Raw genomic sequence first — 70470 nt, forward strand, 5'->3', positions numbered from 1 at the left:
TTTATAGTCTGCCTTTCTGAAGTCCATTGTTCTTATTCTGCTGCTCTCACTCCTTCCTTTCCTTACAATCATGAAAAGTGTCATTTCAGGACCGCTTTCACCCAAACTGCCTTCCACCTTCAGATTTGCTACCAATTCCTCCCTGTTGATTAGAATCAAGTCTAAAATGGCTATCCCCCTGGTTACTTCCTCCACTTTCGGGAATAAGAAGTTGCCCCCAATACGCTCCAAGAATTTATTGGAATGGGCAGGTCATGAAACAGTGTCGCTCTAAAACTTTACAGACTTGGCCACTGATCCTGCAATGTGTTATGTGTGGGCAGAGCCCTGCAGAGACGTGCTGAATTCAGTGGGATTCTGCATGGACATGGAATTCTACCCTTGTGCAGTTCCCCACTCATTATTGATCTTTCTTCCCACTTGATCAGTCACAGGGACCTTTAATTATTTGTTTTGCCAGATAAGAGCCAATGGTCACAAAATGTTCCTCTTTTTAGAACAATTCTGATTGGAGAATATTGGTGCTCAAGTGAGTTTAATACCCCCCAAAATCCTTCCATCTCTCAGAACAGAAGAGTTGTTTATTTTTCAGACAAATACAGGACAAATACAGTGAAAAGGTCACTATCCAACCATGTTACACATCCTCTCCCTGCTGCTTATCCTAGCCCTGAAGGGACTGTCTACAGATGAAGGTAAATGTTATTTAGAGATTATTCTTTTATTTCCCCCCTCCCTGTTATCTAATTATTTTAGTGGGAAGCAGGGCCGGCTCCAGGGTTTTGGCAGCCCCAAGCAGCCAAAACCAAAAAAAAAAAAAAAAAAGCCGCGGCAGCGATCGTGATCGCGATCTGCGGCAGCAATTCGGCGAGAGGTCCTTCACTCCGAGCCGGAGTGAGGGACCGTCCGCCGAATTGCCGCCGAATACCTGGACCTGCCGCCCCTCTCCCGACCGGCCGCCCCAAGCACCTGCTTGAGAAGCTGATGCCTGGAGCCGGCCCTGGTGGGAAGGATTCCTATAAGCAGGCCAAGTCCACCACTACCAGACACAGCTACAGAACCATGTTGCTGTACCCTCTTACATGCCATCTGTTTTCTCTGATATCATTGACAGACTTGATCATGATCCTGCAAGACGCTCTGAGCTCCCAAATGCAGACAATGGGATGCACTCCCCTATCCCAAGATCTTCTAGCTAAAATGTTTCCCTGAAAAGAATTTTACAATATTGTCAGCTATTCTTTCAGCTTGTATCTGGGAAAGTGCTCCCATAAGAATTTCTCTGCCAGTGCAAACAGGGTTTGTCATTCAAAACTTTAAGCTCACCTGCAGTAAGACAGGATATTCCTGATTATTTTCTGCAGTCCCTGAAGTGGTACTTGAAGGTGTAGCATCCCAGTCCAGCATCTATGACAAATATGGAAACCCTGGCAATGCCATTGATGGGTCCCCGTCCAGTGATTACCTGAGAGGAAAATGTAGTCACACGGACTTAGATATTAATCCATGGTGGACACTGGATTTGAGAGCGAGGGTTCAAGTGTTCAGAGTAAAGATCACCAATCGAGGAGACTGTTGTGAAGAGCGGCTAAACGGGGCTGAAATCCGAATTGGGAGCTCGCCGGAGAGAGGCGGCAGAACGAATCCCAGGTAATATGCTCTGATGGTCTGAATGAAAGTGCTTGAGCGCATAGAAGGAAATGGAGTGGAAGTGATTAGAACAGATCTCAAATGGTTTTGTTGTTCATAATGGTTTTAACTAAGCTATGCTCAGTTCCCATTGACCAGTACAACTGCCTGTGTTCATACCGTGTGTGTGTGTGTGTGTGTGTGTGTGTGTGTGTGTGTGTGTGTTTAACATGCTTTAAAATGGTTTCTATCAAGTATGATGTGTAATTGGGGTTTTAGAGGCTACAAACAATTTCCTCACCTCTCCTGCTAGTAACTGCATGATCAACTTTTTGCTCTCTTAAGACCCTTGATGCAGCACAAACCCCAGCATTCATGCCAAGTCCTGCATGGTACTATTGTGTGTGAGCACACAGGTCCAAGCTAGTAGCTCCTGAATCAAGATTGGGCCTTTAATTAGACTTTCACAGTTTCTTTCTCAGAATTGCTTTCCCATGGGACATTGATGTAATGAATTTACAGGATTGATTTAAAGAAAGCTGTTGTTTAAAATGATTCAGCATCAGATTCTGCCACTCTTATGAGTGTTTCCTGGAAACTCCTTGAGGAGTGAGGTACTACCCAATGTGAGTAAAGGTGGCAGAATTTGGCCCTAAAGATCCTCATGCCAAACTTGTAGAATCAACCTTATCTCTAGCACTACTACAGCCGACACTAGAGTAAATAGTCTGCTTGTGTTGTTCTGCCTTAATAGTAATTCATTGTTTAACAAATAACTGAGGAAAAATAGGATGATGATTACATTTATTTGCTGAATTATGGGGCCAGTTTGTATTTTTCATTCCCCCCACCTCCCCCCCGTGATCTGAGCTCTTGTTGTTGTCAAAGTATAATAATAATGGCTATTAATCTGCTTCATTTCCAGATGTGCCCATATTGACTCCATGGGCCGTGGGGAAACACACTCATTTGACTGTGAAGGAATGCAAGGGCAGTATGTGACTGTGACCATCCCAGGCACAGAAAAATACCTCACGTTGTGTGAAGTCCAAGTGTTTGGTCTACCAGTAAATTCTTCTGGTAAGTAGAGCATTGCCCCAGTGGAATGTATTGACTTGTATTCAGCTGCATGGCTCCCCTTGGCTGGAGAGAATCAGATCTACATAGAAGTGTGTACATGCACCACTGCTTTCTGATCAATGGAATTAAACATACTCAGGTGTGTGGTGTGCTGAAAAGGACACACCAGAAATGTGAGAAAGCCTCTTCTGCTGCAAAGAGAGTTCTGATGAGGTTTGTGAGTGAAGTCTTCAATTTGACAGTGACCACTGAGACGGTAAACAAAGTGTGAGATGCCTGGAACTGTGTAAAGATTGGTATGAATGTTGTCCTACATTTTTAAAGAACACTTTGTGTCTGTCTTTGGCTTTCTCTGGCTGTGCCCATACTAGCACTTTTGTTAGTAAAACTTATGTTGCTCGGGGCTGTGAAAAAAACACACCCAGATGGACATACGCTACACTGACAGAAGCATAGGCACTGACTTCTGCTCGCGCTGGTGGGTGCTCGACCCGCCTCTGCTCCTGGCCCTGGCCCGACTTGACCCCTGTCCCGCCCCCATTCCAACCCTGTCCCCAAAGTCCCTGCCCCAATTCCGCCCCCTTCCTGCCCCTAGTCCGACTCCTTCCCCCAATCTCCACTCTGGCCCTGCCTCTTCCCTGCCTCCTCCCCTGAGCGCTCCACGTTCCCACTCCTCTCCCATCCCTCCTGGTGGCAAGTGCAGGGAGGTAGGTGGAGGAGTGGGGACGCGACACGCTCAGGGGACGAGACAGAGGAGGAGGTGAGGTGGGATGGGGGGTGGGGAGGGGAGCTTGGCTGCCAGTGGGTGCAGAGCACCCATTAATTTCTCCCTTTGGGTGCTGCAGCCCCGGAGCACCCATGGAGTCGGTGCCTATGGACAGAAGCTCTCCCACTGACATAGCTACCACCGCTCATTGTGGGTGGTTTCATTATGACAATGGGAGAGCTCTCTCCCGTCGGCTTAGAGCGGCTACATGGGAGACTTTACAGCAGCGCAACTGCATCGTTACAGCTGTGCTGCTGTAAGGCCTCAAGTGTAGACATAGCCTCTGTTTCCTTCCATCTTTTTCCTTGGCTTCCCTTGTGTTCTGTGCCTTATGCTTGGGTTCTGGCTTTAGGGGCTGCTTCTGGGAATTTTTGTTTGTTTGTTTAATTTTCCTTCTCCGTTCTCACATACTCATTTTAAAAAAACTCCAGTTCCTGAAAGACAGCAATTTATTACTTGACTTTTTTTCTGCTTCCCAGCTGTTGATGTTTACAGATGTCTACAGATATCCTGAAACTGACGGTGCACAAAATCCTGTCAAATACACAAAGGGCCTGCACTTACTCTCATTGGAGTCAGTGACAAAACCCTCCTGGACTTAGATAGTGTAAGACTAAGCCCAGTGTAAACAAACGGGGGGAAATAATCTTAGCTGTTACTCATTACCAAAGTAACATACAAAATTGCAGACAAATATGTGATTTTTTTTTTCTAGTTAAACTAAGAAACTAGGTTTGTGGCTTACAATGCCATTGGGAAACATTAACCCTAAAATGGTGCTAACAATCCTGAAACTGTTTTTGTCTCCTAAGGTATTTTCAGAGGAGTCAGGAGCCCAAATCCCAGTGAATTCTAGTGGGCTTTGGATGACTGACTGCCTTGGGCTCCTTTGAAAATTCCGGACTAAAGAACATTACTATCATTTTGAATTGCCTGGCATTGTTGCTGAATGAAGATAGTAGGTGGGCCTAAAAAGTTTTTCGGCTTGTAGGTCCTCCTGTCACCTGTGAGAACGGTAGACAGTCAATAGGTGGAGGCACCATGTGGAGCCAGGTTGGCTCTGTGCTAACCTTGGACTAAAGGTCTGGCTATACTGGAGCCAGAAGGTGTAAATTCCAGCTCGAGGAGACATTCCCACTCTAGCTCTGCACTAAAAATAGAAGTGTAGCCATAGCGGCACAAGCGTGGGAGGGGCTAAGTGCCCCGAGCGCGAACCTCTGGTCTTAGATAGAATCATATTTTCAGCAGCTAGCGCTTCTCAGAGCTAACATGAATATGTCTCGTAAAGCTGGAAATTACACCTTCCAGCCTCAGTGTAGACATACCCTAAATTCCTTCTTTATCGCCGCTGTTGCACCAGCCTCCAAGATGAGCTCCTTTTCACTCTCAGGGACTCCGCTGCTCCATGCCATCAGGTGAGTCCTTTTTATGATCCCACTTAAAATGAGGGTGAGCCCCTAGACCAGACTGTTTGGTGCACAATCCTTAGCACAAAAGCAGGATGCTGCCACCAAAGGCTGGGTGTAATTGGTCTCTATTCTGGAGCTGGTGCAAGCTCTCTGCTCTCTACAGGCAAGTTGGCTGGCTGACCCTCTTGAGCCAGTCACACGTCTGAGAGAAGTGTAGGGTAAGAGTAAAGCAATGGAATGACTGTTTCAGCTTCATTAATGGATATTCTAAATGTAGGTGTGTATGACAGAAGGGATCCCAGAAGTAGGTGAATTCCTTCCCAGACTCACCTTCACTTTATATTAGAGATCCAGAAGAAATGCATATAAGTCTTAGTTTGTTTCACTGGCCATTTTTGTGCACTGCTATCAGGCAGGCAGACTGGGGAGTTAGTTTTAGAGCTGGTTGGAACATTCTTGACTAAATTAAATTTTGTTGAAGTACAGTATGTGATTTTGTCAAAGCCAAAACAGATCGGTTTTGACAGATATTTCACTGGGAAGGATGTTGTGGGGGGGGAAAGGCAGTTGTTTTTTTGTTTTGGTCCAGGGCTCTTTGGTTACTTCTGACCAGAGAGAGTCTGACTCAAATTGAAAAGTTCAGGTTGTCAATCTGAAAATGGATGTCACACAATTCTGTTTAGTGAAAAAATTCAAAAAGTTATGGGGTTTTGTTCATTCCAATGTGGAACAAAAACAAATTCAGAAACCTCAAAAGTTGCTGCAAAATGGAATTGCCGTCCTCTGGACAGCACTAGTTTGTGTCACTCAGGATGGAAACTGAATATTTTTTGTTTGCTTTTGCTTTTATTTTCATTCCTTTGTAGACCTCATGCTCAATGAAACTCTGGGTCCAAGGATCCCCAATGGAGGTAAGTTAGAATCTTATAAAAGAGATGAAATGTGATGCAATAGGCCTGGTCTACTTTGCTTGCTTCACTTCTATTTCTTCAGCTAGATGTCTCCAGAACCAGAAGTGATTCTGTTGGGCAAGAGGAGAATCATCAAACCCAACTCTGTCTTCTCCCTTTGTCCTGACTTTTCTTTCTCCTTTTCTCACATCTTCCTTGTCTGTAAATCAGCCTCTTATCACCTCCAGAACTTTGCCAATATATGCCACTGGCTTGATTTCACTTTTGATACAAACTTCATTCAGCTTTGCCTTCACCTCTTCAAGTTTTGCAATTCCTTTTGGATCTTAGCAGTTACAGAAGGAAAAGACCTGTTAGATTATAGCCTATCTTCCTGCCAATGCATAATATAATCATTAGCATTCATCTAGTGTTTTACATCTTCAAAGTTCAGTATGTAGATTAATTACATGTATTAATTATTATTAATAAACATAGCCCCTCATTATAGAACTTACTAGATATTAAAGGGATGCCATCAACTTGAGAGCCAGTCAATTTCAAAATAGGAGTTAAAAGTAACTAGATGTTTACAATCTAATTTTCTTGTTTTTAAAATGTTTTTCCTCTTCCTTGTTGCTATGTGAGCAATGCATCCAAACAGATGAAATAGACTAATTGTATGGGGGAGACCATGAAATTCATGGTATTGTTATCCCTTTTACCCGAGTGGTTAGCCAGTATTTGGAGTCTTGTGGGTTGTTGACATTACAAGAAGAAATTGATTATGGAGTCAGGTATTTCTTTGGAGCAATCCTGTTTATTTACGAGGCATTTACACAGAGTTCTGTTTCCCAGAACACAGTAGGAATTAAACAGCAGGAGGCAGTTTCCTTGCTCACAGTTCCAAACCACTGTCCAGCCGGCACTCTGCCCAAAAAGCTCTTCCTCTTGGCTTTGTCTTGTTGGAAGAGCTCCTCTTGCTGTCTCCTTGGCTTTCCTGCTGCCTTCTCTGCCTCCTTCTGCTTCTTCTCACAGATGCACATACCTCCACCAAACAGTACCCAGCCAATTGTATAGGTATTCAGTTGCCAGTGAAACCCCTCCAATCATATAGCTTAGCTTCTAACCAGCCTTGCGTATGGTCTGTGTTTTATTTGTGGCCCCTCTTGTTTCAGTTATCTTACTCCAAAAACTGCTTACCTTTGTCCTAAACAAAGGGCAGCTATCACAGCCACCAGCTTCAGCCATGTTCCACCCAACCTCCATCATAACAGTATACAAAGTGTGTCAAATGCACAAAATAAAGAGAAAAATAGAGAACAAAGACTATTTTTCCTGTAGTCTCTTTCAGTTCAAGTAAACGTAAGTGTTAGTAAGTAAACAATTTTCACAGAAAAATCAGATTTTTTTTTTAAAGCTAACATACCTGTGAGCAGATCCTAGAATAGATCTTAGCCAAATGGTGAAGAGATGGTCTTCCCAGATTTCCAGATCCTGGAATATGCAGATTGCTGCTGCCCATTTTCTCCCATGTGCACTGAAGCATTGACTTATTCTCATTTCAAAAAGGAGTAGATCAAAGCGTACTGGGGAACTTTTGGAGCATAGTAGCAGGGTCCACCCAGCCAGTTAGTGTGTGGTATATACTACTGTGTCGTAGATTTATCCCCTAGTTTGTCACACACTAACTGTTTTTCTAGACGAGCCCTTTAATCTCCCCACAACCTGCACAAATGCCTTCTCTGGCCCCCATTCACTTCAAGGTCCAGTTCAAAACTTCCATGGACTTATTCCAGCCACACATCCAGACTGTGAGCCAGATTCTCAACTGCACCCAGTCTCTGCTGGGCACAAGGGAGTGGGCTGGGGATCACTGATTCTTGGAAAGGTACTAAACCAAATCTAGCTCAAAGGAGTTCAAAGCAGCTCTCAGACTATGCCAGATAGCAATGGCCCCTGTTGAGAATCAATGGAGCACAGATGCAGCACGCCTGCCCCACCCTCTCTGACTCCAGAATGCCCGCTGCTCTCAGACCATGAGATGGGGGTGAAGTAGGAGCCAGCTGTGCCAGGGCCATGCCACTGAAGACTCCTTCATTCTGCGGGAATTCTCAGCTGGGGACATCTGACCTACTTTGATCTCTTTGCAGTTCAAGAGTCACGTAAATGGGCTGGATCCCCCCCTTATTTCATTTAATTCTCCTCGCCACATCAGAACCAGCCATTCCACTTCTCTGGCCCTTCCCATAACGTTGCCACTGTTAGTGGAAAAGTCTTCTCCTCTACAGCTCCTGCCTTTCTGAAACTTGCTCACCAGCTTCTGTGCATTTTTCATGAACTCTCCTTATTTTAGAGTGACCAGATGTCCCGATTTTATAGGGACAGTCCTGATTTTTGGGTCTTTTTCTTATATAGGCTCCTCTTACCCCCCACCCCCTGTCCCGATTTTTCACATTTGCTGTCTGGTCACCCTACCTTATTTCAAATTTCATATGAAAACACCTTGTCCTGGCCCTATATTTCCCCAGTTCCTTTCTCTCCATTATTATTTATTATTTAACTCTTTACCTTTATTATCTAACTCTGTCAGCATTTTGAGAGGGACTCTGCCCCAATTAAAGTGTCGCTGTGTTACAAGAGAGTCCAAGGCAGACACAGGCTACAGAGAGCAATAGATTCAGAGGTGAGGTCTATATCTCGAGCCTAGTGGTCATAACCAGGAAGTGGGAACCTTGCATGGGTAAACTACCAGGAAGTGAGGTTTCTCTGTTATGCCTGCCTGGGGAAAGCAGCAGAGAGAAAACGTGGGCTGTGCTCTAGGACTGGGAACAAGGACCAGGCAATCGGATAAATGATCCTTGTCCTCCAATGCGTCTTGTGGCTCTTGCTCTGCTTAATTTTTCAGATCGTTTTGAAACTGACATATGGATCACCCTGAATAACTCCAGAGCAGGTAAATCTTGGAGGTTTTTTTCAACAGGATACTGGGTTTCTGAGCAAATCATCGTTGTGGTGTCGGCTACGTCCCCTGCTACAGCCTTACTGGGAAAGTAGAAATTTCTCTCTCTTTGTGGGAAAAATCATAAGTCCCCACTGGAATAGTTCACTTTCCATTTGTACAGTTTTGATCAGGGCTGTCTGGCCTTCAGGTAATTTTTAGCCCCGTAGAAGAGTCCTTGGATTGGAGGAATTGGGGAACAGGAGCTACAGAAATGCGCTCTATATCTGAACCACAAAGGTGACATTTGTAATGTAAATTGCAATTCAAAATTAATGTTGTCCTTTAAGTGCTGCACTGGCAGCCCCCGAAGACTGAAGTACTCTTTTGATCCCTGAGCAGAGAGCAGCCAGAGTTTCCCCCACGTAGTTCCTCACTCTCGCCCCACGGTGCTTTAACCTGATGGTGTGGGAGTGGGAGGGGCGGGCTTCATAGGGGTAATAGGAAAGTTCAGTTTCCAGTCCCATTCAGTCCTTGGCTTCTCTCTGCTGAAACTTCAAGTAGTGACGGGAGCTGTGAATTGAACTCCTGTCCTTGAGGAACTCTGACTTGTTAATTCAGTGCATCTTATAAACTGCCACGTTTCCCCGCTGCAGTGATAATCCAGCTGTTCCTACTCTAGCACTTCTCTCCAAAGCAGGTGATGCATAAGAACTGTGTTTGTTGTTTTACAGCTCCTAATGTAGCCCTGGGGAAAACAGCCTCCCAGTCCAGCGCCGGAGAGATTGAGGACAATCCTATGAGGGCCATTGATGGATCTTTATTGAACCGTTCCCCGACCCAACAGTGCTCACAAACACGCAGAGATTTCCAGCCATGGTGGACAGTGGATTTGAACGCAACATTCATTGTGTCCTCAGTGGTGATCACAAATCGAGGCGACTGTTGCAAAGAGAGGATCAATGGTGCAGAGATTCGGATTGGGAACTCACCAGAGCTTGGTGGGACACTGAATCCCAGGTACTGATCTATTGTAGTTTGTGGAAGTATTTGAGCATGTAGAGGAAAACTGAATGAAAGTGACTGGGTACGTTTCCATGAGCCCAGGTTTTATGTGCAGTCTTTTCCACACTCCTGCAAAGTGGTGAAAAGTCGGTCTTCTCAGATGGTCATTTTCTGTGTGTGATGATTATTATCTAAGCCTTGTGCATCAATCAAGTCAAAAACCTGTTAACTTTGCAGTTATGTTTGCTAATCAAAACCCACCAAAGTCAAGAAATATGTAAAGTTGTATTGTACTAATAATGCTGGAGCACTTACAAACAAGGAGGCCAGATCTGGTGCCCTTACTCCAGGTGAGCTGCACCTTACAATGGAAAATTACCGTATGTTGTGTGAGAACACACCCCTGAGAAGTCACGGTAAGTAATTAAATGTTAAGCAAAACTGCACTCACTGGACACAGGAATGTTGTGTTTAACTTTTTGTCAGTGGGTCATGAATAACCCAGCTGACATGATGAGAGCGATAGTCCTTGCATATAGCTAAGGCCTGATTCTTGTCTATATTAAGGCCCCTTTATATTGTTCTGACAGCAATTTACACTCACTTTAAGAGATTTTACACTGTCAACAGCATAAAGTGGCCTCAGTGTACATGAGAATCAGTCCCCGTCATGCTAGTTACCACAGCTCCCCAAAGTCATGTTCTGACACAATGTAATTTTCCAATGTAGACTAGTCCCTAGACGATGCTCCAACCCTTCCTGCCATTGCTTTCTTCTTGTTCTCTCAGATTAGGAGCCACACAGGTTATCGAACAATTTCTTAATAGGTAGCTAAGGGACATGTTTTAATAGTGATGGAACAGACTGCCAAGGCAAGTGTGGATTCTCCCTCTCTTGAGGTCTTCAGATTAGGACTGGCTGCCTTTCTGGAAGTTAGGCTTGAGCCAGACACAAGTTAGTGGGCTCAATACAGGGGTAACTGGGTGCAATGTAATGGTCTGTGATATACGGGAGTTCAAACTAGATGACCTAATGGTCCCTTCTGGCCTTAAACTCTATGGATAAGAAGTATTGCTGCAGAATGCAGTGCAGTTCAGAGAAGACAGGGCTTCAGCCTCTTCTGCCCCTCATGCCCTTACTTTCCCAGCCAGACACTGTGTCCTGCAGAGCCCCTAAAACAACAGCTGGACAAGATGAAGAGCTAGAGAATGACAATAAAATAGTCTTTTGTTGTTGTAGTTCCTTTAAAAAATGATGCAATGCAGAGAATTATGCAGCATTGTGACTGAAAAATCAATTCTTTGGTTTTCTGGGTGGCTACGAAGCACATGGGGGCCCTGTTTTTGTGGTAACCATGCTTATCTTGACTTTTACATTCTTAACCATACTATTGCATGAATGGTGTTCGTGTTTCACTGACTTCATGTTAATAGCTACATCACTTAAGAAAATCATTAACAGAAACACTTTTAAGTGATCAACTGATTCTCATGGCTGGGATGTTTGAAAAGGCATAAGGATTTTAGGAACCAGATCCTTTAGGCCCTTTTGAAAATCCCAGCTAATGTGCTTATTTCAGTGCATGAGCATACAAGAGACAGGAGCTTTCATTCCACAGATACAGACTTCATGGCGCTAGTCCTCGCTCAGGTTCACAATGCATAACAGCTCTTTTACCACTCTCCTGTTCATTTCCAGATGTGCTACAGTTGAGTCCATGGAGCTTGGGCAAACACTCTCATTTGACTGTCATGGAATGCAAGGGCGTTATGTGACTGTGACCATCCCAAGGCGAGCTGAGTACCTGACTCTGTGTGAAGTGCAAGTGTTTGGTCTGCCATTGATTTTCCCTGGTGAGTACAGTTACTGAATTCTCACACAATAGATTTGTAGCTGTGTTTGGGGAAAGTGAACCCCAAAATTCTACTGGAGCCCTGTGCAGAGGGAGTTAAGAATGAGCATAAAACACTATCAGTGGGGTAAGTGAGTAAAAAATTTCTGATTTAAGTCTTGTCTATACAGAGAATTCATGCATAGTAAGATGGGGTGTAAATCTACAGCATACTAGCTGTCATGCACTAAAACTTCCATAGTGCACTTTGATCTACTCCCTGTATATGCTCCCTTTGCACAGATGTGAATGACTACACAGGGTGCCAGGCAGTGGAGAATCAGGACCATTGTCTTTTCATAGGAAAGTAGGGTCAAGGCCAAAGCACTGAAAGGGGATATCTACATCCAAAAGAGGTACATTGGGAGATCTCCCATGGATACTGGAACTGATTGACCTTAGGGGGCCTGCTCTCCAGCTTATCTTTGATATGCTTCACTAGGTCTTTTGGTGCTGTTATTGTCCACCTTGGCCTTCAGCCTTCCTTTCCAGCCTATTCATCGCATCACTGGCAGCCGCATTAATGGAGTCCTTATGCCCAACAGTGCCAGCCAGGGACAAATAATTTCAGCCAGATGGAACACACCAGACTGAGATGAGTGAGGGGAGGATATCAGTGGGATGAAATGCAGTGCCAGACTGACCAGAGAAAAAAGGCTCTGGGTCATTTGACTTTCACATACAGGGCTTTGGTTAAATGAGCGATGATACATTGCTGCAGAATTATTTAGTTCTATGCAAAAGGTAGACAAGCACCATATATTTCAGAGGCAAGGTGTTGGGTGCAGCATAATGAAAAGTATACCAGCAATGTTAAGGCATGATGTGGCACAAAAAAGCCCCGTGCCACGGGCACAATGTTCAATACCCAATGGAAAACATTTATCTTGGTGGTGGTGGGGATGATCACCCACATAATGCTATAAATCTTCAAAGTAATGTACAAGCAATTAAGTCTATAGACAGATCCCCTCAGTTTTGTGTTAGATCACAAAATCAGCATCTGGGTCCAGTACCCTGGAACCCTCACAGGAGAGACTTGTATGTAATGCACCCCTGAGCAGGGCCGGCTCCAGGCGCCAGCCTGGCAAGCAGGTGCGTGGGGCGGCCGCTCCGGAGAGGGGCGGCAGGTCCAGCTATTCGGCAGCAATTCGGCGGACGGTCCCTCACTCCTGCTCGGAGCGAAGGACCTCCCACCGAATTGCTGCCGCAGATTGCGATCGCGGCTTTTTTTTTTTTTTTTGGCTGCTTGGGGCGGCCAAAACCCTGGAGCTGGCCCTGGCCCTGAGCCAAAGGAAAGCTTGGATAAGGGAGCGATTCTGAGACACCAAATAGTAACTACATGTCCAGGGGCAAAATTTTTGATTCAGGCATCTTTTTTCTTTTGAAAAGTGCCCCAGTACATAAGAACACACACATTCACGCTTCCCTTCTGCTACGTGACCAGCTCTGGTAACATTTTGGGTTTTTTAACTATGTTGCAGGTGAAACACTCCGAGCACAAAAGACAACAACAGGAGGTAAATGCTGCCAATTTGATATGGTTGATGGAATATAGCTAGACAGACTGGAGTCTATGTTCACGTGGCACAGGCCTGCAGAGTGACTATTCAGAACGTGCTTTATAGAACCTAGAACAGTGGTTTTCAAACTGCGGGTCGCGACCCAGTACTGGGTCGCAGAATGTAAGGCACTGAGTCGCAGCAGCTCTGCTCAGCACTGCCAACCGGGCCGTTAAAAGTCCCATCGATGGTACTGCCCGGATCAGGCAGGCTAGTCCCTACCTCTTCTGACACCGCGCTGCGCTCCAGAAGTAGCCAGCAGCAGGTCCGGCTCCTAGGCGGGGAGGCCACAGAGCTCCACGTGCTGCCCCTGCCCCGATTCCGCACTCCCATTGGCCGGTTCCTGGGGCGAGCTGTGGGGGAGGCGGTGCCTGCAGGCAAGAGCTGCGCGGTGCCGGCTCTGTTGCTGGCCACTTCTGGGGCAGAACGCGGTCCGCGGTGCCAGGACAGCCAAGAAGCCTGCCTTAGCATTCCCACTGTGCCGCTGACCGGCAGATGCCCAAGTTAAGCCCATGCCCCAACCTCACGCCCCAATCCCCTGCCCCAGGCATGAGGCCCCCCAAAACCAGGAGCCCCTTCCTGCACTCCAAACCCCTCATCCCCGGCCCCAGCCCAGAGCCTACACCCCCAGCCCAGACCCCCTCCCTCACCCCAACTCTCTGCCCCAGCCCAGAGTCCCCTCCCACACCCTGAACCCCTCATTCCAGGCCCCACCCCTCACCCCCATACTCCAACCCTCTGCTCCAGCCCTGAGCCCCTCCCACACCCCAATCCCTCATCCCCAGCTCCACTGGGTCGTGGACATCAACAATTTTCTTCAACTAGGTTGCCAGAAAAAAAGTTTGAAAACCACTGACCTAGAACACATGCTTTATAGCTGGGGTCGACAACGTTTGGCACGCGGCTTGCCAGGGTAAGCACCCTAGTGGGCCGGGCCAGTTTATTTACCTGCTGATGCGGCAGGTTCAGCTGATCGCAGCCCCCACTCGCCACAGTTCGCCGTCCTGGGCCAATGGGGGCGGCGGGAAGCCGCACAGGTGTGGGATGTGCTGGCCGCGGCTTCCCGCCGCCCCCATTGGCCCGGGACGGCGAACCGCAGCCAGTGGGGGCCGCAATCGGCCGAACCTGCCGCATCAGCAGGTAAATAAACTGGCCCGGCCCGCCAGGGTGCTTACCCTGGCGAGCCGCGTGCTGAACGTTGTCGACCCCTGCTTTATAGTCTCAACCTGTAATAGAGAGCACAAATATACCATGTGTTATTCTACACATATATGGAAAAATGCCTAGCCCTATAAATAATGCTACTAACTTATAGCAGGTAACAATAATATTTTGCATTCATACAGTGCATTTCATCCAAGGATTTCAAAGTATTTTGCCGAGGTGGGTGTTATATGTATAGAAAGGAAACCTGAAGAACCCAGAAATTAAACAATTTGACCAGACTATCAGAGCAAGTCAGTGGCAAGTCTCCAAGTTTCCTGACTCTTAATCACTGGAACCACTAGACAGTTTCTGCCTACTTGTTCAGCTCCTGTCTATATGCAGAGCATGCTGAAACGGCAAATCTCCATCACATTGCTAATACACACTTATAGTGAGCACTGATAAACAGTGCCTGTGAAAGGGTGAAGAAGCCTTTTGGGAACTGAGCAAATAAATCTTCTCAGAATATACAACAGGAGAAGTCTCATCATTAGTTCACAAGGTGTTGGGGTGTATACAGGTTACCAGGACTGCACAGGTAGCATAGGCTGCTACTTGGGAGGAGTGCTTCCTCTTCACCCTGGCTGAAATCCTAGCCCTATTGAAGTCAATGTCAAACTTCACTTCAATAGGGTCAGAATTTCACCCTGTGTTCCTGGCCAGGTTGAACAGTTTGCCTTCTAGCCTGTATGGCCACAGAGAGACTGCCAAGACTCATTAGTAAGGCTTTGTTATAGTCACAGGTATTTTTAGTAAAAGTCATGGAGGTCACAGGCAGTAAACAAAAATTCACAGCCTGTGACCTGTCCAGGACTTGTACCATATACCCCTGACTAAATCTTGGGGGAGGGGGTAGCGTGGGGGTGCTGCGGGTGCTCGTAGGGGGGGAGCCCAAGGGGCACCACAGGCACTAGGGGGGCAGCCTGGGGATGCCATGGGTACGTGGAGGGGCAGTCCGGGGTCACAACAGCTGCTCGGGCGGGGGCAGCCCGGGACCGCCGCTGGTGCTGGCAGGGTCCCTGCTGATGCTGGAGGGAGATTGGCGGGGCTGGCAGGCTTCCTACCCGGCTCCTCACAGCTCCCCGGAAGCGGCAACATGTCCCTTCCTCAGCTCCTAGCTCCGCGTGCTGCCCCCGTCCCAAGCATCGGCTCCGCAGCTCCCATTTGCTGGAAACCGCGGCCAATGGGAGCTGCGGGGCAGGCAGCGCGTGGAGCTGGAGCTGAGAGAAGGACATGTCATTGCATCTGGGGAGCTGTCCAAGGTAAGCACCACCCAGAGCCCTCACCCCCTCCCGCACCCCAAACTCCAGCCCTGAGCCCTCTCCCACACCGAAACTCCTGCTGCTCCTGGGGAGAGGGTGGCCCAAGACTGCCCCAGCAATAGTCGGTGCAGCTGGCGCAGGCGGCCCCCTGGCCAGTCACATCACCCGGCTGCTGCAGAAGTCACAGAGGTCCCAGAAAGTCACGGAGCCATGAGTGACAGACTCGCAGCCTTACCCATTAGTAAACCAACCAGGCATGGCAGACAGCGTCGGATTATGCTGCCCAGCCCATCAGAGAGTGTTTACATGGTGAGCCTGGCGCATGGGGGGGGGGAAAGAGGAGAGCGGGCAGGGTCGGCCACCCCCACCCAGTTTTGCTGCTTGGCTTGTACTGAGCATGCTCACATGGACTGAGCATGCTCAGCAACACTGCTGAAGCTGGCTGCCCTCACTCCACCCCCCACTATTGGCAGGCCTGGGTCGCCTCAAGAGTCTGTGACAGGAGCCAGGATAATCTGGGACAATTTGCAATGTTTGATGAGGTTTTTCAGACCTCATTTAAGCTCAGCCATATGAAATACAATATAGCTGGTGCTTGCAGACTGGAATGCAGCACATCTTAGTCTCCAGCTTTCCCTTTACTAACACTTCATAGAGGTTTTGAGTTATCTTTTCAGCTCTACCTGCCAATAGCACACACCAATACCATCTATCCACAGTACACCCTAATATCACGTCACAGGGAGAGTGCACACGTGTATAGCGCTGCCTATAGCAAGCATGCCAATAACATATTGTGACAGGCCCTGATTCAGGAAAGTGCTGAAGCACATGCTTAAGGCCATCCCTATTCAGGAGAGCACCTAAACATGTGCTTAAAGTTAAGTCCTGTCCTGGAAAAGGGAGGCTTTCCTGAACTGGGGCCATAGCAAGCAAGTCAATGTCCCCTATAGTGAGCAACTATAAAGTGAGTTGGGTGAAATCCCGGTCCCATTGAAGTCAATGTTAAAACTCCCATTGACTTCAAGGGGGCAGGATATCACTGCTTGAGAAGAGGCGAGGAAAAGAGTTGTCAGTCCTCCACAGTGTTCTGCAGATCACTGATTCTATTAGGAAGGGCAGCCAGCCAGCCAGCTTTCAGTAAAAGCTGTAGCTAAATAGAGTGAGATGAACCCATGCTACGTAGAGCCTCGTGGAGGTATCTGACATCCCAGAGGCCAGGCTGTCCAGTCTGTGCTGAGAAGTGGCTTAGCTTGGCTTGACAGTAACCATGTGGCATGGCATTTGCCAGCTGTCCCTCAATACTAGAGACCGGATAAATAAGGATGAGGAGATAGCTGAAGTAGGCCTCTGCCTTATGACTATGATAAGCTAGATCTTGACTGGTTTAATCTACTTTATTTTGCAGCTGTGGGCATGGGAGTATTTCTTTCAATAAAATGTGTAGCTCTTTGGCTGTTTCCTTATTTTGCCATTAAAGAGTTGCATTTTGTATCTCTTGGCACTAACTCTTATGTGTTCTTGGGCTGATTACCTTGATGAAGCTACTAGTCTCCCTGGTACTGCACCTGTAGTAATTTCACAACCAAGTGTCTTTCTTTCCAGTCCCAAATGTAGCACCACATGGTATTGCCTCCCAGTCCAGCATATATATGTACTCCTATACGGCTCAGAATGCTAACGATGGCTCTTTATCTGCCGATGTTTTGATGGGACAGTGTACCCACACACGTAAAGAGTGGTCACCCTGGTGGAGGCTGGATTTGAAATCAGAGCATAAAATCTTCTCTGTTGCACTAACAAACCGAGGAGACTGTTGCAAGAGTCGGATAAACAGTGCTGAGATCCGGATTGGGAACTCTAATGAACGAGGTGGAATAAAGAATCCAAGGTATCCCTCCTAATCTTAAGCTGTCATTGCATGAACATACCAAAGTCAAACTCACAATGGGCCAAAGAAATATGGAATGAATTAGAAGCTGTTTCTTTTTCCCTTACTAAATACTAGTTATGGCTAGAGCAACAGCTCTGGAGAATGAAATTTTATCCATAGAATGCATGCAGTGGCCATACATATATTGCCTATATCATGTGCTACCACCTTAATGTGGAGGGACCATTAAAGAAGTAAGAAGGGGTTTTGGTCTCCATGCCTAGTTCAGTTCTTGGTCTTTTCTAGGACTCTCAACCATTCTATCAATTAGTGCCAGTTGTTGTGGTGGTTTTTATGATGAGGATGCCCATCCACTAGGAACTGGATTGAGCTCACTAACGCATTCTGGACTCATTCACAACTCCAGCGTGAAGGTTGCAAGATGTTTTCCATTCTATGGACTGTTTTCCTGCCCACTCTAACTTACAGAAAAAAATGTAGTTTTCAGATTGTTTTCTGCTTAGTCCCAGCCCAAAGGGAAAAGTTTGAAGCAAACAGAACTAGCAATTTTTTTTGTGCTGAGAATAAAAAAAGTAGCATATGTCTGTCTTTTGTGCAACCCTAACTCAAAATGCAACATCTTCTAAAAATTCAAATTGGTCATGGATTTAGTTATCCATATATAGTGCAACAGCTCATTATCTTTTAATCAGAGTGCTATTCTTTCCAGATGTGGGACAGTTTTCCGCATGGATTATGAGGAAACCCTCTCATTTGACTGTGAAGGAATGCAAGGGCGGTATGTGACAGTGACCATTCCCGGGCGAGCTGAATACCTCAGTCTGTGTGAAGTGCAGGTCTTTGGTCTGCCTGTGAGTCCTTTAAGTGAGTACATTGCTGAAAATCATAATGTTGATGCAAGGATAGAGATGCAAAAAACAATAAGATTTATCAATCAGATGTAAAGCTTCCCTCAGGCTAATGTCTTCCCTACACTGGAGGTTTGCCTCCATCCCAGCCATCACTAGCCACCAACCAGGTAGCAGCACCAGTGCAAACCCATAGTGTAGACAAGCTCAACCGCAATTTGCATGAGTGCCATTTATCTCTCCTTGAAAGCAATTTGCTCTCCCTATGCTTGGCATTTGGACGGATGCAGTTACACTGTTGTCCACCCACCAGTGGCTGGAGTTGAGGAAGATTCTCGTTGTTTGTAGGCAAGGCCTGCAGCCAATGTAATTCTCCCACTGCTGAGAGGTGAACTTCTTGAATGATTAGCCTGTATTTAACTTAAATCTTAATGAGGACTCAGTGTTTAATTACCAAAATCCAGTCTTCTGGATTCTTTTCATGTCCATTCACGCACACGCTGATGCAATGATTTCTGACAAAGTCCCAAGGGTGATTGAACTGAAAGAGTGCAGAATACAGGGATGGAGAAGCAAATAATCAAACTTGTGTTATTCTACTTATTTCTGTGCCAGAAGGAAGGTTACAATGCAATTTCCTTTAGAGACAAACTTAGCCTAACAGCACTATCTTATAATAATCAAGCATCATAATCAGAACTGCTGATTTAACTCTATTCAGACAGGATTTGTCTCTTTTTAACCCAGTGGTAACTTGAAATTACATTTTTAAGACTGTGCCCTTTTGGTTGCTAGCCAACCTTCTGTACGCCTTGTTCCAGCAAAGCATTTTGGCATGTATATAAATTTAAGTACTTGATTACTCCCTATCAAAATTGATAGAACTGCTCACATGCTTGATGTTTTGCATGTGTTTAAGTGCTTTGCTGGGTCAGAGTTTTAATTAAAGCCCCTGTGAAAGGATGATTTTGCAAGTGGTGATTATAATATTTTTATGGGATTGAAAACCTGCTTCTGAAACTAGAGGTGAAAAGGTAAACTGTTAGTTGCTTCCAAAATGGACTTTTGCAAGATGGAGACGCTTAACCTGCATTGGGGAGAAATGGTTCTTAGAGTCTGAAATGACGACAGAGTAATTCAATTTGCTGCTTACAAACAAAGGAAAGAAAACATCTTTTGGATCACAGGAGTTACAAAAGAGAAAGTGATGTCTAATCTCAATAGACTGGAGCTGGCCCATATACAAGTAGGAAGGGACCCACTATGCTAAATAGTTGAAGGTAATTTGTTTACCTCCAAATAATAGAAGGTAAGAACAATACTGTACCTCTCATATTTCTCAGGCTACCTGAGCTTTGAGGCTGACTGGCTGATGCCACTTCCCAAAACTAGCCCTGAACAGAATCCAGTAAAACAGAAACGTAGGTCAGGTTAATTAAAACGCACACACTCAAAACTTAGGCTACATGAAGATTAATTCCTAATTTAATGAAGAATATTAGGAAATGCTGCAGTTCTGTATATGTAGGAAAAGGCAAGTAATAGATGTGGATGGTGTTTATTGTATGCCCAGGATGAGACAAAGAATTTTAACTCTAGAAATTCTAGTTCAGGGGTAGGCAACCTATGGCATGCATGCCAAAGGCGGCACACGAGCTGATTTTCAGTGGCACTCACACTGCCCAGGTCCTGGCCACCGGTCCAGGGGGCTCTGCATTTTAATTTAATTTTAAATGAAGCTTCTTAAACATTTTTAAAACCTTATTTACTTTACATACAACAATAGTTTAGTTATATATTATAGACTTATAGAAAGAGACCTTCTAAAAACGTTAAAATGTATGACTGGCACGCAAAACCTTAAATCAGAGTGAATAAATGAAGACTCGGCACACCACTTCTGAAAGGTTGCCTACCCCTGTTCTAATTAAACACCTCATTGTGCAGAACTAACTGGCAACAATGTGAAATAAATCCCTGTTTTATTACTTGAAATATACTTTGCAAATTTAAGTCTCTTTACTTAGCTGGTGGATGGTCCCTTAGACTGAAGATGCTCTTCCCAGTTTAATTAATAGCAGCCATCTGAACTGGTTGTTCCTGGAAACTGGGACCTTTGAGAGGCTGGTGAGGCCAAAGATTTTGGAATATCTTCCCAGGAAATGGCTTTACACCAGGGGATGGTTCCACTGGCTCTTGCCTGGAGTGGAGTACAAAGCAGATTTGTATTCCTGGATAAATGAAAAACATAACCTTAGTGGGTAATTTTCATGTATCTATGCTGCCATCAAACCACTGCTTCATCTGTATCATTACCTGGGGCATAGAATTCTCTCTCCTCAACATTAGTTACAACCCAGTGACAGCAAGTTAGCACAGGTTGATCACTGTTCTCCACAGTTCTGATTCTTTATAATCTATAAAGTAATTGTCAGAAAACTATGGAGATTTACAGGTTTGTTCTTATTTCTAGTGTTTTAAATTATGCACTAAGGAAAAAACAGCAGATCAAAATCAGGAGTGGAAAATACAGTATGTAAACACTTACTACAGGAGCATATATGTGATATACACACACTCTCTCTCTCTCTCCCTCTGTAGTATGAATAGATTATCAGTCTCCCAGATCACCCGAAGTCCTCTTCGTCCACTGTTTATACAGATGACTGGAGCCACCCTATTGATCACCCTTCCTTTCCCAAGCTTTGTCAGGAAGGAGTTGTGCAGATCTGCATCTCCATTTCCCCTTTCCTATGGGTTTACAAGGCAGGGCAAATTATTTCCCCATATGTGTTCTTCACCCATCCCCAGGGAAACACAGCATCTTCTCTGTCTAGTGGGTAATGAATAAGATTCAGTTGAAAGTTAGGCAGGATGACTCCGTGATGTCACCCAAGATTCCACACTACATGGCTAACGTTTCAAATTCTCTGTAGTAATAGAAGATACCTGGGGCCAAATTCTGATTTCAGTCAAATTTGGCTTCAGGGAGTAGGCAGGCTGGCTTCAGGTCACTTTCAGTGAGAACCTCTCGTTCATTATTACCCCAGTGTTCATGTGGCAGTCAAGATCACTGCAGATCCCCTTGGTTCACTTTAATACCATTCCTCCTAAAAAGCTTATGCTTCTTCCCCACATACTCAGTGCTAAAGCACACGGAGAGGGAGCGTTGTTCTACACTCCATGGGATCATGGTCGCTTTTAGACAGGAAAGAGAATAATGAGAATGAACACACAGAAGAAAACAATGAAAAGTGGTAGAACTCTGGAGAAAAGAGAAAGGAGGGAGAGAAGCAAATACAGATTTTGAAAGGAGAGAGAAGAAAAACTGGGAGATGGAAAGGAAAAAAGATAACAAAAGATAGACATGTGTGTTTTTATTAAACAAAGAAGGTGTTTGAAGTATTGCTGATGCTCTCGATTTATGCTGCTTTCAATAGTATCCGAAAGGATTTTAAAGACAATGGCTCTGCCCTCCTGGGAATACCTTTAGCACAGGGGTTTCCCTGGGTGCTTCTAGCCACTTAACCTTCCCCCAAACATCCTCCCTATCCCCCCAAGCTTTCTGTGCCACCACCTCTCACATTCCCCAATGTAGAAGGCATCCTGTGGAAAGGGGACGTGACTGAAGAACAGATTCACTGTGGCTAGTCTCAGGTACAACAGTGGCCCCTAAGGACTGTGGTGGGCAGCCACGCATAAATTATTAGGGCATCTCTGAGGTTATTTTAATTTATGCCAGGAGCCAGGTAGATCCCCACAAAAGCACCAGATTGTGGGGAGCTACATATGTGGAATAAAGCCACCTTGCTCCTATTCCCACCCCATGCCTATATGGAGCAGAGCCTCCTTCAAAGAGTAATGACACTTCACACTTTATATAGTACAGGGGTCGGCAACCTCTGGCACGCGGCTCACCAGGGTAAGCACCCTGGCGGGCCGGGCCAGTTTGTTTACCTGCCACATGTGCAGGTTCAGCTGATCACGGCTCCCACTGGCCATGGTTCACCGCTCCAGGCCAATGGGGGCTGCGGGAAGCCGCGGCCAGTACATCCCTCAGCCCACGCCACTTCCTGCAGCCCCCATTGGCCTGGAGCGGCGAACCGCGGCCAGTGGGAGCCGCGATCGGCTGGACCTGCAGATGCAGCAGGTAAACAAACTGGCCCGGCCCGCCAGGGTGCTTACTCTGGCAAGCCACGTGCCAGAGGTTGCTGACCCCTGATATAGTACTTTCATCTGAGGGTCTCAGAGCAGTTTAAAAGCATTAGTTTAAAAGCATTAGGTGCTGCTACCTCTCATGCTCCCTTGAGGTATGCAAGTAGTTTTATTCTCCTTTTACAAGTGGGGGGAAATGAGGTGGAGAAAGGATAAGTTATGTATCCATGTTCAAAGGGTGAGTCAGTGCAAGATTGAAAATAAAACGTAGGGCTCCTGATCCCAGCCCCTTAACCTACCCCCCAACTTTCTCTTCTCAGTCTTAATTATGTTGTTTGCAATGGCAGTGCTATGCTCACATTATTATTTATTTACTCCCTATTGTAACATGCTGCCCCTGGATTGGTGGTCGGCAGCAAACCCAAGACCTCTACTCCTAAAAGCATGAGCTTCTATTGACTATCTCCTCGAGGAGTAGAGAGCTAGAGCCCTGCAAATCTGCGGATATTCGGTTATATACCCGGGGACCATGTTTGCAGATCATGGATCAGATGCAGATGCAAATTTTGTAGCTGGGCAGGGCTCTAAGGAGAGCCACAAGAGAATGTGGGTTACACTATAACAATTTTAAAGGTCTAGTTTTGGGCCTAAACTCTGTGACAGTGTCCCTTTAAGTTATGTCAAGTTTAAGATACATCAGTGATCATTTGTATCTTGCATTAGCTGTAGCAAAAACCTCTGATTTTCTTCCTCTTTATCAGTTTCTGTTCTTTTTTTTTAAAGCTTCCACCACAGACTTCCCTTTGCCCTCAAAGGGGAGAAAAGGCTCACGTAAGTACTGTTATCCTTTTCTCCGTTTCTCAGTGGCAGGGGTTATTATTATTATCTTGTACCATAGAGCCTTGTAGCTCTAGTGACAGACCAGGACCCCATTGTACAAACACAGAACAAAAAGATGGTCTCTGCCCTCTAAGAGTTTACAATCTAAGTATAAGACAAGAGACAGCCACTGGACCATCCTTCCTCCTAATATACTTGAGTAGATGCCTTTTTGAATGGATGATCTCATCAAAGCCCAGCCACCTCAGAACACCTCAAGGTTCACCCATCACTTATTACGACTGAGCATGATCACACAACCCTCCCCAGGGTGACACACCATTTGGCAATACTTGTTCAAACCACCCTATCATGCAGCACAAAGGCTGTGAAGGAGAATGAATGAAATCCCATCCTGAAAATTAAATCCTTTTCTCTTCAGCTGGTATCACACACTGAGTTTGAAAGGTGGACACATGTTTGTGGAGGGTTCTTCATTACTTCTGGACATGTTGTCTTACTCACATTCTGTCTTCTTTCCTGATCTTATTCTGATCAAACCCATTCATTCCTCAAAGAGGGTCAGGTGATGGAAGAATTACAGTTGCTGTGGGATAGGTGTGATTATAACTAGCTATGATTTCTGTCCTAGGTCTCCTTGGCAAAGCCTTTATTTTCCCAGAAGAAACAGACACTAGCTATGTTGTCCTGTCTCCAGCACAGCCCTTGAGTCTTGGCGCATTCACACTTTGCATGAAAGTGGCCTCAGAGTTACCGCCCAATCGGGAAATCATTCTTTTCTCCTACCGCACCACGTACTATGACGAACTCAATGTGTGGCAAGAGTTTAATGGCACCTTTAGTTTGTACCTGAGTGGTCCTGGAGTGCACTTCACCCTCCCCAAACTCAACACCTTTGGGAGTCACATGTGTGTGACCTGGGAATCCAAATCTGGTCTCACAGCCTTTTGGGTAAATGGTGAAAGGAGCTTAAGAAAAGTGCTGAGACCAGGGCATAGGATCCAACCACAGGGCATTGTCATGTTGGGGCAAGATCCAGACACATTCTGGGGCAGCTTTGAGAAGGCCCAAAGCTTTGTGGGAGAAATAAGTGACCTTTATATGTGGGACCATGTCTTATCACCCTCCATTATCCAGAATGTTTACCTGGACCACTCATTTCCCAAGGGAAATATTTTTGATTGGAAATCATTATCATATAAGTGTACGGGAAATGTGATTGTGCCATCCAAACTGTAACTGGAGTGTAATGTGAATGAAAGGGCTTCTGACATTCTTTGTTTCATTTCTCCTACGTGTGCACAAGAAATAAAACAGAACAAGGAATAGAGTGGAAAACTCTAGAAATTTGTGGGTGTTTTTTTTTACAAGATAGAAATTAGAGATGGCAAAGCCCTTATAGACAGCTTAGTTCCATGCTCACACATGTTAATGCCAATCTTGTATCTAAAGTCTATGCAGATTTGTGGTGCAAAGATTTGCAATGACCTTTATAGGTAACAATTTAGCTCTAGCCAACTGGATGGATGTGCAAAAGGTCATGGGGGTGGGAACAGCTGGTCTGTCAATCATATCCCAGTGACCAGCCCCATTAGCTGAATTCCCAGTGCCTACATGTGACCTCCTATTCAGGGCAGCCCGTCACTGTGAGGCTAACAACCTCATGAATCTATGATCCCTGGCACTGGCACACAACTAGGTAATACAGATATGGGAGATCCTGCTTGGTGGGGCTCCCCGCACCAGAGGAGTGCTGCTTGGTCCCGTGTCACTTTCCCATACAGCCATGACCTTCTGCCCTGCTGCTTGCAAGAGAAAAATACCAAACGACTAGCCCTCAAGTCGCCAAACCATAGCTTAACTGAGTGATCTGCAGCTCCTCCAAGGGCTGCTTGACAGAGAATAAAAAGTGATGGAAAACTCCTGTGAGATCCCTTGAATAACTGAACTGATCAGTCCTCCCAGGAAGGCATAAAACATGCATTCTTGTTGGGGGGCGGGGGGAAGAACCCTCCACGCTAGACTAAATTGTGTTGGGGAACACCCTAGCAAAAATATCCTTCCTGGCTCTAGGAAGCAGTCAGTTACTCCTAAGGGTTCTGTGCTTATCTCTGACAGATTGCTGCCTCTGGGTCCCACTTGGCCACCAAAAGGAGTGAGGGAGAGTGGGAGTGTTACAGCCAGGCTCATGCAAAAAACAATAATCTGTCATTCTCTCTGCCTCATTTATAGTTGGGGGGGGGCAGCTGGCCATGTAAGGTACTGTCCAATCAACCTCCTCCCGCTACTTGCCCTGTGTTTTACCGCTGGGACCTCTATGGCTTTGTCTACACTAGGGAAAGAGAGTGTGTCGTGGGTGGGGGGGTTTCAATCCAGTTAGCTCAACTGAAAACCCCACTTAGCACCAACATAGGCACAGTTAAAACTGGTGGCTCAAATGATTGAAAAAGCACCTTTTTTCCTAGACAAGGCCACAAGGAGTTGTGAAAGCGCCATTTTTTCCATGCTCACAGTCCCACGGGGAGGAATGCTACTGACAAGATCAACCACAAATCAGCTGAAATTGCTTCACTGTCCATTGGGATGATGGTGATACTAGAGCTGTAATCATCCTCCGTGGTTTATGGAAAATAGTCTCCTATCGGCTAGAAGGCCCTGTCTTCATAGGCAAAGATAATGTGTTGCCAGTCATGCTTGTTCAATCACGTCAGCTCACCACAGCTGAAAACCCTGATAACGCTTATTAAAAGGCAGGTTAACACATCTCAAGCTGTGTTAATGTGTTAAAAACTACAACTTGCCCCAGCTAGACATGTAAAACTTTTGCCAGTGTAATAATGCCAGTTAGAGGTGTGGATTTTTATGACATTTTGATACCAGCAAAAGCCCTTGCGCCGATGCAATTATACCTGCAAAAAAGTCATTTAACCAGCATAGCATATTTTGTTCGACGAACAGATATAAGCCATATTGGCAAAAGCTCTCTTTTGCTGGTATAAACTACACCTATGATAGGCAGGTTATACCTGTATAGTTATACCAGCAAACTTTTGTAGTGTAGATCAGACCTGGGTTTTGAAAAGGGACGGATAGCTCAGTGGTTTGAGCATTGGCCTGCTAAACCCAGGGTTGTGAGCTCAGTCCTTGAGGGGGCCACTTAGGGAACTGGGGTAAAAATCTGTCTGGGGATTGGTCCTGCTTTGAGCAGGGGGTTGGACTAGATGACCTCCTGAGGTCCCTTCCAACCCTGACATTCTATGATTAGCTAGCATGTTTTAAACAACTCAACCATTTTCCTCATGTAGCTGTACAAGAATTTGAGAGGGTTTTTAGTTGTGTTACACTAATTCAATTGAGCAAATACAATGGAAAAACACACCCTTTTTTGCCTGTCAAAGCTCCAAAGTTGGTGACGTATTTGAAGCCCCAACACAACATTCCATTCACAGCGGCATTTGTGCACCTTCTCTTCCCCACCAAAACATTTTTGGCACTTACCTGGCATTTTTCATCTTCAAAGCATGTGACAAATACTAATTAATGAATCTTCACAACACCTGGGTGATATTGATAAATATTCTTACCATTTTACAGAGAAGGCACATGAGTCCAAGAGGATACTTGAATTGTCCCCGGCAACAGAGTCAGAATTAACACTCAGACGTTCCTGGTTCCTAGCCCTGTGCTCAGAGCAGTACACCAGTCCTCATCAAGTTTTAGGCTCTGCAAGAGAGGTTGCAAACCAAATGCACAGGGCTGGTCAAAACTTGCCAATCAAAATATTTTTTTTTCAGTCTTGAGATTTTTGAAAAGTCAAATGTTTCAATTGGTGGGGGCTGGAATCCAATCAGCTCTACAAATGAAACATGCTGGGGTTCATTTAATCACAGATATCTAGGTCAGTACTTTCAGTATATTTGTCCTTGACAGCACATTGTTATATACATGGTGATAGTCCAGAGGAGACGTGTCCTCCCCGGTCCGTTTGCTGCTTGGCTTGTACTGAGCACGCTCACATGGACTGAGCACGCTTAGTAACACTGCTGAAACCGCTGCCCTCACTCCGCCTCCCCCCCCCCACACACACACACTATCAGCAGGGGTTGCCTGTAGCTGTTTAATGCTTGTTCTGTCTTCTCCACCATCTCCTCAGTGCCATGCCAACCTTCAGACCAACAAACACATCCTCCACTCTGCTTATTTATAACACTTCTGGTGAGAGACCACCTGCCTACTAACTGAAAGGACATCCTGTGTGCTAGGTAGATAGCTGGCTATTACAAGAGGATTTTAAGCTTACACTTGGGGTTTGGTTACTGACTCTGTCAATAATACAAAGAATACCACTGAGGCTACCCTCTCTTGGAATATGCACTGCTCTGGGCATACCCTGGACTTTGCCAATGTTTCTAGTGTAAAGGCAGGCTAGAGGGTGTGTTAGGACTAGAGCTGGGTGACAAATTCATCATGACTAATTATCCAGCAAATGCACCCCTTCTTTCTGGGCACAAATTATTTGAACGTCCTATACCATGTTAGGCACCTAACAAAGGGAAATATAAATACAATCCCTACCCTAGAGACTAACAAATTTATTAGAGCATAAGCTTTCGTGGACTACAGCCCACTTCTTCAGATGCATATAAAGAAGTGGGCTGTAGTCCAAGAAAGCTTATGCTCTAATAAATTTGTTAGTCTCTAAGGTGCCACAAGTACTCCTGTTCTTCTTTTTGCGGATACAGACTAACACGGCTGCTACTCTGAAACCAATCCCTACCCTGAGAGTCTACAGCCTTAACTCAATATGATGCGACAGGTAAGAACTGTAAACAGAACAAAGTCGGGTTAAGGGATAAACCTCTATTAGTTCAGTCACTACAAACCTCTGCATGATCCCGTCTACACTCAAGAGTCAGCACTGGTGCAGCTACAGCCCCCCAACAACAGGGGGCCCCAGGGCCGGGCACTCAGGCAGCTCAGCACCGGCGCACCCCCCACGGGGGGGAGGGGCTGCACTGCAGGGGCAGGGGAGCAGGTGGGCGCGCGGGGAACGTGGCCGGAGGACTAAGGAGGAGCACCGGGCGGCCGCGCAGCTGGCCGGAGAGAAGCGGTGCTTTGAAGGGGAAACCGCCGCTTCTCTCCGGCTGCGCGGCTGCCCCTGCTCCTCCTGAGTCCTCCACCCATGTTCGCAGGGCCACATTCCGAAAGGGGCTGGGGAAGGGTCCCGGGAGGGGGCGGTCAGGGGACAGGAGGGGTGGTTGCATAGGGGGTGAGGTCCTGGGGGGCGGTTAGGGGCAGGGAGTCCCAGGACAGGGTGGTCAGCGGACAGGGAGCAGGGGGGGTTGGATAGGGGGTGGGATCTCCGGGGGGCAGTTAGGGGTGGGGATTCCAGGAGGGGGCGGTTAGGGGACAAGGAGCAGGTGGGGTTGGATGGGTCAGGGGTTCTGAGAGGGGCAGTCACGGGGCGGCAAGTGGGAGGGGGCGGATAGGGGGCGGGGGCAGGCTGTTTGGGGAGGCACAGCCTTCCCTACCCAGCCCTCCATACAGTTTCGCAACCTCGAGGTGGCCCTCAGGCCAAAAAGTTTGCCCACCCCTGGACTAGGATCTCCATCAGAGTTCAGTTTTTAAAAGTACACTAGGCTTAGCAAATAAACTGATTGGTTGAAAGTGTATTTTATTTATTCCTTATTTGTTACACGCACATAAGGGTTCACTCATCCAGCAAGCTGACTGGCTAGCACTCATCCCATTCGGTGTAGTACTGGATAAAGTCACTAGCTATTTAAAGGGGAGGAAGGGCAGTGATTCCCCTAGGAGGATGACTGCTCTCATTCAGAGCCAGGAATAGTCTGATTTTTTTTTTTCTGCACTTCAGGAAAAGCGAACACACAATGTTCATTTGACGGGATCATTTCCTGAACATGATGTGTGCTGCGCTGTCTCCAGGTCACTTTCCAGTGTGTCACATCCTTCTGGATGAGGGCGGCAGGAAATGGCAAACTCCCACTATGAGGCAAAGCATTCCCACTGCAGCAATTGGTTCGTGGGAACTATAAATTGGGGTTCATCCAGAAACAGCATAAAATTTGTCCTTGGTGAGATTGGCTGGAAACGAAAGGTAAGTTGGAAATATTATTCCTCGGGACCCCTTCAGCACCATTGATTAGGAAAGAGTATTCTGTCCAGAAACATTTTTGGTCTGTTTCAGACATTTCTCTATTATTAATTATATTATTATTATTACTACTATTTAAATAATTAAATACATAGGGAACTTTTTTTCTGAAAACCAGGGGAGGGAGAGAGCGGTTGGAGATTCTGTTCTCCCTGTAAATTGGGAGAGACCCCAGGGAAGCCTGGAATGGAGGGGGATATATTTAAAATTATTATTTTACTAGTAGTGTCTGTGAGACTGCAGTTTTCTTTTTAGAAAAATGTTCATTTTCTCAGCAAGAAAATCAGTAGCACAAATGATTCAGGGGCTACCAGAATTGATTTCTTATATATTATTATCAGATCAGATTATGTTCTGCACACATGTTTGGCTCAGTGCTTGTCATCTGTACCAGTTTAGGGGCAGGAACGGTGATTGAGAATAGTGTTAATGCGTTGATTTGGATACCTGTGTCTTCTAGAGTTGGGGTGGGTTAGGATCCCTGCCGTAGAAATCTTTCACCCCCTGGCACTCTAGTGGCTGCCTGTCTTTCAACATGAAGTTGTATCAGACAGGAAACAACCTCTAAGGATCTGTCTCCAGTGTTTCTCAAATGCGGCCACCATGGCTGCATATGGCCACCAGGGGCTTTTCTTGTGGCCACAGCCTCCTGGGCTGTGACTGGGGGAGGGGGCAAGGGAAACCAGTGCCCCCTCCCCATCCCTGGTGCTCCTGGATAGACAGCCTTGGTTGCTGAGGCTTCCAGAAAGAGTTAGGCAGCTGGAGAGTTCCCCACCTTCCCAGGGGCGGTGGGGCTCAGGATTTGGGCTTCAGCCCAGGCATGGCAGGGAAGGCAGGCTCTGGCCGCAAGGCTTTGCGCTCCTGCCACGGGGCTTTAGGCTCCACCCCTCCGCTGCCTCCCCCGGCCAACATCCCTCCCTCCCCACATCGCCCCTGGCCCCTGCTGCCTCCTCCGACCCAACAGCCAGGGCTTAATTTGTCCCCAGACTTCTTGGGGCTGAGTAAGTCTGCTGTGACAAGTGATACTTGTATGTTTGTTAATGCCACTTGTCACAGCAGACTTGCTAGCTAGCAATAAATAAATTACAATGATATGTATATGTGCATATGTATTTGTTTTTCCTAATGCTAATTAAGTATTTTAGGGAAAAGCACGAGAGCAGCAAGAGTTGGGGGCCACACTCTGAGGCCACCAAATAAATTGTCCTGAGAACCCCTTGCACTGTAGGTGTGAGGTGTGATTGCAGGTAGTGTAGACATACCCAAGCAAGCTTTAATCTAGCTAGCGCAAGTACCAATAGCAGTGAAGGCGCGGCAGCATGGACTTCAGCATGGACTAGCGGCCCAAGTAATACCCAGGATCGTGGGCAGATTTGTACAGCTTGTGCTGAAGTACATCCTGCCACAACTTCACTGCCATTGGTACTCACCATTGCTAGATTAAAGCTAGCTCAGGGATAGCTACACATGCTGCAATCACATCGCTGGCTTCAGTGTACACATATTTGTAGCTCCTTTGCAAAACTGCTTTAGCTAGGCAGGCAGTGGGGCCACTGTATTGGGATTCAGGAGACCTGGTTCTATTCCCAGCTCTGCTGCTATGTGAACTTGGGCAAGTCATTTCATTCTGTGCCTCAGTTTACCTATCTGTAAAATGGGGATAATAATACTTTGCAAAGTGATTTGAGATCAACTATGAAAAGTGCTTTATAAAGAGCTAGGCATTATCATTAGATTGTTTCCCTTTTCCCTTAAGCTAAGTACAGGACACCAGTAGCACAGTAATGATCACACAATGCTCACAGCCTGAAAAGAGAACATAGAAATGTAGGGCTGGAAGGGATCTCAAGAGGTGACCAAGTCCAATCCCCCACACTGAGTCAGTACCAAGTAAACCTAGACTATCCCTGAAAGGTATTTGTCCAGCCTGTTCTTAAAAACCTCCAGTGATAGGGATTCCACCACCTCCCTTGGAAGCCTATTACAGGACTTAACTAGCCTTATAATTAGAAATATTTTCCTAATATCTACCCTCAATCACCGTTGCTGCAGAATAAGTCCATTAGGTCTTGTCCTACCTCCAGTGGACCTGGAAAATAATCAATTACCATCCTCTTTATTACATAGGGTGACCAGATGACAAAGGTGAAATATCGGGACTCGGGGGGAGGGAGGGACGGCAGAGCAAAAAAAAAGCCGCTGGAGCCCCGCCCCCCCCCCCCCCCACCCGCCCGCCCGCAGCAGCTCGCCTCGTCTCCACTTCTCCCCGTAGGGGAAGGTGCCCAGCTGGTGCAATCCTACCCACTCAGACAGCAGCATTTCAGGCAGGCGGCAGCTCTGCCCTGCAGCACAGAGCACCCCGGGATTAGGAAGTGAGTGGCTGGGGCGTGCTCAGCCTGCGGCCGCTGTGACCCCACCAAGTTGCCCTGTGCGTGGGGCGAGTCTGTCCCCAAGTACAAGAATGGCCTGTAGCGCCGACCCGCCCGCAGCCCGTCCCTGTGCTGCAGCCCCGGGGGGTTCGGGGCAGGGCACAGCATGCACAACAGCTGGGCAAAGGGGCCGGGGACATGGGAGCCCTCGAGGAATGGGGGCCGCCAGCCACCCCGGGGAGGGGGCCGGTGGGCAGCATCTCTGTCCCTCAGGCGCGGGGTCTGGGCGTGGCACTGGCGGCCCAGCCGGGCGCCCCACGGCCTCTCCCACCTTCACGCGGCTCGGGACGCTGGACAAACTAGCAATTTGTCCTCCTCAAATCCCCAGCCTGGCCCTACCTTCTTCATGGCCGCGCCAGGCACGCTGGAGTCACCCCCTCCCTCCAGCGCTTGCGCCGCCATACAGCTGATCAGCGCAAGCCTGGGAGGAAGGAGGAATGTAGCATGCTTGGGGAAGAGGCAGGGCCAGGGCGGGGATTTGGGGAGGGATCCAATGGGGGAGGGAGGCGGTGGAGTTGGGGCGGGGGGGGGGCGCGAGCCCTTCCGAGCTCCGCCTGTGTGCCGGAGTGGAGGGCAAAATTGCTTGTTTGTCCCACGTCCCGACCGAACATCGGTCGGGATGCAGGACAAACAAGCAAATATCGGGACAGTCCCGATAAAATCGGGATGTCTGGTCACCCTATTATTACAGTCCTTAACATATTTGAAGACTGTCATGTGGGACTGTATCAAAAGTTTTACTAAAAACAAGATATATCATCTCTACAGCTTCCCCCCATCCACTAGGCCAGTAACCATGTCAAAGTAGGAAATTAAATTGGTTTTGCCTGATTTGTTCTTAACAAATCCATGTTTGCTATTACTTATCACCTTATTATCCTCTAGGTGCTTACAAATTGATTGTTTGATCATTTATTCTACTATCTTCCCATTCAAATTCACCCTAGAAACATGGTTCTCAACATTTTTCATACAGTGACAATAGAAAAATGTTTCAGGATCTGACTCCCAACTAACCTTAAAGAAAAAGATGATGGATGCGGGACCCTCCTGAAACATGTTTGCAACTCCCCATGAGGAACCTAACCTCCACTGAGAATCCATGTCCTAGGGATTATCCCTCTAGACTTCACCTCATCAGTCTCTGTATTCATCACCTTTAAACAGAAAGGACCCAGGATAAATCCCATAGGATCTCCATCAAGGAACAGGTGTCTGGGATTCACCTCCTTGGTACCTGCACTACCCTGAAATAGCAGACTGGGCCTTGAACCAATCCTCAAACACACACTCCTAAGACTGACTGGCTGAGTAAAGCCCATCTGTTTGTATTTCCTGACAGGGCCATGGAGAGAAATGCTATAACCTTTCCTCCAGCACTGGACCCTACACGCCACTTCCAAACGCTGCTGCTGAATCAGAGAAGCAGGCTGCATGGCCAGATCAGGAAGCTTCGTGAGATTGCACGAAACATCAACAAGCTGCGCAGGCGATCCTTGATTGCAAACATCACTGGGAGTTCCCTGAGTGCAGTAGGAGCAATCACAGCCATCGTAGGGCTCTCCTTGAGCCCCGCCACTTTAGGAGCATCTCTCCTGGCTTCTGCTGTGGGCCTGGGCGTAGCCTCTGCCGGAGGGGCTGTCAATGTCACTTCCGATCTCTCCTTAGTGCTCTCTAACTCCAGGGAACTGAGAAGGGTGCAGGAGATCGCAGTGAACTGTCAGAACCAGATGAGGGAAATCCTGAGCTGCCTAGAATTCCTCCATCGTGGACAGGGCCCAATGGACCCCCTGTTGCTCCAGTCAGAGAAAAACGCTTCCATCTCGCTGTACAATTCCATCTGCTTCATGGTATTCTACGGTTCGCGCAACTTTCTTGTGCCAGAGTACACGAGGGAGGTCACAAAGGTGAGCCAAGCTGTGCTAAAGGCGAAAATCCAGAAACTGGCTGAAAACCTTGAGTCCTGCATCAGAGCAATGGATGAAGTCTGTGAACTCTTAGAATCCAGAGCAGAACTTTCCTCCAACACAAGAAACCCCAGCTCAAGTGCCAGGATCACTGTCAAACCCCAGGGATCATCCAGCTGAAACAGCCAGAACTAAAAGTGTGGTTAGAGATGCTGGATTATTCACTATTTTTATTACTGTTGTTATTTTTACAAGTATTTGTGGCACCCATCCCCACAGCTGAGAACAAGTTACAAGGTTCTGATTTAAATATGTCAGCAAACATGTCCCCAAAAGGGAGCTGATGATTTTACCTCCCTGCAGCATTGAACTAAAATTTAAGGTCACGATGGAGATCTAGTCTGTAGGGTAAATGACAGGAATGACTCCAGAGCCTACATTTAGTGGAAGACCAGTAGGGTAAATGCTGGATTAAAGGCTAATCTGCCCAAATTTCCTTGGCTCCTATCTGGTGCTGCTCCATGATGGCAGAGAGGAATGGTTCTGGAGTTAGATCAAAAGACTCCTTGCCTGGTCTTGCTCCCTGGTTGTAAATAACCTGTGAATTCTTCTTCTCATAGAGATAAAGGGAGTGAGATCTATTGATATATCTAGCACCCACAAATTTCCTACTAAAGTAGCCAGAGATGTGACAAACTATGTCCACTAGATGGCAGTACAGCACACATAATATCTCAGCAGGGGCTATGCACCAACAAGTATTCTATCCCTTTTAAAGAGATATTTTCTTTGCCACATGCTGTGGGACAAAGTGGAAATGGTGATATATTTTTTCCTATTTATTTGTATAGAGTTATTTTAAGCTTTTAGAATTGTATTTAAAGAAGAAAAAATGTTTAAGAATGTTAAAAAGAATAGCTTCCAACCCAGAGGGAAGCATTCCGCAGGGCAAAGCAAGTCAGTGCTAGTATCTGATGGAAAGTCTCCTATTGACTCACCAGCCAGCGCAACACCCTATCAAAAAGGAAGAGAATTGTCTGAATTCAAATAGGCACAAAACATGTAGATTGCAGGAAACCAAGTACAGCTCTCAGGATGGGAGGGGGAAAAAATGGAAGGGGGGAACAAATCCCCAAAGAGGAGGACTCGCCTCTTGAAATATGTAGAGGAGAGTGACAGTTCCTCATGCAAAAAGGACGTTTCAGTTGTAAGATGTGGCAGGGGATTCGATAGGTAGTGATGTCAATAGTTAGGTGTCTTGGGGTATCAGTGTGAAGGTGGCAGGTCTCATGAGACAGCAATACACTGTTAGCAACTGCTGTGGAGGAGTCTGCGGTTGGAATATATATTGGTACTCATGAAAAAGAGTGATGGAGAAGAGATGGTTGGTCCAGTGGTTAGGGCACTAGCCTAGCACTTAGACCCTGCTCTGCCCCAGACTTCTTGTGTGACTTTGGGCAAGTCACTTGGCCCCTCTGTGCCTCCTTTCCCCATCTGTAAAATGGGGACAATAGCACTTCCTTATCCCCCAGGGGTATTGTGAACTCAATACTTTGCATATTGTGAAGCGCTTACATACTGTGGTGGAGGGGGCCATATAGGTATCTAAGATAGGTGTAGGAGAGAGGACTTGGAAGCTAGCTTTAGATTAGTAGGAAAAAGGCTTAGGTCTAGGTACATTTTCAGTCCCACATGCAGAACGAGCTATACACGAGGAACTTCAGAATCTCAGTGCAGGGATGAAAAAAATGACTTAAAGAGGAGGATTTAAATGTATGAAGCACTGAGGAAACTCTTGAGGGGGGAAAAAGCCAAGCCAGAGTAGCACAGTTTGAAGTTTTGTCCTTGTTTTATGCCCCTCCCATGTTCTTGGAACATGTGGTTTTATGTACTTTAAAAAACCACAAGCAGTTGTCGCTGAGAGCATCTCACATCCGAGAATGATCGCCACACATGACTAACGACTCTGATGCGACGCTGATTCAATGAAAGGAATATGAAGCTATTTTGTGTCAGTGTATATGTATTTCTGTATGTGTGTGATCTCTGATATTCTACCACATCCATACCCCAGTGCTGGGTCCCTGCTGCCTTTCTGGCTACCAGACACTGTAAATAAAGACCCAGTGCTAGCAGTGTTGTGTATATTTGGTGTGGGAGGAGTGAAGGGCAGGTGTATTGTATGCATATGTGATCTCAAGCATCAGTCCAGCATATCCATACCATATAAGTAATGGGTGTACAAGTCTGTGCACATCTCCACTTGTGTGAGTACGTGAGTGCTGTTTGCGCATGTCTCTGAATGCATGAAAATGGCCCTGTGGATTGCATGTGAGCGAAAGTGTTTTATCTTGGTGTGAGTGCAGACGTATTGTGTGATCTCTAACATTGCTCTAGCAATGCAATACCCCACAACTAACTCCTGGCCAGCTAAGGACAGCCCTGGACCCACAGCAACATGCAATTCAGCCCAGAGGGCACAGGAGATCAGCTAGAAGAGACCAGCCAGACTGGTCACAGCTTCTCCCTTTCTTTTCAATACTCATCATGAGTAAGGCTGCGAGTTTGTCACAGAGGTCATGGAAGTCGTGGATTCCGTGACTTTCCATGACCTCCGTGACTTTTGCAGCGGCCAGTCCGCCTGGCTCCGGGGCTGCCCGAGCATCTCAGGCAACCCCTGGACCAGTTGCACTGGCCACTGCTGGGGCAGTCTCGGGCCACCACCCCCTCACCCCCAACAGCAGCAGGAGGCGTTTGGGTGTGGGAGAGGGCTCAGGGCTGTGGGGTGGGGCACGGGAGGGGGTGAGGGCTCTGGGTGGTGCTTACCTGGGGGGGGGCCTCCCTGGAAGTGGCAACATGTTCCTCCCTCAGCTCCTAGCTCCATGCGCTGCCTCCTCCCGCAGGCACCGCCCCACATCTCCCACTGGCTGCAGTTCCTGGCCAATGGGAGCTGTGGAACTGGCAGCACACAGAGCTACAAGCTTAGGGAGGGACATGTCACCTCTTCCAAGAAGCCAGGTAGGGAGCCTGCCAGTCCTGCCAACTCTCCCCCTCCCCCCCCACCACAAGTGGGGATACTGGGTTGCTCCCACCCAAGCACCCTCAGTGCCCTCCAGACCATTCCCCCAGCATTTGCTGAGCCCCCCCGGACTGCCCCCCCAACATCTGTGGGCCCCCCAGGCACCCACAGCACCCCTGGGCCACTCCCCCCCCAAGCACCCACACACCCCCACAAGCACCCGCGGCACTCCCAAGATTTAGTCAGGGGTATATAGTACAAGTCATGAACAGGTCACGGGCCATGAATTTTTGTTTACTGCCTGTGACCTGTCCATGACTGTTCCTAAAATACCTGTGACTAAAACGTAGTCTTAATCATGAGTGGTGTTTGTTTCGTGGTAAATAAATCATTGAAAGACTGACTCTGTTTTCCAACTCATTTCATTATTTGGGTGGCACTAATAATATAGATAAATTGCTTCTTTTCCTGCCCTCCCCTCCCCTTTCCCAAGTTCCCAGGAACATAGTTTCAATTAGCTGCCTAGAAGCTGAGATCCAGTCAAAGGGTTCACTTCCACATTCAGCCAGGCAGGCAGAAACTTCTGTCTTAATTCAATCTTTACTCAGACAAAATGCCCATTGACTTTAGGATTTGTTTTTTTCCGGTCATGGTGTGCACATGCAGATACATAGGACTGTGCTGTCCTAACAAGGTCTCAAAGTCGTACCCAACCCTAGATGGGTTTTACTAATCATGCGATGGAAGATCCAAGTACTGAGTGGGACCCCCATCGGCAGAAAATATCTAATACTAAATACTAATATTTTTACATTTAGTTTAGCCCCTTTCACCCTCAGTAATCCCAAAGTGCTTTACAAACCACTTTACCTACAGTACCCATAAACATGGAAAGTGGCAGGTGTTTAACTACACATCAACTCTACCCAACACATTAGGACAGGAAGTAGACTTTTATCAAAAGAAATCTCAAAGCATAAGAACAGCCATACTGGGTCAGACCAAAAGCCCATCTAGCACAGTATCTTGTCTTCCGACAGTGGCCAATGCCAGGTGCCCCAGAGGGAATGAACAAAACAGGTAATGATCAAGTGATCCATCCCTTCATCTTCAGGCAAATTAGCATTACATAACGTGGAATTTGGCCAAGACACCAGACCTAACATTCCTACTCCAGGGACACCCGTAATAGCCACTAGTGATCTGGTCCTTGATTTCACATCTCTTCCAAAAGATAACACCTGCCGCAGTAGAAGGCAGCATAAGAGCAGTGACTTCACTCAATCAGAGGGAAGAGTGACTTCCTATTATATCACCAACTACATTTCCTGCACCATCCTAGCTTTTGCTTTGAGGTCTCCCATCTAAGTACTGACAGGCTTAACATGACTTAGTTCTAACATATGATAAGATCACAGCATAAGGTAATGTGGCTGCTGGCCAACTTTAGAAGAGTCTAATCTAGAGCCCCCTCCAGTATTTTTTGCCCCTGAACACTGTGGGAAGTGGTAGTTCCATTCTCGATGGTGTCCTGGCTATTGTTTCAGGCTTCCTCTCCTTTCCCTGTCACACAACGTTTATTTGGATTTCCCCTCACTTTCCTCATTGTTCTAGGAGTACAGGAAACAGCACATTTGGAATCCACTGACAGATGCTCAGTTATGTCACCATTTCCTCAGTTCCACCCAACCAGGTTTTCCAAATAGATTGAGAGAGTGCTCATCAGAAACACGCTCACAAGTTCCACTGAAATCAGAATCACTGTACTAATCTAACACAAATTCTGTGATAGTTTAGCATCCTTTCTTCTACGTCAGGTGAATGATATTCAGCACCCCTAAGTTGGCTGTGCACTTTTGTGTGTCCACACATGCATTACACACATGGGGCTGTGGGAGTAGATACAACTGATACCTGTCCAGGCTACTGCTACCATAGATCCATCTCCTCTTCCACTATCTCATGTGACCTCACATAACCAGAGGTCATATGGCTGAAACTTTAAAAATAACTTCAATCTGCCAGACAGCCACATTAGCTTCAGTCCTTCTTACCTCATCAGGGGGTGTTTATAAGAACATTGCTGACTGAAATCAATAGTAAACATCAGTGGATTCTCAATCTTTTGCATAGTACAGAGCACAACTTAATAGAAAGGTTGTTGCATTGAATAGCTCCCATCTCATTCATAATTGCATGGACCCATCCTCCCAGCTGTTATCATCTCTCTGGCACATCAAAAATGGTTTATTTTGAAAAATAATATTGGAAAGACTATAAGGTAATCTTAGAAGAAATAATCAATTGCACAAATACAAAATGGGAAATGACTGCCTAGGAAGGCGTACTTCAGAAAAGGATCTGGGGGTTTTAGTGGATCACAAAATAAATATGAGTCAACAGTGTAACACTGTTGCAAAAGAATCAAACGTTCTTTTGTTTTTTTCCTTTTGTACAAGCAGGAGTGTTGTAAGCAAGGAAGCAAGAAGTAATTCTTCCACTCTACTCAATGCTGATAAGGCCTCAACAGTATTGTGTCCAGTTCTGGGCACGACACTTTGGGAAAGGTATGGACAAATTGGAGGAAGTCCAAAGGAGGGTAACTAAAATCATTAAAAGTCTAGAAAACATGACCTACAAGGAAAGCTTGAAAAAACTGTAGAATCTCCATCATTGGAGTTATTAGGGGATTATCTAGATAATACTTAGTCCTGCTTCAGTGCAGGGGACTGGAATAGATGATGTATCGAGGTCCCTTCCAGTCCTATATTTCTATGATTCTATAAATATATCTTAATGCTGTGATATTAAGCAAGGCGCTGACCCCGAGTTGAATCATACAAGCTGGTGTGTGCACTATCCCCTTGTGGGGGGCAGAAGACATGGTATTTCTGTGCGTAATCAGTGGATAAGGGGCTGTACACAACAGGGGGAAAGCTTCAAAGGGGCTCAGGACTGGGGGCATCTCTTGTTAAATTGCAAAGTAAAATAAGGGCTGGCATAGCCCAGACAAGAGTGTTTGGGTCGATAACAGGCTGGTGGTGTCAGGGAGCAGCTGACACCTAGTTAAGCACCAGCAATTCTCCCACTTGCTGGAGGCAGGAGGGTAACAAGGTGACTCACAGTCCTGGAAAAAAGAACAGAAGTACTTGTGGCACCTTAGAGACCAACAAATTTATTTGAGCATAAGCTTTCGTGGGCTACAGCCCACTTCATCTCTTTCATCACTGTCCTGGGTATCCTGAGAACCATCACAGTAATTAAATAATATAGTTTGCTATGAATGCAGCCTCTTTATTCCCACATATAGTGATCAAGCTTCCAAAGCATTAGCTTTTGGGGAAAAGTTTTTATCTTTTGTGATTATTTCATCATTTATAAGAGCTATAGTTAGAAAATCAGATAAGACAGTCATTATCTTTCTCAAGTTCTTTTGCTTCTTTTCACATTACAGATCCAAAAACCATAAGTCAACCAAGAAGCTAAGGCAACAGAAAGCAACAGAGGGTCCTGTGGCACCTTTAAGACTAACAGAAGTATTGGAGCATAAGCTTTTTGAAAGCTTATGCTCCAATACTTCTGTTAGTCTTAAAGGTGCCACAGGACCCTCTGTTGCTTTTTACAGATCCAGACTAACACGGCTACCCCTGATACTTAAGGCAACAGAGTCAATCTGAATAATGTATTACAATGCTATGCCACAACCACACCATACTTAATGTTGAGTAACAGTTTATATAAAAACATAATTCAAAGGGCTCAAAATGCACATGCAAATACTGTAAGGCCCCATCCCAGCTAGTCTTTCTGTAGATTTGGGTTCCACTCAACTGGAGAGGAAAAAATACTCCTCACCAATTCATTAAAAATTAGACCATACTTCATAAGATTCCAAACTGTGGAAGAACTTTGAAAATACAGAAAAGATGCAGTCTGGTATAGTTAAATAAAGATCTAATTAAATTTGACAGTAAGAGCTCAAGGTTTTATCGGGTACCCTGATTTAGAAATTTAGTTTTACATCACAAGCTTGACGTCCTGGAAAATTGATCCCAGGCCTCCAACCTGCATGTCTTGGATCTTTAAGAGGGGACAGAGAGAGGGAGAATCTCTAGCAGTTTTACCAATATTATTTGAAGAACTAAGTGGAGAAAGCATTGAGTCTGCATTAACTATACAAAAGCCATTTTGCTTATTTCCCTCTTGTATTATCATATGACATGAAGCTACTGCAAACAGGGCCAGCTCCAGGCACCAGTGCAGCAAACTGGTGCCTGGGGTAGCCAAGGGGAAGGGGCGGCACGTCTGTCTCTTCGGTGGTGGGTCCCTTGGTCCCTCTCGGAAAGAAGGACCTGCCGCCGAAGTGCCGCCGAAGAAGAAAGTGGCGCGGTGGAGCTGCCACCGAAGTGCCAATTGCGATCACGGCTTTTTTTTTTTTCATCCGCCACTTGGGGCAGCAAAAACCCTGGAGCCAGCCCTGACTGCAAAGGAAATAATATGTAGACTGATATTGTTTTCTATTCTTCTCTGGGAAAGAAAATTGTTTATCAAGGTCGTAGACTCTTTATTTCCCTGATGTTTCCATGGAAACACAAGTGAGAAGCTTGAGGTTTAAATCTGTGAAAGAAGATTTAAGTACATTTACACTAGAGATACCATAGCTATATTTTAACCTGCTAAACTCCATGTAATTTACAACTATAAGAAGTAGATCTTTCTGGACTATGATGAGCCTCTGGGAATTGTTTTGTTTTTATTGTTTTATTATGATTATCTTACTTTATCTTCAATGGCATCAGGCAGTGGTAGCTACTGATGAGTATGATCTCACTAAACACAATTTTCATTAATATAAACCCTAAACATTGAGGGCTTTTTTCCCACCTATATTTATATGGAATATTGTCATAGATTTTAATATATTCAATAGAGATGCCATAAACGAGGATTTTATTTTTCCCTTCATGCCAATAAATGAGTTGTGAATGTTTTATTTTCCTTTGTTGCATACAGTCTATTTCATTTGAGAATAATTATTTTAAACTGATTGTTTGGCAGGCTTCCTGCTTCTGCCGTACATACAAAAACGTTGCTCTTAGTTTTTGCATCCTGAGGTAGCTGCTCTTCACATTCTGCATTGGCCTGCCTTATACTTTGACATTTGACTTACCCGATTTTATGCTCCTAAAAATTTGACTTCCAATTTGTAAAGGATGCCTTTTTGCCACTAACTGCTTCGATTACTCTGTTGTTTAGCTATCGTGGCATTTTTTAGTCCTCTTATATTTTTTTTTAATTATTTGGGATATACATTTAATTTAAGCCTCTATTACGGTTGTCCTCAGCACCTCCCTGGTATTTCCCTCTGTAGTGAGACGGTGTGGCTCCCCTCCTGCCCAGAAGAGGGAGCCCACGTGCCGGCACCAGAGTGGGTGGGACCACCACCGCCTGTCCCCGCCCCCCGGAAGTCAAGGGGCGGGACAGGAAGTATAAAGGCCGGCCGCCAGAGCTCAGTTGGCGGCCAGCCACCACAGGGAACAGACGTGCGGCCGGGAGCTCCCGGCCAGGAGACCATCGAAGACCCTAGCTGGCCTGAGCTACCCCGGGCCCGCTACGAGGAGGAGCCGCCGGAGCCCGTTCACGCCCGCCACTGGGAGAACCCCTGGGAACCGAACCCCGCTAACCCTGAGGGTGAGACTGGACCCGAACCCCTCAGCCCCTGCTGCTATCCAGAGGAGCCGCCTGAGGACCATTGGCCGGACTTCCCGGCAGAGCTACCAGACTTGCCGCCGAGCCCGGGCAAAGAGGAGCCCATGCAGGTGGACTGGCCCGATCCCGGCGCAACGACCGAGGTAGGCTGTGAGGGGGATCACGGAAGTAGCCCGGGGGTAGCCGACCCCGGTCCGGCTGCAACTGAGTGTGAGCCTATGTCAGTGTGTTGCGGTCTGGATACCCCACTGACCAGCAGCGGCAGCAACCGCTGTTAGGGCCCCGGGCTGGAACGCAGTGGAGTGGGTGGGCCTGCGTTCCCCCCTGCCACCCTCCGTACGGGTGGCAGGCTTCCCCCTCACCCAACGCTCGGCTACAGAAGCCTGGGCCTTGAACTATTTGCCTGCTCAGCTCCCTGCAACAAGGGCCTGAGCTAACTGTGTTTGCCCCGCCCTGATCCAGGGCCTGGGCTCTGAACTATTTGCTCGCTCAGTCCCTGCAACAAGGGCCTGAGCTAACTGTGTTTGCCCCGCCCTGATCCAGGGCCTGGGCTCTGAACTATTTGCTCGCTCAGCTCCCTGCAACAAGGGCCTGAGCTAACTGTGTTTGCCCCGCCCTGATCCAGGGCCTGGGCTCTGAACTATTTGCTCGCTCAGCTCCCTGCAACAAGGGCCTGAGCTAACTGTGTTTGCCCCGCCCTGATCCAGGGCCTGGGCTCTGAACTATTTACTCGCTCAGCCCCTGCAAACAAGGGCCTGAGCCTAACTGTGTTTGCCCCGCCCTGATCCAGGGCCTGGGCTCTGAACTATTTGCCCGCTCAGCCCAGCAAGCAAGGGTCTGAGCTAACTGTGTTTGCCCCGCCCTGATCCAGGGCCTGGGCTCCTGAGCTTTAACTGTGGTTGCTCCGACTTTGCACCAAAGAGCCGGAGTTTCAGGACTAACTGACTGCTTATTCCCAGAGTAGTGAGTCGGTGTGGCTCCCCTCCTGCCCGGAAGGGTCGAGCCCCGGCTAGGACCTACTACACCCTCTTCTCACTGTTATGTCTCCTTCTTTCACCCCAACCCATCACCAGAGCATAGCAAGCTCCTGTTGCTCTGGAGGGAAGGGTGATGAGTCTTAGATTTGCTCTTCGCCTCTGGCCTTCTCACTCCACCATGGATCAGTGAAGATGGTGGAACCTGCCAAGCACAATTCACTGATAGCACCAAAATGAGACGCCCCTGAGCTCTCCACTTCCTTTCTCACCCGCTTTATGGGCAACTTGATATTGATCATCGGGTGACACTTGCACTAACACTCTATTGCCCCGCCTGGGAGTAACACCCTTCCCAGCGCTCTGGGCTACTGCCTCAGCCGGTGGCAAAAAACAACCAGCAGGAGTTATCACTGTGGGTGCAGAGCAGACCAGGCCGGCCAGGTCACACCTTGATGCAGACACCGGAGGTCAACTCCGCCTGACGGAACAGACCCTAACAAATTCAGCGCCCGCCGCAGTGGGGCTTGACCCTGGGCGGGAGCTCCATGTAGCACCCCACACACTCACTCACCCCCACACATAACCCCCTCCCACCGCGCGCACACATAGTGCTTCTATATCATGATGCCAACTTTTCCCAACCTAGCGCTAAAAATTTCCCAAATCTGGTGAAAAATTCCCAGATAAAGTTTTTTACTGTGCTTCTCTATCCTGGGAAATTTCCCCAAACCTGGGAATTGGTGAGTAAAATGTTTTGAATGAAAATTCCCAGTTTCCCAAGTTGAAACATTTTACTCACCAATTCCCAGATTTGGGGAAATTTCCCAGCACATAGCAGCACTGCGCGCGCACCCAGCACACGCGCAGGGGGCGCGGCCACACTAGCTCCCAGAGCTCCCCCAGGGCCCCGTCCCGCCGTCGTATTATCACACGCACCTCTGGATAACCAGGAAGGAACGCGGCTCACATGCCCCGCCCACAGCGCCCTGGCTTGCGTCCTCTGATTGGCTGGAGGCCCGCCGCGCTGGGACAACGAGTCGCACAATGCTCTGCGTCCGATTGGCCTGCCTCGAGACAGACCCCCCCGCCCACGTGAGACGGGATGTGACGTCATTGGAAAGCGCCGCTTTTCGGGAACCACATGTCCCGGCGCTCCCCTCGGGGGGTCAAAGGTGAAGCGCAAGATGGCGGCGGATGCGGAGCATGGGCCGCTGGAGGAGGCGGTGGAAGAGCCGCGGAGCTTCAAGGACCTGGTGAGACAAACAGAGAACGAGCCCCCCCCCCTTCTTCCCTGGGCCCGGCGTCTCCTGCCCGGGTCCGCCCTGTTCTGGGCCCCGCGCGGTGTCCGTCCCCCTCGTCTCACGCTGGCGCGCCCGGCTTCCGGGGGGGGGGGGGGGGAGCGGGTTAACCTGGGACTTGGGAACCTGGTTCAGTTCCTGGCTCTGCTACCGGCTCCCTGCGGCGCGTCCCTCTGTCTCCATTGCCCCTCTGTGCAGCCCGGCCCTGCCTCGCCGCGCGCGGGGAAGAGGCGCACGCTGAAGACTGTGGGGCTCAGATACGAGGGTGGTGTCGGAGCCAAGCACCATAGCGAGCCCTCCCCTACTGCCTGCCCGGGACCTGAGGGTGATGCCATCCTGTGCCCTTCCCCGTCTGCTGAGTCTTGCTGCTTATTGCTTAATCTTTGAGAGTTTAAAGTAGACCTGGTGCCAGCACTTGCTGTGGGACCTGAACACACAGCCCTCCAGGTGTGCTGTGCTGGTACTATTTGCCTCTTTGCATCAGGGGTATCCTGGAAGGGAGTGGGGGGTATTAACTGGCAAAGTGTCCAGCTTTCATTTGGGGCTTCAGTTACTCTTGGTATGAGAGCTAAAGAGATGCTATTAACATAAAATATGATTGTTAAAAAAAATTTAAAGTACATGAAAATGTCCTAATCCCCTGCCCCCAGGTAACTTTTCTCTTTTAAAATCACTTTATTCTGTTCTTCAATATTTTTCTCTGCCCCGTTTCTATATGAAAAAAACTAGCCAAGTAACAGGGAAGACATGGGGAAATGCAACTGGTTGTATACAAAGTGCTGTGGAATGCATGAACTGTGATCTTAGTTATAGTGATATTAGCAGGTACTTGTAGTAAGGGGGGGTAACATTTTCAGACAGATTTGACTTTTTGGGTTTTTTTTTAAGTTGAGGGATTTCCTTAAAAGCAATCCCCACAGTTTGTGGGTGCAGCATTGAGTGTCCATGGGTTGACTGGGTTGGAGTCTAGCTGGGCGGTACTTAACTGTGTCAGCTGCATTCGATTAGTTAGCTTGGTAGTTTCTGGCCATTTGTTGATGTTTTTCCCCTTTTTTCTTTTACTCTCAGGGAGTAACAGATGTGCTGTGTGAAACTTGTGACCAGTTGGGATGGAAGACACCAACTAAAATTCAAGTTGAGGCTATTCCTGTGGCTCTCCAAGGTGAGCAAAATCTGCTTCTCTGTTTCTGAGAACAGGTGTGGGAAGAAGGGTGTAGACTTCATATGGGTGAATCTTGTAAGGGTCTCTAATTCTTGAGGTCATTGAAGACAATGCTACACTCTCCACAGGAGCATGAATGTTAACTCCAGTATCCTGTCCAGATTCTAATTCAGATCTGACAATCGATCTCCCTAAACCTCCCCTGCGATTTTAGAAGGATACAGTATTCCTCACTGCCTGTATTGCTGTTTAGTTTTGAAGTGCACTATAAAGATACGGCATTGGGTAAACATGCTGTTTAATGGAGCTAGATGAAAAATTCATAGCACATAATTCAACACATTTTGTTTTTCCTCTTTGCAAAATATTAGTGTATATCATGATCTTCTCAAAACTATTTTCCAGTTAATGCCAGTAAATAAATCTTGCTCTATAGCAACTTAATTAACAGTTCGTAGTGAATATTTGAAATTTCAGCTGTCTTGATTAGTCACATAGATGCTAGGGATGTAAATATCCTTTAAAAAGTTAACCAGTTAAACGATTAAAATTATGTCGTTTAACTGATTAACCAAGGTCCCTCTGGCTGACCTGGCACAGGCTGGAGATTAACAGTTATGGTCAGTTAACCTTTTACATCCCTAATAGGTGCGTGGTATACTTCTGCTCTCTGCCTGAAAGAAGGTGTATCTTAGAATCAGGTTTCCAGAGTGAATAATTGCTCATTCAAAATGGCTTTCTGGGAACACCCTGTAATTGCTGATTTCAGTTATGTTTTTAGCTAACATTCCTGTCACTAAACTCATTCACTAGAATATTCATCAAGTGAACACTATTGGGATAGGAAGACAATTCAGTAACATGTTTAAAAATGTGAGTTATTTTTTCAGTGTTTGCCTTGTCCTATTACTTACTTACTTGGCAGGTGCATTTGAATAAAAGCCACATAGGTATTGGTACTTCTAAAATTAGTTACACTTTAGGAACTTTCCTGGTTGAAGGCAAGGATTGGGGTTATTTTAACATGTGCCTCAGAACAGACAGTGTCTGGCTAAAGCAAGGTTGGTACTGCTACTGGATCTGTCTGCAGCAAGGTTCCTAAGCCCTGAAACGTGTCTAAAACTGGACCAGATTTCCTTATCAGTCATGAAGTGACAAAGATAATTTTTTTGGACATATTTAATCATATGAGGGGAATGGTGTATAAAATGGCTGGATTTAGTGTAAAGTGAGGGTTTACAACCTGAAGTTCTAAGACAAACTATATGCTGCTTGGAACCTAGTGGGAAGATGAAAGGGACTGTGGGATTCAAGTTAACAGTTACATAGAAATAAAACCATGTTTAAATGCTGCAAAGGTCTGTGGAGGCTCCCTGTTTTTTTATTATTATTATTTTTATTAAAATGGAGATATCCTATCTCCTAGAACTGGAAGGGACCTTGAAAGGTCATTGAGTGCAGCCCCCTGCCTTCACTAGGAGGACCAAGTACTGATTTTGCCCCAGATCCCTAAGTGGCCTCCTCAAGGATTGAACTCACAACCCTGGGTTTAGCAGGCCAATGCTCAAACCACTGAGCTATCCCTTCCTTCCCCCCCCCCCCCCCCCCCCCCCGCGTTCAGGTGTTGTGTCCTTGCACCCCTTGTTTACTCACTCCTGTGAGTACTTGCTGGTACAGGTCTCTCAAATCTCATTATGGGGTTCTCTTTTCTTATGATGCTGGGAGGGCATCTCTCTAGGCTCTAGTATAACAGGCTTTTGCCTCCACCTCTCCCCTTGTAGGCCGGGATATCATCGGGCTGGCAGAGACAGGCTCTGGAAAAACAGGGGCCTTTGCTTTACCCATCCTGCAGACACTGCTGGAAACACCCCAACGCTTCTTTGCTCTTGTCCTCACACCAACACGAGAGCTCGCCTTCCAGATCTCGGAGCAGTTTGAAGCTCTTGGATCCTCCATTGGCGTCCAAAGTGGTGAGTGGCCTTCTAATGGGCCTCAGAATTGTACAGTATTCTGATGTTACTGTGTGAAAATTTGAGGGAGTAGGACAAAGCTGTTAAACTGTAAGGAAGGGAGTAGAGAGTATGGAATGAGGGGAGATTGAAGAATAGAGCATGGGAGTGGGGTTGGCGAAAGGATTATTGGTGAGGGGATAGTATTTATGGTGGTAGTATATCACCTTTTAGTGTGAAAAAGAGCATGTAGCAGTCTGTCTTCCCTGAGGTGTACATCCAGGCAGTGGACATTTCCCAAGAGGGAAGTGGGGAGGATCACCCATAACCACATGTTAAATTGTCAGCCATAAATTTGAGTCACCACCCCCAGTGAACTGAATAGGGGAGTTCACACCTATCAGGCTTTCTTTGCAGACTCCCTGCATCAGTTCCATATTCAAATTAATGTTTTAAGGTTTAGTTTGCAACCATAAGGGCTAGGAACTCTGAATGAATGCACAGATTTTGCAGCTAAATTTAGCAGCAAGGGGTGGATTTTGCAGCTAGCTTTGTGACTGTGGAAAACATAGGGCCATGACAGTAAATGAGCTGGGACTTGAAATCTGGATTAGGATATCTGGGGGAAGATAGTTACTGGTCAGGGATGCCAAAATGAAGTTAAAGAGAATTCTTATTAAGATAAGTGGCTTTAAATTCCTATACATAAATTGTGGGTGGATTTGAAAGGGGACAGGAATAGGTAGATTGTTGGTTATAGTGGTGGCTTGTACTGGTTCTGTTCCAGGGGGACTCACTCTGCCTCTGTTTTTTTTTTTTTTTCTTCCCCACAGCGGTTATTGTAGGTGGAATTGACATGATGTCACAGGCTCTGACCTTAGCCAAGAAGCCACATGTTATAATTGGTAAGAAATCAGCATGTAGAATGATGCTTGTAATAAGATCACAGGCCTCCTAAGGAATGCAAAATGGTAGTGTTGGTTGTCAGAAGTTCCTATATGTGTCTGGCGGGAGCAATGAGTGTAACCTCAGTGTGTTCCTTTTGGCTTTGAAGAAGGGACAGTGGATGTAATGCAAGCTCATCTCAAAATTGTCCAGCCAAGTTGCCTTGAGACTGGTCTCCCATTCTCCCCCAAGAACTCAAGCAGCATGGTCTAGAGCTCTTCTCAGGATGCCTCTGATCTGGCCCACTTTTTCCCTTGGAAAGCCTGGTCTGGTTGTCTCATTTTAAGACAGCTCTGGTGCACAGGAGCTCTTCCATCCAGGGAAAATCAGTCTGCTTTGGCTTCTCACCAATCATCTTCAGTTCCCAGCACAGCTCCATACTGCTGTGACTGCCTTTACAATCTTAAGCAAAATAAACCAATTCTATAGCAGAGTCCCTCCCTCCTCACTTGCAGTGCCTCTTCCCTCCTTACGTGGACTGCATTCTGGGACATTTTTCCCATTACTGTCACCTTTATCTTTCTTTTTGATTGTCTGTTGGTAGCAACACCTGGCCGTCTGATTGACCATCTGGAGAACACAAAAGGTTTCAACTTGCGAGCTCTTAAGTACCTGGTTATGGATGAAGCTGACCGGATCCTCAACATGGATTTTGAGACCGAGGTGAGGCCTACGATACCCGCCGTAAAGGAAAAGTCCTATAGAATTTAACAGATGAAATCAATGCAGTCTTAAGGAAACTATTCTAAATGTCTATAAGACTTAATAGAACAGTGGTTCTCAAATGGCGGGTCAGGTCCCCATAGTGGGTCACCACCCCATTTTAATGGGGTTGCCAAGGCTGGCATTAGACTTGCTGGGGCCTGGGGCTGAAGCCGATGCCCAAGCCCCACTGCCTGGGGCAGCAGGGCTCAGTTTACAGGCCCTCGGGCTTCAGCTTTGCCTTCCTGCCCCCCTGGGGTGGCAGGGCTCAGGCAGGCTCAGACTTTGGTCCCCACTCCCGGGGTTGTGCAGTAATTTTTGTTGTCAGAAGGGGGCGCGGTGCAATGAAGTTTGAGAACCGCTGTAATAGAAAATGAAATCTTGCTGTAGCTTTATTAAACTATCCCACAGAACTTAATAGTAAATTCTATCTAACTTTTAACATCCCGTAGAATTCTCTCTTAAATTCTACACAATGATTTAAACACTTTAGAAATGAGCTAATCTCTGTTAAATTCTGTTGGATTCTTCCCTAAATGTTTATCTTGTTGTTCCTCGTTAGGTGCACGTGCTGATGTACACACTTCTGCAGCTATACTGCCTGTTGACTTTTGGGGTCCATGGTGACTGTCTAGGTGTCCCAGCCCACAATGCAGCTTCATTTTATATGGCTCTTCTAAAAGAAGAAAGAACAGGAGTACTTGTGGTACCTTAGAGACTAACAAATTTATTAGAGCATAAGCTTTCGTGGACTACAGCCCACTTCTTCGGATGCAGTGGGCTGTAGTCCACGAAAGCTTATGCTCTAATAAATTTGTTAGTCTCTAAGGTACCACAAGTACTCCTGTTCTTTTTGCGGATACAGACTAACACGGCTGCTACTCTGAAACCTAAAAGAAGAAAGGGATTTATTGCGATGGCCACTCCTCCCGTATTCGACAGATTAGCATATGGCCCTGTATTCATATGTTCTCTGCATTCTCTGCTTGGAACACTTACTTGAAGGGGCGCATGTCTTGACTTCTACTGTGCCTCAATAGCAGGTTTTGCCTCCTCCCTCTTTCTTTTACAGGTGGATAAGATCCTAAAAGTGATTCCCCGAGACAGGAAGACATTCCTCTTTTCTGCCACCATGACCAAGAAGGTGAGAGCCTAACTTTTCTCAGATCAGCCTGTTTGTGTTGAAAGTGGGGGAAGGGGTCATGGATTATCTGATAGATGTTTCTACACCCCTTTCCTCCTCCCTTAGGCTACATCTACACTATGAGTTAGGGATGTGATTCCCCTGCTCGTGTGTGTATACTCGTGCTAGCTCTCATTGAGCTAGCACCTGTATAAGAGTGGCATAGCCATGGAAACGTGGGTGGTGAAGGCATGGCTTAGCCATGCCACGTACAAATCTGCCTGAAACTGGTGAGTACATACTTGGCACGGCCCAGCTGTGCCTCCTACCAGTGCTACCGTGGCTACACTGCCGTTCATGCTCACACGATCTTGAGAGCTAGCACCTGCACACAAGTAGGGGAATCCTGCTCCTAGCTCGTAGTGTAGACCTAGTCTTAGAGCTGTGTTGCTGGAGGATTAGTGTCTTGCTAATACCGACTTATTTTGATTCCTCATTCAGGTGCAAAAGCTTCAGCGTGCTGCACTGAAGGACCCTGTTAAATGTGCTGTTTCCTCCAAATATCAGACAGTTGAAAAACTGCAGCAGCATTATATTTTCATCCCCTCCAAATTCAAGGTAATGCCTCTCTTCTCTCCCCATCCTCAAAGCCATTCTTGCCCCTTCTTCATAGTTACTCTCCTGCTCTTTCCCATCTTCTCTGGCTTATGGTTGAACTTGTCCTTTGCTCTCATGTAGTCTGTACCACTGCTGTGTTTGTTGATCCTTGCAGGACAGTTACCTGGTTTATATCCTGAATGAACTGGCTGGGAACTCCTTCATGATATTCTGCAGTACCTGCAACAACACTCAAAGGACAGCTCTCCTGCTCCGCAACTTGGGTTTCACTGCCATACCCCTCCATGGACAGATGAGTCAGGTAGTAGCCTATCTCACTCCTTGTTGTGTAGGTGTATATGAGATGAGGATGTGCCACTGTGTCATGACCAACTCGGAGAGAAAAGAGACCATAACGTGTGTAGGACTGGCTTCCTAGAGCTTAATTTAACATTAATGCAGCCACCAAATTCCAGTGTACCAGTATCAGTTGTTCCAAGTGAAAGCTTAATCTCCCAATCCTTCTGTATACAGAAGGATAACAATAGTTTAACAAGAATAGGATCAGTACTTTGCTGTTTGATTCCTTAACTTTTGAGTTATAAACTTGTTTCTTTATTTTTCTTTCTACTATCACAGAATAAGCGACTGGGATCCCTGAACAAGTTCAAGGCAAAGGCCCGTTCCATTCTGCTGGCTACAGATGTTGCAAGCAGAGGTCTGGACATCCCACATGTGGATGTGGTGATAAATTTTGATATTCCCACACATTCCAAGGTGAGATACTCATCTTGATAACCAGGGGTGCCTATCACCTGATGCTTAAGATTGATCACCGAAGCTCACTACAGAACACTTTCTCTTCTTTCTCCTCTGACTGGAGCTCTTAGCTCACTCTTCTAGATGAAGCTGTACCATTTCTTTCTATGATGAAATTTGTACTTGGTCTTGCCTTTTGGGTATATTGGTATGTACTGCAGAGCAGGGGGCGTGATAAGTAGGGATGCTTTCTCTGTGCATGGGGGGAGTGCCAGGGGGATAAATTCGTTTCTGTTGCATCATGCTAAAGGGAAAATATCCACTTTAATCTTGGGAAATATTCCAGTTTATAATGATTCCAGTTTCTGTATGTTGTGGACTTAAAAAAAAAAAAAAAAAAAAAAAAAAGTCAGTGGTAGGGTTTTTTTTTTTCTGTGTTTATAATGAATTTTCTTTGCAAGGGAGAAACTGATTAGACTAGAGTGCTGTGAAATTGTACAAATTTATCAAACGGAAACAGACACTTTACTAAACCTGAAGAGTTATTAAAATCTTAAGACATCTCTCTATGTAAGTCATAGCATTATCAGATGTGACTTTTCAAGTTGATGGCATTGCTTGTTAAGACTAACTTATAGCTCAATATCTGCTGTTAGGTAAACAATATTCAGTATTCTAGAAATTAAAACAGACTATTGTTTCCTGTAATGCTTATGGTGTACTAGTCCCTCTTATTTGTTTGCAGAGTCATTAGTCCCTGTTCTTGAAGATTTTAAATTATGAAAAGACTACGGGTAGATTATAAACCTATTGGGTCATCTAGTCCAGGATTTCTCAAAAGTGGACCACATCTTAATAGTTACTTGTGGACACCTCCCCTTGTAATTCACTGTCTCAGACCTCTTCCCCTCTTATTTCTTGCAATCGTATAACAAGCCAATGGAAAGTGTAGAAAAGTGGCTAAAGTATTTTTATCTGCCTTACTGTGGTTTAGGAAATGAGTTAGTACCATACAACTAGCAAGTGCTCCTCCTCTCAGTTAGAAGACTTCAGATCTAGTTCATCTTGCCCACTCAAGGCTGTTTCCCACTGTATGTTCTCCAGAGCTTTTGTCTAGTATTAAATGACCCTAGCAATGGAACTTCCACGTCCCGTAGACCATTCCACAATCCAACAGACTACACCCAAAAATGTCTTGATAGTTCACCTTATTTATATAATGGTTTAATTTTGTCCTGCAGATTTTGCAGTGCAGTTGACTGTCAGAAAAGGAAAAAATGAGGAGGGGCACTGTTATAGGCCTATACCATAATTCAGAGATGGGTTAATGCCAGAGAACAAACTAGAAAGCTGCTTTCACCATCCCCTCAATTCTCAAGGAGCTACACATGCTACTTCTTTGAGCATAAATCCTGACCATTGTTTCTCCCCTCCTTCATGGCTTCTGTTTTGTCCTAGGGAAATGCATAGTCCTCCCTGCATAGCCATTTACCTGCTGCTTGTTGGGGCCTCCGTATACTTGGGCACAAAGTGCACTTCCAGGGACTGTTTTCAGTTCAGTATTTGGCGGAGCACATCCTGTTGCTGACTGAGATATTTGCTTTTAGGATTACATTCACCGTGTGGGGAGGACGGCTCGAGCTGGACGGTCTGGCAAATCCATCACCTTTGTCACTCAGTAAGTACCCTCAGGGTGTGCCTGCCTCATCCATCCTGCTTCAGAGTAGGACACACCTGTCCTCCTGCTCCATGAGTAGGGAGCATCTTTTTTGCCCTGAGGAGCAGACAGAGCTCAGTGTGGTGAGCTCTGATAGGAGCTACATACGGCTGGCTGACTCTGGGTGGAGGCTGTGGTTAAGGAAAGCCCATACAGATCAGTCTTCCCAGGAATACTTTGGTTCTCATTTTTCCAGGTATGATGTGGAACTATTCCAGCGCATTGAGCACCTCATTGGCAAGAAGCTGCCTGTATTCCCCACACAGGAGGAGGAGGTCATGATGCTAACGGAGCGTGTGGCTGAAGCCCAGAGATTTGCTCGTATGGTATGTTTCCCTTTGTCCCTTGCTTCTCTCCATTGCCCTGAATTTCTCTCTGAATGGGGAGAGTTCTAGCAATTGCTCACCTTGTATGGGGGTGGGCGTTGTTTGTTTTTTCAGGAGTTGCGGGAGCAGGGAGAGAAAAAGAAGCGATCCCGGGATGAGGCCAATGATGACGATGACACAGAGGGAGCTACAGGTGTCAGGAACAAGGTGGCTGGTGGGAAAATGAAGAAAAGGAAAGCCCGTTAGCCAGATACTTAGACTTCTGTCCCCTTTAAGTTTACATGGGCTGGGGCAGTACCTACCACACAGTATTTCCATCAAACCTGAAGCCTCCAGAACTACACTTGTAAATGGCAGGCCAGTTGGAAAGAAATTTTCTATCATGTCTGCGTCTCCAGCACAGCCTTCAGACATAGGGTGAACCTGCACCCTGGTAGTATGCTGGAACCCGTCCTCCTACTCAGGGTTGGTATCTGTTCTAATGCTGGGCTGTAAGCGGGAGTCGTCTCCTGCAGCTGGACTGTCCCCTGGACCTGGAAGCAACAGTCTCCTGGCAAAACCCATTTTTATAGGGATTAAATGGGAAGTGTTGGCCTATGGATACCTTTTCCCCCAATCATGCTGCAGCCTATCATCACTCACCATCCAAACCTCAACGAGTGCCTCTTTATAAGACAATTGGAAGGAAGAAGAAAACTGAGAAGCACCTTAAATTTTCCAGAGTATGACGCTCCAGGATGGGATTCTCGCCTTGAACAGAGACACTCCTGCTGGGGCAAAAACTCCAAATATATTTTGCTTAACCACAAATCAATTTGCTTTTCTGTGTATTCTAACTTATTGTGCCACTTCTGCTAACTTTCAAAGTTATCTGTTTTAAGGGGTTTCCCTCCCATGTAGGTCAACATCATCTCCACCCATCACCATGCTTTCTGTGACAGCTGTCTGATGTCCCAGACATTGCAGTGACTTCATATAGTCTACTCCCGCTGGAGGAGAAATGCCAAGAAAATAGAGGCATGGGCAGATTTATGTATATGGCTTTCTATGCTCCCACTAGTAGTCACTGACTCCTGTAGTACCTGAGAGCCAACATGAGGGGGCAGTGTTACACAGTCAAGCAGCGAAGCCCTTTATGCTGGAGGAACAGTAATAGATTATCAGATGTTCTATTTCTGGCTTTTCCTCTTTATCCCAGTACTGCTTTCTTTGTTTATTGCTTCTGAGCTTAGTAGAATATAAGAAGCACGAGAACTTCTGTGTAAAAAGTGGAAGAAAGAATTCAACTTCCTTTTCAATACACCAGCAGTCTGGTTCTAATTCCTACCGGTAGTAAACCAATGCTAATATGAGCTGAAAGGGTGCTCTTCAGTTACCTTCTAAAACATGCCACCTCCTCAGGCAACTGAATAATTTTGCTGTCTGGGTGGTTTACAAAGTGTCTGTTAGAGCTGGTCAGAAACAAGAATTTCCCTTCCCTAGAAATGCACATATATGGAGGAAGGGGTTCTGAATGGGAAGGAAAAACCAAAATTTTGACATTTAAAAATTCTGAAAAACTGATTCAGGGCCAGTTTGTTAATGTCAAAACATTAAATATTAAATGCAATATATAAAAGTCAGGAATAGTTAAGGTAAAAGTGTTTATCAAAAGCAAGTGTTCTAACTTTCTTGTGAAAGTTCATCAAGATTAAACACATTCCTGCAAAATTTCAGTTTATAATAAATAGCATTTTCCAATAATACTTCTGACAAATGGTTGATGAGCTCTATGGCCTATAATACAAACATATGCCTAAGGTGGTGGTCAGCTGATGCATAATATTTATCATTAACCTTGACTGCCTTATCAGCTATTTATCCTGGTCATTTGCAATAACAACTTACTCATACCAAACATCCAAGCAGCTTCAACTGGATGTGCACCACCAAATTCTCAAGTCCATTCCTTCCCAAAAGGGTAGAATGCTATCACTTGGTTGAAGCCTGTGTAAGGGTGACAGTTTGTAACTCCTCAGTGCTAGACACAAGAGCGTTATGTTATTGTAAAGGAGTGTTTCGCTTTTCAGTGGGACTTCAAGCCCTTGTTTCTGTCTCAGGAGCAGCTCACAATCCTGGACTTTGTGATCTTATGTACAAATTTACCTAAAACTATCAAGTACTCATTTAAAGACTTTCTCGTGCTCAGATTTAAAAATTTTATTAAAGTGAATGTTTAAAATTAAATATACACAGGTTAAGAGGGAAGGTACTGTACATCTGGGGTCAGGCTTGGGTTGTGGGGGGTTACAGGTATCGGTTGCAAGGGTGAAGAGATATATACATATCACATAACTGGCCTAGACCCGGGGGGCGAGGGTGCAAGAGTTTTTAAAGTGTCAGTGGATAAGTGGGCTCAGGTACGCCACCCATGGAATGTATAAGGAGTCCAAGTCAATATTGGTGTAACGAATGAGTACGTGGGTGGGGTGCATCCCTTGGTTTGTCAGGGAAGGAAGTGAGTTATTTCCCTGGGCGGTGGTCTCAGTTACTCAGTGTGGTATTACTACAATGATACAGTTAATCTTCACAACACCTCTGTGAGGTAGGGAATTGCTGTTATCCCTATTGAAGCACAGACCAAGGGCTTGTCTACAGGAACAATTAGCCTGCAGGAAGCTGGATGTGATTCTACCCCCCATCCGTTTGCTACAGTCTCTGTGTGGGTACCCTGCTGGCATGTAACAGCTCCGTGCAGCGCTTTGATCTAGTAGTTCTTTTTGAGGAAAGCACATTAACAAACATCTGCAAGGTGCAAAAGAGCAGTCACCCAGCTTGCTGCCCCCCAGTTGTTTTTGGTGACAGACGCTGAGTGGTGATTTGCACCAAGTTTCATAGGAATTGTGTGGTGGAACAGGGAAAACAACCCCTGCTAGTACTCTAACCACTCGGTGCTCCTTCCCTTTTAAAAGCTTTAAATAAACCAGTGGTTCTCAACCCATGGGCTGCATGCGGCCTAGTTAGCACACAGCTGTGTGCTAAAAAACAATTCAAAATTTGCTGCTCTGGCCTGGCAGGGCCAACGGGGGGGAAACGGTGGCAGACAGCCCTGCTGGAGTGCTCCTGCCAGCAATGTGTCTGTGAGTGCTGCAGGGGCCAGGGTGTGGGAGAGTGGGTCTCTGGGGAGGTCTGTGAGGGGGGGCTCTGGGCATTGAGGGGGTATGGGGTGCTGGTCAGCATAGGTGAGGGAACTATGGGAGTGGGGGGTGCTGGTGCACCCCTGGATTTTACGTGGGTCTCTGCTCCTGGCCCTGCACCAGGGTCCTATGTGTCCAGCAGGGCTCAGGTCTTGTGCCCAATGTAATAGGGCCCTGCTCCTGGCCCTGCTCTATGGATGGGTCTCTGGGCATGGGGCTTGTAGCGGGGGGGTGCTGTGGTTCTCAACCTGTGGCCCTTGTAACACATTGCTACACAATGATAAATAGGTTGAGAACCACTGATTTAAGCTTTATTTCTCCCTAAGCCCTACATAGAGTTAAACTAATGGTAATAGACCCTGGCTTTACAGATGGAGAGAGAGAGTTTAAAAAAAAAAAAAAAAAGCAGCTTTTTAAAAGCTACCCTATACCTGCTGTGTAAAGTGTGTTTTTTGGGCTCATTAGTGAGCTGCCGAGCTAGTAGCTTTATCACTCATGACTAACATAGTCAGCTCTGCCAAACTCGTGCTGATTAGCATGTTTGTTGCATAATCCTCTTATTGTCTGTTCTAAATATTAGTTGGCATGTGGTATGAGAAGGCAATGAGAGACTTTGTCTCTTCTGGCCATTAATAGTACAGCCTCTGCACTGGCAAAAATGTTGTTTTCATAGTTCTGTATTCCCAGGAGGTGAGACATTCCCAGTGCTCCATTCCTCCTGCCGCTTCCTTACAGAAATGATGTTTAAAATACTGCTTCCCGCCGTTGGAGATTCCAGACTAGTCACAGGGGCTGGGGCAAAAGAAGAGTAGTGGTGGTGGGCAAGAGTTATATGACCCTGAATCCACTGTTTTCCCGCCTGAAATTGTCCTTAAAATCTACATTCTCTCCCTGCGTCTACAGTGATCTCTAACACAACTGCCTGTAGGATTCAATAGCAGCTCACAGGCACAAACGCTGTGAGAGCATCTCAGTCCCCCAGCCCTACTAAGTGATGTCCCCCGTCCCACCCACCCTGAGCAGCATGTAGCTTTCCACTGAGTAAGGGGAGTAAAACTGAAAATAAACACACAAAATAAAGAGAAAGGAGGGTGATTGGTGGGGAGGGAGAGCATGTTTATCCACCAATGAGTAAGGGAGCTTTGAACAAAAAGACTGGGAATTGCTGTCCTAAGGTTCCACACTTATAAAAGTGAGAGTTCCACCTTGGCTTAGGACAGGGGTTCTCAAACTGGGGGTCGGGACCCCTCAGGGGGTTGTGAGGTTATTACATGGGTGTCATGAGCTGTCAGCCTCCACCCCAAACCCAGCTTTCCCTCCAGCATTTATAATGGTGTTAAATATATAAAAAAGTGTTTTTAATGGATAAGGGGAGGTCGCACTCAGAGGCTTGCTGTGTAAAAGGGGTCACCAGTACAAAAGTCTGAGAACCCCTGGCTTAGGATCTCAAGCTAAGCAGGGTTGGCTCTGCTGGTCAGTATGTGACGGTATGTCTATACAGCAATTAAGCACCCACGACGGGTGCATGTCAGCTGACTCAGGCTCATGGGAATCGGGCTGCAGGTCCGTAAAACTGGAGTGTAGATGTTGGGGCATGGGCTTGAGCCCAGGCTATGGGATCCTCTCTCCTCACAGGGTCCCAAAGCCCTGGCTACAGCCCTAGCCCGAATGTCAACGCCACAATTTTACAGCTCCGGAGCCTGATCCCTGAGTTACCTGACACAAGCCAGCTGGGGTGTGTAATTGCTGTGTAGATATACCCTCAAAGGCCTCCAAGGAAAATCCTTGTATAGCTGAGAGTGGTGGTGGTGACTCAGTGCATGGCAAGCTTTTGTCTGAGTGAGTACTGAACAAGCATTGCAGTATGATTTAAGGGGTACTATGCTGTTGGAGTAGGGAGCTACCTTTTGATGAAACTTAAACCACAACTCAAGGAGCACTGTGGGGTAAAAGGCGAGCCAGAACACAAGCCTCTTCCTTCCAGTGGACATTGGCTCTTGTTCCATGGCACAGGATTGTGAATCTCAGATTCTGTCTTGCATGGGCACTAGGGATCCAAGATCCTCTGTTTCCTAGAAACTTAATTATAGGGAGAATGTGAGAGGAGGAACGCTCAAATTTCAAAGAAAGCAAAACCACTCCTTGTGAAGGAATATAGGGCGTTCCTCATGAGAAGGGGAGTGGTCCTGAGAGGAGAGGTATTGACGTCCTCCCCCGGGCTGGAATGACAAGAGCTATAAAATTCCTAGCACTAGAAAACCAAAGTGCTTTCCCCACCCACATTCCTGCGCTGTGCCTCACCTACTCAAGCAATGTGTGTTAATTTCAGCTAAAAATATCACAACACGTTTGAATACCGGGAAAGAGTTTCTTGGTATGATTGTACCAAGAGCGGGTGCTTACGTAACCGAAACAAGAGGGAGTGGGGAAGCGTAGGGTCCTAATACTTATTCTGTCCAGGAGGGTAGAGTGCTAATCTCACCCGCTATTATCAACACCTGTATCTGATTTCAGAGTTGCAGCCGTGTTAGTCTGTATCTGACTTCACAGGATATGAGCAGGAAACACCTTTCTGTGGGGAGGGTAGCTTATGTCAGCCTAACTATGGAAGTGTCAACACTTAAATTTCACTCCCACCCATGGGGAGCTAGCATAATAGGCCTCGGGAGGTTCCGCCTCCGGCACGGCTACCAGACCCCCGGTTGCAGGGTTTGGCGGCAAAGTTTTTGCTTTTATTATGCCCTATGCAGATTCCAGGACGGCTGAGGAGGCACATACTGCCTTGGCAGCTGCCCCAGAACCTGCATGGAGCATATCAAAAGCGTCTTCTACAGACGCTTTTCCCCTGGGTGGTGGGCAGGTTGGGTCCAGGGAGGGGAGGCACAGCGCAGCTTCGGCCAGCCCGGCCAGAGCTCCTCCAGGCTTGAGGGGAGGCTCAGGGCTTTGGCCTGTCTGGCTGGGGCTCCTCTGCTCGGGGAGGGCTCAGGGGCTCCTCTAACCCAAGAGGGGGGACGCTCTGGGCTGCAGCTGGCCCCGGGCTCCTCTGGGCAAGGGGTGGGGGGTTGTGGCTCTGGCCACGGGGCGGGGGAGGCGCAGGGGGTCTCGGGGCTCTGGCTGTGGGGATGGTGTGGGCGGAAGGGGCGGAGCTGGGGGCTAGCCTCCCCAGAGGGGGGCTCCACCCGCTGCCCATGCTCCCACCGATGTCATTGCACTGCTACGCCAACTTAACTCCACCTCCACGAGCGGTGTAGAGTCAAAGTCGATGTCATTCGGTTGATGCAGTGTCAGTGAAGATACTGTGTTGCTTATGTCGACTGTTGTTGGCTTTCAGGAGGCTCACACTGACAGGACAATCAATACAAGTGCTCCTGGTGAGGACGTGCACCACTGACGCAAGGAGCAAAGTGTAGACACACACAAGCAATGTAATTACTGCGGCAGTTCTATGGTGATGTAAATTAGGTTGACTTAATTTTGTAGTGTAGATGTGGCCTCAGTCCTTGGCAGAGATTGCTAATAAGGCGGTCATGAAGTACTAATTTTGAGACGGCATTAGACTCCAGCAACTTATTTCAGTTAGGTAGTAAATTATTCAGTGTGATCCTTGATCTTATTCCCTCCAAGCTTGGTCTACAGTAGCCTGAATTTGGTGGCATTCAGGGTTAAAATTCAGATGAGGAATCTGGCTTGAGGCATTGTAGGGCACTGGGATGTATTTGACAATGGGTGTATTGTGGAAAGGGGGTGGGGGCTGAAGATGATCAGGAAATGGATTGTACTGGTTTGTAATTTAAAGTGATGACAGGCTGCCCAGAGCCCTTTTTATGTATAATTTGAAATACATTTCCCTTTGGGGGGTCTCTATATCTGTTACTGAGTGGGAATCCTTGTCTTAAAAAGTAAAGGGAGCCTTTCTTTTCAACACCTTGCTGTTAATGGAGGGAGGCAACCTAAAAAGATTAGGCCAAGGAGCGGAGTTGTCTCCTTTTGCTAGAGTCTAGGATCAACTGACCAGAGGGGTTGAAACTTGAGCTGCCTCGGCCATATCCCTGGACTATATAGGGTGAACCTGTGACCCATCACAGAAACAGGGTATGCAGTGCTGTGAAACAGTAGGGTTACCATATTTTGTGCCTCCAAATGGAGGACACCCCCAGGGACCCCGGCCCCAGCCCCGCCCCCGCCCCCTCCCAAAGTCTCCGCCCCCTCCCCTGCTTCCCGCGAACATTTGAGTCGCGGGAAGCCTGTAGCAGGTAAGGGGCGGTGTGGGGGCAGGAGGCGCGGCCCAGCCTGGCCCCCCGGCGGCTCCAGCCTGGGTCGGCTCGGGCCCTGGGGTGCCGGCCCCGGCCCACCACCCCCGGCCCGCCCAGCACTGCCGGCCCCCGGCGGCCCGGCGCACCCCCCAGCCCCGCGGACCCCCCGGCTCGCGGCCCCGCGGACCCCACGGCCCAGCGGACCCCCCGGCTCCCGGCCCCGCGGACCCCGCGGCCCAGCGGACTTCCCGGCCCCGCGGCTCAGCGGAGCCCCCGGCCCCCCCGGCTCGCGGCCCCGCGGACCTCCCGGCCCCCCCGGCTCCCGGCCCCGCGGACCCCGCGGCCCAGCGGACCTCCCGGCCCCGCGGCCCAGCGGAGCCCCCGGCCCCCCCGGCTCCCGGCCCCACGGACCCCCCGGCTCCCGGCCCCGCGGACCTCCCGGCCCCCCCCGGCTCCCGGCCCCACGGACCCCGCGGACCCCCCGGCTCGCGGCTCCGCGGACCTCCCGGCCCAGCGGACCCCCGGCCCCGCGGCCCAGCGGAGCCCCCGGCCCCCCCGGCTCGCGGCCCCGCGGGCCCGGACTGGCTCCCGGCCCCGCGGCCCTCGCGGCCCAGCGGACCCCCCGGCTCCCGGACCCCGGACCGGCACCGCGCCCCCGGCTCCCCGCCCGGCCCCGCGCCCACCCCGGACCGGCACTGCGACCCCGGCCGGGCTCGGCACCATGCCCCCGGCCCCGGCCAAAGAGCCCTCCCGATTTTCCCGGACATGCCCGGCTTTTGGGGATTTCCCCCCGGACGGGGATTTGAGCCCCCAAAAGTCGGACATGTCCGGGAAAATCCGGACGTATGGTAACCCTATGAAACAGGTACCCCCTTCATAACCAATGACCTAAATAATTTAGGAGCTAAACCTGGCAATTTTCTACCAGCACCACTAGCGGGTGGTGTACATTGAGCATTTGGAAGAGGCCCAACTCTGGAGGGAGCTCCCAGAATAACAAATGATTTGGAGTCTGGAGGCACTAATTTATGAAGTGAGACTGAAATAACTAAACAGCCATAGTTTAGCCAAATATCTCTATCGTATTGTAACTGCTTACAAGTATTTTGAAGGGTGTAAGCACCAAGGAAGGAATGGGTATCGGTCAAGGTTTGAGCTCAGTGACTTGCACAACAGAAACAAGTATGTGCAAATATTTGTTTCAAGAGAATTTTTGGCTTTTCTGTAGCTGTACTTTGATTACTTTCTGCGAACATTTGAGTGAGTGACTAATTCTTGAAAACATTGTGCAGAGCAAAAATCTCATGCGTGCACACATAAACCTGGCACCAAATTCCATACAAAACCACAAGTGTGTGTTTGGCCATTTTGAAATCAGACTTTCCCTCGTGGTGAAAAACTTATCAGCAGAAATTACCACCAGGTGAGTTTAGGTGGCTACACTCCAAGAGTAGCAAATAATTTAAGAAGAACAGGAGTACTTGTGGCACCTTAGAGACTAACAAATTTATTACTCCTGTTCTTTTTACGGATACAGACTAACACGGCTGCTACTCTGAAAATAATTTAAAACTGATCATTTGCAAGCAACCCATAGGCTGAATCATGTCCCTAGAATGGGTTTGCATGTGCATGGAGTGAGGGGGAAAGGCAATGTATTTTTGTGCTCTCTACATAAAAGTGAAACATAGGGTTTAAATAAGTAGTACAGCAAAGCCTACTAGAAGTCCTTTTCCATGCAGCCTCCCTCCCTTTCTTCCACCACTTCCCTTCACCTCTTACATTGGACATTTTTGGGGGGCACAACTATCCCATACACTATCCTATACACGCCCTCCTTTTCTCCCCCTCCCAAAAATCCTTTAGTAGGTTTTCTCCCACAACTCCTTTCAGGCAGTGTAAGTAGTGATGGCTGGGTTTACCTTGTTCTTTTGTGGGGTGTGGAGAGGGGTCTCCACTTGGACCTTGTCCAGAGAACCTAGCATTCTAGAAGGGCTTTAAATTGGGTAACTAATAAGACTCAGTTAGGACCTTGGGTCTGACCAGAGGAAGTGAGCTCCCTCCCACACATCAGGCTTTGAGCCTTCCTTCCCTGGGGCAATGGAAGAATAATGCACAGGAGAAACCTGGGCTACTTAGCAAGCCTTTAAGAAAGCAATTGGAGGAATGTTATGTTACACCAGAGAAGAACGATCATTGGGGTGTCCCAATCAATGCTATAGACAGACATTGCATGAGGACTGTGGAGCATAGAAGATATACTGTTGTTACTGTATATAGTTCAGTTTCACAAAAGGAACAATAACCATTTAGTTGCAATAGGTTATTGCTCAGACTCTTTCCTGCATAGATGTTTTCCTTCTATAATATGTGCACGTAATGTTTACTTCTATTGTTCATAAATCTTTTTATAGAATCCGCAGATTTAAACGTTGGCCATGGTACCAACCCTGTTTTTTACTCTGTAACTTTGTCATAAGAATGACAGGGAGTCAATAACAGTAGGATTGCACGTACACTGATCTGCCCTCACTAACACTACTGTATTAATATAACATGAGAGGAAGCAGGGAGGTAACTAATCTACCCAAGTAAGAGAACATAAAAGCTGCTGTACTGGTTGAGAGCAATGGTTCATCTAGCCCAGTATCCTGTCTCTGACAGTAGCCAGTACCATAGCTTCACGGAGAGTGTACAGAACAGGACAGTTTTGAAGTGATCATCCCCTGGCTTCTGGCAGTCAGAGGTTCAGAGTTGTCCTGAGCATGGGATTGCATCCCTGACCAGCATGGCTAATTCTTTATGAACTTATCCAGTTCTTTTTTTAACCCAATTATACTTCTGCCCATCAAAACATCCAATGGCAATGAGTCCACACATGTTAACTGTGCATTGTGTGAAAAAATATTTCCTCTTGTTTGTATTAAACCTGATGTCTATCAATTTCATTGTGTGACCTCTGGTTTTTGTAAAGGAAAAGGGTACATAACAATTCTCTATTCATGTATGCAGTGGTGTTGTAGCCATGTTGGTCCCAGTATATTAGAAAGACAAGACGAGTGAAGCAATATCTTTTATTGGACCAGCATCTGTTGCTGGGGCCTGGTCTACACTACATGGTTAGGTTGATGCAAGCAACTTATGTCATCACTTACATTTGCATAATGTAAGTGCCCCACTACGCTGACTTAATAACACCACCTCCCCAAGCAGCATAGAGTCAGGGTCGATGTAATCAGGTCAAAGCAGTTTCAGGGTATGTCTACACTACGAAATTAGGTCGAATTTATAGAAGCCGGTTTTATAGAAATCAGTTTTATACAGTCGATTTTGTGTGTCCCCACATAAAATGCTCTAAGTGCATTAAGTCGGTGGACCGCATCCACAGTACCGAGGCTAGCATCAACTTCCGGAGCGTTGCACTATGGGTACTTATCCCAAAGTTCCCGCAGTCTCCGCCGCCCATTGGAATTCTGGGTTGAGATCCCAATGCCTGATGATGCAAAAACAGTGTCACGGGGGATTCTGGGTACATGTCATCAGGTCCCCCCCCCCCCCCCCCGTGAGAGCAACGGCAGACAATCGTTTCACGCCTTTTTTCCTGGGTTACCTGTGCAGACATCATACCATGGCAAGCATGGAGCCCACTCAGCTCAGCTCAGCTCACCATATGTCATCTGGGTGCCGGCAGACATGGTACTGCATTGCTACACAGCAGCAGCTAATTGCCTTTTGGCAGTAGACGGTGCAGCATGACTGGTAGCCGTCATCGGCTATCTGGGTGCTGGCAGACATGGGGCTGCATTGGTATACAGCAGCAGCTCCTTGCCTTTTGTCAGTAGATGGTGTATTACGATTGATATCCGTCATCGTCATATTCCTCAGTGAGTTCGGTCAGAGGCACCTGGGCAGACATATTTTGTCTCCTGGAGACTCAGTCCTGCCAGGAGTCCTATTGAACCGTCTTGATGATGATGGCTAGCAGTCGTAGTACAGCATCTTCTGCCAAGCACCCAGAAGATGCTGATGGCTATCAGTCATGCTGCACCGTCTGCTGCCAGCTTAAGATGTAAAAAATAGATGGACCAGATTTGTTCTGTATTCATTTGCTTCCCCTCCCTCCGTGAAATCAACAGCCTGCTAAACCCAGGGTTTTGAGTTCAATCTTTGGGGGGCCATTCTGTGTGTCAGTTGTTTGTGTTTCTCCCTGATGCACAGCCACCTTTGTTGATTTTAATTCCTTGTAAGCCATGTCATCACTCGCCCCTCCCTCCGTCAGACAGTAGTTTCGCGCCTTTTTTCAGCCCAGACGCCATAGCACTGGGATCATGGAGCCCGCTCAGATCACTGTGGCAATTATGAGCACTATGAACACCACACTCATTGTCCTGGAGTATATGCAGAGCCAGAACATGCCAAGGCAAAACTAGGCGAGGAGGCAATTGCAGCGATTGCAGCGTGGCGACGAGAGTGATGAGGAAATTGACATGGACATAGACCTCTCACAAAGTACAGGCCCCAGCAATGTGCAAATCATGGTGTTACTGGGGCAGGTTCATGGCGTGGAACGCCGATTCTGGGCCCGGGAAACAAGCACAGATTGGTGGGACCGCATCGTGCTGCAGGTGTGGGACGATTCCCAGTGGCTGCGAAACTTTCGCATGGGTAAGGGCACTTTCATGGAACTTTGTGACTTGCTTTCCCCTGCCCTGAAGCGCCAGAATACCAGGATGAGAGCAGCCCTCACAGTTGAGAAGCGAGTGGCGATAGCCCTGTGGAAGCTTGCAATGCCAGACCACTACCGGTCAGTCGGGAATCAATTTGGAGTGGGCAAATCTACGGTGGGGGCTGCTGTGATCCAAGTAGCCAACTCAATCAAACACCTGCTGATATCAAGGGTAGTGACTCTGGGAAACGTGCAGGTCATAGTGGATGGCTTTGCTGCAATGGGATTCCCAAACTGTGGTGGGGCGATAGACGGAACCCATATCCCTATCTTGTCACCGGAGCACCAAGCCACCGAGTACATAAACCGCAAGGGGTACTTTTCAATGCTGCTGCAAGCCCTGGTGGATCACAAGGGACATTTCACTAACATCAACGTGGGATGGCCAGGAAAGGTACATGATGCTTGCGTCTTCAGGAACTCTGGTATGTTTCAAAAGCTGGAGGAAGGGACTTTCTTCCCGGACCAGAAAATAACCGTTGGGGATGTTGAAATGCCTATCGTTATCCTTGGGGACCCAGCCTATCCCTTAATGCCATGGCTCATGAAGCCGTACACAGGCAGCCTGGACAGTAGTCAGGACCTGTTCAACTATAGGCTGAGCAAGTGCCGAATGGTGGTGGAATGTGCATTTGGCCATTTAAAAGCGCGCTGGCGCAGTTTACTGACTCGGCTAGACCTCAGCGAAGCCAATATTCCAATTGTTATTGCTGCTTGCTGTGCGCTCCACAATATCTGTGAGAGTAAGGGGGAGACATTTATGTTGGAGTGGGAGGTTGAGGCAAATCGCCTGGCCGCTGATTACGGGACTGGCCAGGCTACAGTGTGAAACTTCTGTTTGTTTCTCCATGATGAACCCTCTCCCCGCCCCCTCCGGTTCACTCTACTTCCCTGTAAACTAACCACCCTCCCCTCCCCCCTTCGAGCACTGCTTGCAGAGGCAATAAAGTCATTGTTACTTCACATTCATGCATTCTTTATTAATTCATCACACAACTAGGGGGATAACTGCCAAGATAGCCCAGGAGGGGTGGGGGAGGAGGGAAGGAAAAGGACACACTGCACTTTAAAACTTTAAAATTTTAACACTTATTGAAGGCCAGCCTTCTGATGCTTGGGCAATCATCTGGCGTGGAGTGACTGGGTGGCCAGAGGCCTCCCCACCGGGTTCTTGGGCGTCTGGATGAGGAGGCTCTGGAACTTGGGGAGGAGGGCTATTGGTTACACAGGGGCTGAAGCGGCGGTCTCTGCTCCTGCTGCCTTTCCTGCAGCTCAACCATATGCTGGAGCATATCAGTTTGATGCTCCAGCAGCCGGAGCATTGACTCTTGCCTTTTGTCAGCAAGCTGACGCCACCTATCCTCTTCAGTCGGCCACTTGCTCTCTTCAGCCCGCGATTCAGCCTGCCACCTCTCCTCTCATTCATATTGTGCTTTTTTGCATTCTGCCATTGACTGCCTTCATGCATTCTGCTGTGCTCTATCAGCGTAGGAGGACATCTGGAGCTCCGAGAACATATCATCCTGAGTCTGCTATTTTCTCCTTCTAATCTTCACTGCCTCTGTAAAGGAGAAACATTTGCAGCTGGTGGAGGAGAAGAGAGAGGTGGTTAAAAAAGACACATTTTAGAGAACAGTGGATACACTCTTTCACGTTAAATTTTGCTGTTCACATTACACAGCACATGTGCTTTCATTACAAGGTTGCATTTTTCCTCTGATGTTGAGGGCCTGCCGGTTTGGTGTGAGAGATCACTCATGCAGTGCCAGGCAACAGATTTCGGCTTGCAGGCAGCCATGGTAAGCCACAGTCTTTTGGCCTTTTTAACCTTCTTAACATGTGGGAATGGTTTCAAACAGTAGCGCCCTCATTTCCCATACCAAGCACCCGTTGGGTTGGCCATTTAAAATGGGTTTGCAATGTAAAAGGGGGGCTGCAGTTTCCGGATTAACATGCAGCACAAACCCAACTATCCCCCCCACACACACACACACAATTCTCTGGGATGATCACTTCACCCTTCCCCCCCCCCCACCACGTGGCTAACAGCGGGGAACATTTCTGTACAGCTGAGCAGGAACGGGCACCTCTGAATGTCCCCTTAATAAAATCACCCCATTTCAACCAGGTGACCATGAATGATATCACTCTCCTGAGGATAACGGAGAGAGATAAGGAATGGATGTTGTCTGCATGCCAGTAAACACCGGGAGCATACGCTGCCATGCTTTGTTATACAATGATTCCAGACTACATGCTACTGGTCTGGCATGGTAAAGTGTCCTATCATGGTGGACAGGATAAGGCAGCCCTCCCCAGAAACCTTTTGTAAAGGCTTTGGGTGTACATGAAGGAGAGCTTTCCGGAGATGTCCCTGGAGGATTTCCGCTCCATCCCCATACACGTTAACAGACTTTTCCAGTAGCTGTACTGGCCACGATTGCCAGGGCAAATTAATAATTAAACACGATTGCTTTTAAACCATGTGTAATATTTACAAAGGTACACTCACCAGAGGTCCCCTGTGTGCCCTCAGGGTCTGGGAGCACGCCTTGGGTGAGTTCGGGGGTTACTGGTTCCAGGTCCAGGGTGATAAACATATCCTGCCTGTTGGGGAAACCGGTTTCTCCGCATCCTTGCTGTGAGCCATCTTCATTGTCTTCATCATCATCTTCCTCATACCCCAAACCCGCTTCCCTGTTGCGTGATTCTCCATTGATGGAGTCAAAGCACATGGTTGGGGTAGTGATGGTTGCACCCCCTAGCATGGCATGCAGCTCCGCGTAAAAGCGGCATGTTTGCGGCTCTGCTCCGGACCTTCCGTTTGCCTCTCTGGCTTTGTGGTAGGCTTGCCGTAGTTCCTTAATTTTCACACGGCACTGCTGTGCATCCCTGTTATGGCCTCTGTCCGTCATGGCCTTTGAGACTTTTTCTAATATTTTGCCATTTCGTTTACTGCTACGGAGTTCAGCTAGCACTGATTCGTCTCCCCATATGGCGAGCAGATCCCGTACCTCCCGTTCTGTCCATGCTGGAGCTCTTTTGCGATCCTGGGACTCCATCGTGGTTACCTGTGCTGATGAGCTCTGCGTGGTCACCTGTGCTCTCCACGCTGGGCAAACAGGAAATGAAATTCAAAAGTTCGCGGGGCTTTTCCTGTCTACCTGGTCAGTGCATCAGAGTTGAGAGTGCTGTCCAAAGCGGACACAATGAAGCACCGTGAGATAGCTCCCGGAGGCCAATAACATCGAATTCTGTCCACACTACCCCAAATCCAACCCGCAAAGGCCGATTTTAGCGCTAATCCCCTCGTCGGAGGTGGAGTAAAGAAACCGGTTTAAAGGGCCCTTTAAGTCGAAAAAAGGGCTTCGTCGTGTGGACATGTCCAGGCTTAATTCGATTTAACACTGCTAGATTCGACCTAAACTCGTAGTGTAGACCAGGCCTCAGTGTAAACACTGAGTTACTTGTCTTGACTGTTATTGGCCTCCAGGAGCTGTCCCACAATGCCCTACTCTGACCACTGTTATCACCATTGTGAACCCCGCTGCCCAGGGGTCAGATAAACAAGAAGGTGCCCCTACCCTTTCCCCTTTAATTCCCTATGAATTTTTGAAATTCCTTTTCCTGGTTGCCCATCTTGGCGAGCACATCTAGCAACTCTTCATTGTTGAGTGTAACTGCCAAGGTGACTATGCAGGCTACACACTCCAGACATGCTTCTGCCTGGAGTACACAGCAGTTGTTGGATCTCCTGGGCTTGTGGGGAGAAGAGGCTGCACAGACACAGCTCTGATCCAGCTGTAGAAACCGGACATCTACAAGCAGATTTCTCAGGGGATACAGGAGAAGGGCTACAAGAGGAACCAGCAGCTGTGTCACATGAAAGCCAATGAGCTGCAGCAAGCATAACAGAAGGGCAGGGAAGCCAACAATAGATCTGGTGCAGAGCCACAGTCCTGCCACTTTTACAAAGAGCTGTGTGCCATCCTCGATGGAGACCAAACCACCACCCACAAGAGCACCGTGCATACTTCCAAGGACCAGGGCTGTCCCTAGGCATTCACAGAATACGCAGCTGCCTAGGGCACCATGACATTTGGGGCACCAAATTAATAACACCACCCTGACATTTGGGGCAC

General features: G+C 47.3%; 3 protein-coding genes and 1 long non-coding RNA gene across 5 annotated transcripts; 3 read left to right on the forward strand and 1 right to left on the reverse strand.

Annotated features, from left to right (window-relative positions):
- The first annotated feature begins 585 nt into the window (after positions 1–585).
- Positions 586–24720, forward strand: LOC128838001 (pentraxin fusion protein-like). The gene is made up of 12 exons (XM_054029728.1): positions 586–695; positions 1365–1650; positions 2555–2709; positions 5751–5795; positions 8683–8730; positions 9450–9735; positions 11420–11574; positions 13097–13132; positions 17248–17533; positions 18246–18400; positions 23323–23370; positions 24011–24720. The coding sequence occupies exons 1-12, from the start codon at positions 635–637 to the stop codon at positions 24616–24618; spliced, it is 2169 nt and encodes a 722-aa protein (XP_053885703.1). The 5' UTR covers positions 586–634; the 3' UTR covers positions 24619–24720.
- Positions 19852–44523, reverse strand: LOC128838019 (uncharacterized). The gene is made up of 3 exons (XR_008445077.1): positions 44395–44523; positions 26964–27102; positions 19852–20615 (listed from the first exon to the last, which is right to left on the reverse strand). It is a non-coding gene; the product is annotated as an uncharacterized LOC128838019 (long non-coding RNA).
- On the forward strand, positions 29439–36025 carry APOLD1 (apolipoprotein L domain containing 1). 2 transcript variants are annotated; one of them, XM_054029741.1, is made up of 2 exons: positions 29439–29497; positions 33326–36025. In XM_054029741.1, exon 2 carries the CDS (start codon positions 33330–33332, stop codon positions 34068–34070), a length of 741 nt encoding a protein of 246 aa, XP_053885716.1. In that variant the 5' UTR covers positions 29439–29497; positions 33326–33329; the 3' UTR covers positions 34071–36025. The 2 variants fall into 2 exon arrangements, with proteins under 2 accessions (XP_053885716.1, XP_053885723.1); XM_054029748.1 differs by lacking the exon at positions 29439–29497 and adding an exon at positions 29562–31926.
- A 243-nt stretch (positions 44524–44766) lies between the features above and the next one.
- On the forward strand, positions 44767–56403 carry DDX47 (DEAD-box helicase 47). Its single transcript, XM_054029769.1, has 12 exons — positions 44767–44848; positions 45962–46055; positions 47837–48025; positions 48838–48909; positions 49494–49612; positions 50724–50795; positions 51276–51392; positions 51547–51693; positions 52011–52148; positions 53738–53808; positions 54044–54173; positions 54288–56403. Exons 1-12 carry the CDS (start codon positions 44780–44782, stop codon positions 54417–54419), a joined length of 1350 nt encoding a protein of 449 aa, XP_053885744.1. The 5' UTR covers positions 44767–44779; the 3' UTR covers positions 54420–56403.
- The last annotated feature ends 14067 nt before the right edge of the window (positions 56404–70470 follow it).

This window comes from Malaclemys terrapin, chromosome 1, assembly GCF_027887155.1.
Source record: "Malaclemys terrapin pileata isolate rMalTer1 chromosome 1, rMalTer1.hap1, whole genome shotgun sequence".
Lineage (NCBI taxonomy): Eukaryota > Metazoa > Chordata > Testudines > Emydidae > Malaclemys > Malaclemys terrapin.

Bases quoted from the DNA above. Each gene is read 5' to 3' on its own strand.
- APOLD1 (XM_054029748.1), top strand. From the start codon at position 31,691: ATGACAAAGGTGAAATATCGGGACTCGGGGGGAGGGAGGGACGGCAGA. The intron at 31,927-33,325 runs GTGAGTGGCTGG...ATTTCCTGACAG, and splicing joins GAGCACCCCGGGATTAGGAA to GGCCATGGAGAGAAATGCTA.
- LOC128838001 (XM_054029728.1), top strand. From the start codon at position 635: ATGTTACACATCCTCTCCCTGCTGCTTATCCTAGCCCTGAAGGGACTG. The intron at 8,731-9,449 runs GTAAATCTTGGA...GTTGTTTTACAG, and splicing joins CCTGAATAACTCCAGAGCAG to CTCCTAATGTAGCCCTGGGG. The intron at 11,575-13,096 runs GTGAGTACAGTT...ACTATGTTGCAG, and splicing joins TCTGCCATTGATTTTCCCTG to GTGAAACACTCCGAGCACAA.
- DDX47 (XM_054029769.1), top strand. From the start codon at position 44,780: ATGGCGGCGGATGCGGAGCATGGGCCGCTGGAGGAGGCGGTGGAAGAG. The intron at 44,849-45,961 runs GTGAGACAAACA...TTTTACTCTCAG, and splicing joins CGCGGAGCTTCAAGGACCTG to GGAGTAACAGATGTGCTGTG. The intron at 51,694-52,010 runs GTAGTAGCCTAT...CTACTATCACAG, and splicing joins TCCATGGACAGATGAGTCAG to AATAAGCGACTGGGATCCCT.